This window comes from Myotis yumanensis, unplaced genomic scaffold (genome assembly GCF_028538775.1).
Source record: "Myotis yumanensis isolate MYYU_CA2020_CCGP unplaced genomic scaffold, mMyoYum1.0.hap1 SCAF_6, whole genome shotgun sequence".
Taxonomy (NCBI): Eukaryota; Metazoa; Chordata; class Mammalia; order Chiroptera; family Vespertilionidae; genus Myotis; species Myotis yumanensis.
In genome coordinates, this window is record NW_027223757.1 from 94,159,502 (window position 1) to 94,228,294 (window position 68,793).

The following is a 68,793-nucleotide window of genomic DNA, read 5'->3' on the forward strand; positions in this document are numbered from 1 at the left end:
TGACATTGGTTAATAAAATTATATGGGTTTCAGGGGTACAATTCTATAATACATCATCTATACGTTGTATTGTGTGTTCACCATCAAAAGTCTAGTCTCCTGTGACGATTCATCCTGTTTACCCTCTTCTATCTGCCCCATCCCCTTTCCCTATGCCTATGGATTGTTGTTTTTTTGCTTAATCCCTTCACTTACTTCACCCAGCCTCCTAACCCACCTCTCCTCTGACAGCTGTCAGTTTGTACTCTGTATCTATTAGTCTGTTTCTACTTTGTTTGTTCATTTTGTTCATTATTTCACGTATAAGTGAAATCCTTTGGTATTTGTCTTTGACTGGCATTTCACTTAGCATAATACTCTCTAGAGTCTAGATCCAGCCATGCTGTTGCAAAAGGTAAGATTTCTTTCTTTTTTTAAGGCTGAGTAGTATTTTATGGTATAAATGTACCACAGATTTTTTATCCACTCATCTGCTGCTGAGCACTAGGCCTGCTTCCAAATCTTGGCTATTTTACGTAGCGCTGCTATGAACATAGGGGTGCATATATTCTTTCAGGTCTCTTTGGGTATATTCTCAGAAGTGGAATTTTTGGGTCATAAGGCAGTTCCATTTTTAACTTTTTAAGGAAACTCCATCTGCATTCCCACCAACAGTGCATTAGGATTCCCTTTTCTCTCTAACTCTTGTCATTTGTGGATTTATTGATGATAGCCATTCTGACTGGCATGAGGTGATATCTCATTGTGGTTTTATTTGCATCTCTTTGATGATTAGTGACGTTGAGCATCTCTTCATATGTCTATTGGCCGTTTGTACTAGTATGTCCTCTTTAGAGGAGTATCTATTTAAGTTCTTTGCCAATTAATTGGATTGTTTTTTGGTGTTGAGTTTTTTAAGTTCTTTATAAATTTTGGATATTAAACCTTTATCAGATGTATCAGCAAATATGTCCTCCCATTCAGTGGGTTGTCTTTATTTTGTTGATAGTTTCCTTTGCTGTATAAAAACTTTAGTTTGATGTAGTCCCACCTGTTTATTTTTTCTTTTGTTTCCTTTGATGAAGGCAATATGTCTGAAAAAATATTGCTGTGAAAAATGCCTGAGATTTCACTGCCTATGTTTTCTTCTAGGATTTTTATGGTTTTGATCTTACATTTAAGTCTTTAATTCATTTTGCATTTATTCTTGTGTATGGTGTAGGAAGGTGGTCTAGTTTCATGTTTTTTGCAGGTATCTATCCAATTTTCCCAGCACTGTCTTTACCCTCTTATATGTTCTTGCCTTCTTTGTCAAAGGTTAATTGACCAAACAGATGTGGTTTTATTTCTGGGTTCTCTATACTGTTCCATTGATCTATGTGTCATTTTTTATGCCAATACCATTGCTGTTTTGTTTACTATGGCCTTATAGTATAGTTTGATTTGAGGTAGAGTGATACAACCAATTTTATTCTCCTTTTTTAAGATTGCTGTGGCTACTTGGTATCTTTTGTGGTTCCATATAAATTTATAAATTTTTGGAATATTTGTTCTAGTTCTATGAACTAGACCACTGGTATTTCTATAGGAATTGTGTTGAATCTATAGATTGCTTTGGGTAGTAGGGATATTTTAATGACGTTAATTCTTCCTATCCATGAGCATGGTATATGCTTCCACTTATTTGAATCTTCCTCAATTTCTTTCTTTAGTGTCTTATAATTTTCCAAGTACAGGTCTTTTACCTTCTTGGTTAAATTTATTTGTAGGTACCTTATTATTTTTTTTGACATGCAAGATTTTAATGAGGAAAATTAAAAATGTTGAAAGGCATTGCTAAAGTACTATATAAGTGGAGAGATATCTGAGAATCACGGTTAGGAAACATCAATATTATAAAAATGTCAGGCTGTAACCGGTTTGGCTCAGTGGATAGAGCGTTGTCCTGTGGACTGAAGGGTCCCAGGTTCGATTCTGGTCCGGGGCATGTGCCTTGGTTGCAGGCACATCCCCAGTGGGGGGTGTGCAGGAGGCAGCTGATTGATGTTTCTCGCTCATTGCTGTTTCTGACTCTCTATCCCTCTCCCTTCCTCTCTGTAAAAAAATCAATAAAATGTATTTTAAAAAAATGTCAGTGTTCCCCAATGTGATAGATAGGTTCAATACAATACCTAGAACAATATCTACAGGGTATTTATAGAATTTAGACAAATTCATTCTAAAATGAAATTAAGTAATACAAGGTTAAAAAGAGGCAAGATACAACTGAAGACAAAGAGGATGTTGGGGGTTTCCCAAAAATATAACAAGAGAGTAAATGCCACTGTAGGTTAGACCGTGCATGTGATGGTTGTTGGATGTGTGGAAGCTGGACCCATAGAATCGGATGGTAAAGCAGCAGCAGGCGCCCTTGTATATGAAGAGTGGACATCACAGACCGCTGGGTAAAAGATGTACTACCCAGTAAATGACATTGGAATAATAGTATATACATTCATCATACATAAGAGTAAGTTCCAAGTGAACTAAGGACTAAAATGTTGAAGACAAACCATTAAAACTTTCAAATGAAAGTTTAAAAAATAACTATGACTTCCAGAAAGGAAATATTGATTAAACAAGACACAAACTTAAAAAGAAACCTTAAACATAAAAGAATTCTCACCACATTAATATTGGAAACTGAGAACTGGGAATTCACAAACCAGGCTTATTTGCATCACACATACTTTACACATGAGTATATCCACAGTATTTAAGAATAATCTAGGAGAGAAATGATCAAAAGATGTGAGTAGGTATTTCACAAAAAAGGAAATGTAAATGACCAGTGAATATATATGCATGTCCACAATAGTTACCCGAGAATTGTGAGTTAGAACTGCCTTTGAAATCTCACACATTTTAAAATCACTGGACAGACCAAAATAAAAATATCTGGCATTCTCAAGGTTACTTGGCAAGGGCTCCTGGTGCTAAAGTGGGAGAAAGAGCACAGGAACAGCGTTATCAAATTTGAAAGTAAACAGTAAGAGAGAGAAATGCTGTGGGGATTGAAAGGAAATGACCAAACAATGGAAAGTAAGTGACCCAGAGGGAGACTTTTGGCCTTAGAAAGAGGCCTGGTGTCCCCTTGAGCCACAGGGGAGCAGCGACTGAATTGTTAAAACGCCGGGATTTCCAGCACAGCTTGCTGGGAACTCTGACCAGGGAGGCAGGAGCCTGCTTGTGCCTCTCCCGGAATTGGCACTCGTTAGAGTCAAAGAAAATGAAAGAAGGCCCAGCTTGGGGGCGGGACGAGCAGCAAGGTCATGACCCAGGGTCTGACAGAACACACTGACGGCTGAACTGCTGTGCGGTCCTGGCAGTCCCTTACCCCGCAAGGAGAATGCATCTGAGGCGTCATGGAAGCCCCAGGCACAGGGAGGCGAATCTGGCACCCGCGATGTCACAGGCGAGAATATCCCCATCTCACACCCACTGGCCAGGTCAGAGCTGGGCCCAGCTGGGGCTGGGATAGAGTGAAAGGAAGGGGCAAGGCCACTGGACGGCCAGTGGGCACGGAGCAGTCTGGCCAGACGGGCGGTCAGGTGAGGATGCCGCAGCCCCCTCGAGGTTGCTCCTCCGTCAGCATACGATGCCGCCTTTAATCCCAGAGATTTAGGGAGAGGACTGGGTGCTGATCCGAGTACATTACTCCATTTCATGTCACCGTAGGGAAAAAGAGTACAGCGTATACTCATTCATTATCAGCTTGTGTGTCTGTTCTCAGGCTTCTAGCATTTGACCGTAGCGGACACTGATCGTTCAGCTCCAGGTCGTGGCACATGCCTCTCAGGCCAGTTTACAGGAACACAGGTTGTGGGAGAACATAACCGGAAAGGCATTGCTGAGGGGAGCTTACTGCATGACACCTGGTGCTTATGAAAAACTGAACCTTGGACTGCGCTAGTTAATAAATATTTGTAACTACAAGTGGGCTATCGAGTTTGCTCCTCAGCTCAATGACAATTTTCTCTGCCCTTCAGTTCAGACTGGTACTGATTATGATTCTCTATCACCCAGTGGAAACTCATTCATTGTTTTTAAAAGTCCTATCTATTATCATTAAACAAACTCCACATCAACACCTAAATTCATTCTTGTTATAGAAGGTTGGAGCGATGTAGAAGAGTGTAGGCCAGTGGTCGGCAAACTCAGTCAACAGAGCCAAATATCAACAGTACAACGATTGAAATTTCTTTTGAGAGCCAAATTTTTTTAACTTAAACTATATAGGTAGGTACATTGTTATTAACTTAATTAGGGTACTCCTAAGCTGGCCTTTGCTAAAAACGTCCTCAATCTGATTGAGGTACGTTCGCTGAGGTCGACCCCTTCCAACTCTCCCATCCACACTCGTCTTGTATACTTGTTCCGTCTATCTCCTTTCGTTCATCCTCTCTATATGTCCAAACCATCTCAACATACCTTTCTCAATCCTCGACACTACATCTTCTTTCACTCCACAACGTTCCCTAAAATTAACTTAATAAACTTTACTTAAAGTTTTAAGTCTTAGTTAAACTATAGGTACATTGAATAAAACTTGATATCATACTTAATAACGATATTATTTATTGATAAAATTAAATCCCTGTAGGATTTGCAGCCGGTTGGAAAAATACAGGTAACTTTATTCTTCAAGTAGGTACTTTTGTCACCAGCGCGCGATTTGCGGACGTGACTAGCACTAACCACTGCACATGAGACTGCGGACTGACTGGCTCACTCAACTCGTGTATGAATCGCACGAATCGGGCGCGTGCCTCCCCCGCGTTGTGTATCCCGGGCCGCCTGAGCCCGACCAACCGACAGCCCCCACTTCCGAACCACTTCTTCAAAATAGACTCGCCCAGGCCCAAAACCGACTTCTGTGCATGGGCCACAAAGTTTCAATTGCACTGTACGTGGAAGAGCCACACTCAAGGGGTCAAAGAGCCGCATGTGGCTTGCGAGCTGCGGTTTGCCGACCACTGGTGTAGGGTAAAAGTCTCCCTGGTCATCCCCCCCACCTCCCTTCTACAGAGCCCGCCACACAGGGAGTCTAGGGCTCCACTGACACTGTGAGCGTCATGGGGAGAAGGCCCACTTCCTCTGGGAAGGGATGAACATTCTGGCTCCCTACTCACTTTCTCTGACAGCACCCTGGTGTGTGTGTGTGTGTGTGTGTGTGTGTGTATGCGTGTGCGTGTACACACGTGCACTGGGGGGCTCGGTGGCCTTTACCGCCTGGTGAGGGTGGAAGTCTAGGCTCCTCAGTGGGCCTTTGCTGGTGAGGGTGGAGTCTGAGTTTTGTGGCTTTGGCTGAAGTAGAGCAGTTATCTAAAGGCTGTCTGTCTGTCTGTCTGTCCAGGCTGCCCGCCTTCCTCCCCTTTATTCCAGGCGGCTGCTGGCGTTGCTGGTTGCTGGCTTCTTGAGCTCCCAGTCTGAGGTGTGTAAGGAAGGGAAACCCTGGTTCCTTGGGTCCTGAAGTCCTGGCCAGGCTGCCTTCTCGCCGCCTTTGGACTCTGCACCTGCCTTGCTGTGCGTCCGGGAGCGGGAGGTGCGCAGCAGGGACAGGAACGGTACACAGACTCTGTGCATGGGAAGGGGAAGTCTGCGCTCCATACATTTTGAGGTTGACAGGATTCTTACTGCAAGTTTAAACATAAGTAAGTTTCTGGTCAATATGGGCATTTGAAAAATAAAACTGCTACATCATTTAAAAAATGTATCCAAGCTTTTATACCTGCCACCATCTGTCTCATAAGTATAAACATGTAGACATTTTCCAATGTTTCTCTTTTTCCCAGTTTCATTCTCAACTTGCCCACCAGAACTTTATCCTAAGTTTAAACTCCCAGGTTTTCTTGGTTGATCACCATATCATACTTCTGTGCAACAACGAAGTCCATCAATATAACGTTTCGATGGCCATAAGTTCTAAGAATTAAACTGTTTCGTTTGTTTGACTTATTGCAATTAGGTTCTGTACACAATAGTTAAAAACAGTATAAACTTATTACACATTTTATAAGTAATTGTCAACCATAAAAGTAAGCTTATCTTGGCAATGAATCTTTTAATGGAATATAGATGGGGCTTTCCCAATTTAATGTATCTGTGGATGAATAATACTTATTTCTAGAATGAGACAAAATTTAGCATCAGTTGTATTTTGAATTCTCCTTTTATATACATATACTTGGAAACTGTGTACATAAGTAGATAGATGGCAACAGATGGGATTTTGCCATAACAATTTTGCTTAACTGTTTGAATTGCTGCAGAATTATATTTCCTAAATCATCAAAAATTACCTTAGATGATGGAATAGCTGACAACTTGATTGTGTACTCTTTCTAGTCTGTTGGAAGCAGAGTATTGGAAACCCAACTTACAAAAAGAATTTGAGTGGGCAAGAGAACTGTATTTGCATTTTTAGTTTAAATAAATTGAATAAAAGAGACTGACCTACCAAATTAGGGGACAAAAGGGAAAAAGGTGTTTGGTTGTGCTGTCCTTCACGTAATGATGTATTTGGTTCTTTTGTTAATAAAGCCCACAAACTCCACAAAAGAAACTTTTGATCTCATTGTATGGTTTTCAATCAATGCTACTGAGATGCAATTTATGTAAACCAAGTGGAAGCATTTAAAGTCTTCTGGTCGAGAGGTTTTGATAAGTGTTATAGCTGTACCCCCCCCCCCCCCACATTCACATACAAAACATTGCTGTTGCCTACAGTTCTCTCTTGCCTTTTGCAGTCATTCCTCCTACTCCTTTGCCCTCCCCATTTTATACAGCTAATAATCTGTTTTTTTATCAACGTAAATGGTTTTGCCAAAAAAAGCAAAAAAAAAAAAAAAAAAAATGGTCTCCATTCTTAGACTCACTTGCTGCCTCAATTTCTGGGAAGTAAACCTAAATGCAAACATAAACATTTACTCTAATTATTATCAAGAGATGCTTTTGTTTGTTAAACCATTGCCTCTTGTGAACGTTGGACAACGCTGCAAACCATTTGACTTAGTTACTCCACTTACTCGCTGTAAAATTTAAAAATTTCACCTCTTAAAAAGACTTCTAAGATTAATAGTGATTATGTTGCTCTGTAGTCTCTACATAAATGATTTTTATGATTTTAAAAATTAACTCAACTTAAATTGAGTTAATTAATAAGTGGCTTTTTATTACCTGCAAAATTCTTAAATAATAATTTGTCTTAGAGATAAAGAGAAAAATTATTGCTTACCAAGTGGCTTTTATATATATAGTCTTGTCTATATTTACTTTTTTTTTCTTTTTTTTAAAATATTTTTTATTGATTTTTTACAGAGAGGTAGGGAGAGGGACAGAGAGTTAGAAACATGCCCTTGACCGGAATCAAACCTGGGACCTTTCAGTCCGCAGGCCGACGCTCTATCCACTGAGCCAAACCGGTTTGGCTATATTTACTTCTTTAATAAATATGTTTCTATTGATTTTTTTAGAGAGAGGAAGGGAGGGGGAGAGAAAGAGAGAAACATTGATGTGAGAGAGAAACATCAGTAGGCTGCCTCCCACATGCACCTGACTGGGGGTTGAACCGGTGACTTTTTGGTGCACGGGATGATACTCAACCAACTGAGCCACACCAGCCAGGGCTGTGTTTACTTTTTGCAAAGCTCAAATTGAGGTGGTACATTCACTGTGGCATATACATTAGTGTATTGTGTTAATAAGGTTTCTTACATTTTAAAGCTGAAGTCGAAAGCTTTAAATTATATTGTCTTCTAACTATATGCTCATTTCCATGTGTTTAAAACACACATGTAATGATGAATTAAAATTCAGGAGCAAAAAAAGAGAGGACGTGTAGTTCATGACTGGACTTGGAATAGTCGTTGTACTCTTAAAACGAGGTAGAAAAAGGTTCCCCCTTTTAGTGTGATCGGCCCAGCTGAGATCTCTGTTCTCATCAGAATTCCTTCACTCACCATCCTGATGACTTTATGCTTAGAGCAGTTTTGAAACAGATCACGAAAGCCATTGCTTCTGAGACCTAAAACTTCTTATAATTATTACATTGCTTTCTTTATATTTATTTTAAAAGGCTTTGTCACTCTGGTTATTGGGGTATCAAAAGCTGTAGCAATTGCTCACTCTCAGGTACCTGTGCGCTGACGTTAATTAAGTGACCTGCTTCCTCTGAAAGTTATTTATTTATTTTTTTTAATTAAATCTTTATTGTTCAGATTATTACAATTGTTCCTCTTTTTTCTCCCCATAACTCCCCTCTTTCCAGCTCCCACCCCACCCTCCACCCTCACTCCCCACCCACTGTGTTCATTCATAGGTGCATGATTTTTGTCCAGTCACTTCCCGCATCTCCCACACCCCTTTTCCCCCCAAGAATAGTCAGTCTATTCCCTTTCTATGTCCCTGATTCTATTATAATCACCAGTTCATTCTGTACATCAGGTTATTTATTCACTTGATTCTTAGATTCATTTGTTGATAGATGCATGTTTGTTGTTCATAATTTGTATCTTTACCTTTTTCTTCTTCTTCCTCTTCTTAAAGGATACCTTTCAGCATTTCATATAATACTGGTTTGGCGGTGATGAACTCCTTTAGCTTTTCCTTATCTGTGAAGCTCTTTATCTGACCTTCAATTCTGAATGATAGCTTTGCTGGATAAAGTAATCTTGGTTGTAGGTTCTTGGTATTCAGCACTTTGAAAATTTCTTGCCATTCCCTTCTGGCCTGCAAAGTTTCTGTTGAGAAATCAGCTGACAGTCGTATGGGTATTCCCTTGTAGGTAATTGAGCCTCTTTCTCTTGCTGCTTTTAAGATTTTCTCTTTGTCTTTTGCTCTTGGCATTTTAATGATGATGTGTCTTGGTGTGGTCCTCTTTGGATTCCTTTTGTTTGGGGTTCTCTGCGCTTCTTGGACCTGTAAGTCCATTTCTTTCTCCAGATGGGGGAAGTTTTCTGCCATTATTTCTTGAAATAGGTTTTCAATATCTTGCTGTCTCTCATCTTCTGGCACTCCAATGACTCTGATATTAGACCGCTTAAAGCTGTCCCAGAGGCTCCTTACACTATCTTCACACTTTCGGATTCTTTTTTCATTTTGCTTTTCCAATTGGGTGTTTTTTGTCGAATCTTTGGTTTGATTATTGTACTCCTCTGGTCTGCTATTGGGTATAATATTCTTTATTTCAGTCCGTGTATGCTTACTTTCTAATTTCTTTATCGTAGCATCGAGGGTCTCATTAGTTTTCGTGAGGTTCTGCACAAATTTATGGCAAGCCCTCAAAATTGCGATTCTTAGCTCCATATCCTCCATTTCTGTCATGTTTTTTTGTCTCCGCATCTTTTATGCTTTCTTGGTGCACCCCCTTGTGGTCTCTGTGCACAGTCTTGTTCTAGCCAAGCCTTAATTGTTGTAGTTAACACTAGAGGGGTTTGACCACCAGGCCGACTGGCTATAGGAATCAGCTGTGCGGAAAACGTCTGCCTTCTAGGGAGGCGCTAATCCAGCCTTTGCCTGAGGCGATCGGCAAATGGCTGTGCGCAGGGCCTGGGCGGGGCGGGATCAACAGGGCGGGCGGAGGGAGCAGTTATGGCCACGCTCAGTCCCGTTCCCAGAGGCTCTGCTTCTCAGAACCCCGGCAGCCGCTGCAAACTTTGGAGAGAAAGCTGCCCTCAGGTTCCAACTGATGCCGGATAATCCCGCTTCTCCCGTTTGAGTCTGGGTCCCTAGAGACTCGCCCGGATCTGGAGCCCAGAGTCTGAGACTCACTCCCGACAGAAAACGACAACCGCGCCCTCAGCCACCAGCCCGCTTTGCGCGCGCACCTCGGTACCTTTGTATTTTCCACACTGCGCCGCCTCTGAGCCTCGATTTGCTGTTCTCTTTCCTTCTAGTTGTAGAGTCTCTCTTCAGCCAGCCTTCCTGTGGTTCTGGGTGATGTCCGTTCAGTCTTTTAGTTGTATTTTTGAAATGGTTGTTTGCGGCAGCGGTCTCCGGTGTTTACCTACGCCGCCATCTTGGTCTCTCCTGAAAGTTATTTTTTATTCCTTCCTGAAACCCAGACCCTCAGTTCAGAATATTAAACTGTCACGCTATTGTTTACTCTAAAAAAGAAACCAGTTTTTCCCACTAGGTAGTCGCTACCCACTTGACCACTAGATAGCACCAAAGGCTTAATCTTTCACCCTGTGAGACAACCGGGGCCACGGTAAAGTGGAGCCCAGCTGCCCTCCCAGAGGAGCTGCCTGGCATGTCTTATGCCTCTGATCTTTGGATGTTAAAACCGGGCAGAATAACCTTTGCACTGCGCCTAAGCAGCCTTGTTTCCCAAAGGAATGTTTGCAAAGATAACCAGGAAGCAAGTATTATGACCAGACCGAGGGCTGTGGGACTGAACATTTAAAATATCGTTCAGCACCGTTAGAAATGCCTTCCTTCTGTGGATGTAATTGTTCCCCTTCCCTTTTTAGCAAATACCATCGCCTTTGTCCCCTAATCAGAACACTGTTTGGGCGTCTGCCTGAGTCACTGCTTCCCGAATAGCTTCTGACTGACCTCAACTACATGCTGCTGCCTCTCACTTTGAAGGCCTTTATTTTCAGGTTAGCCTTATAAAATGAAGGCGGCCAGAAGTAATTAGGTGCATTCGGCATGCTTTACATATTTTAAATCAATTCAGCTCTGTTGAAAGAGCTGCTCTGTGTGTCAGACCTACAATGTGGAAAAGCTGACAAATACACACACACACACACACGCACACACACACACTTTCCTTTATTAATTCTGTGCAGGTAAAAATATGTTTCAGGAAATGTAAAAGTGGCTCCTGTTCCTATTCCAAGCCGGGCAGTAATACACTCAGTAAGAAGATTTGGTCTCTGGGTTAAGATACCCAGAATTGGTGGAACTGGTAGGAGTCCCAGTCACGCTTCACAGGCTGGCTGGCCTGGACAGCTGTCAGTGCCCTCACCGTCTGTAACGCGTGTCTACCTTCCGAGTAACGACTGGTAAGTCTGTGAAAGTGTGGTACACGGAAGACTCTACTCCTCCTTCCGATGTCGCTGGCCACTGCGACTGATGCCACAGTGCTGTCCAGTCTCGCTCCAGGCAGACGCTGCCTGCCTTGCTCGCATGCCCGCCTGAAGGCCCTGCTGTGAGGGGCTCCTGAGGGAAGCAGCGGAAAAGGGCGATCTCGGAAGCCCGCGGGACGACTGCCAGGTTATTGCAGCGCGTGGACCCATGAGAACGGACTTCCTTCCCCAGCGAAGCTCTGGGACTTACAGGACTTCAGGGCAGAAGCAGATGAATTTACTGGCATCTGTTAGCAGAACAAGAAATAAAACCGGACGAAACTGCTATCCAATATGTAATCATGATAATTTGTTTTAGAATATTGTTTTAAATGTTTTGTTTTCTGATGAGCATACGAGAAAACTAATTTTCTTCTTGACTTGTCTACCTATACCCCTCAGCTTTAGCCTATGCTTGTGGAAATGGAAACCAAACGTTCTTTTCTAATGGAAATTCAGAATTCAAGAAAAATATGTCCTACGGTAAACCTTCATACCGATTACAGAGTATAAATATGAGAAATTACAGACGATGATGACCCTGCTAATTGGAATTCTGAGAAATGCTTCTGCAATTGTTTAAGCCTAGAAAATCTCAGTTACCCTTTATTAAAAGAAATTAAGTGAAATTTTGCTTTTTAGAACTACCACACATCTACCAACAATCAAACATTTTTGTAGATAGTGTCACTGGTGGAACGTATGATGATTCTATAGAAAATCAGGTATATATATATATAGCTCTTTAGTGCAAATACTCTACAAGGTGCTTTGATGGGTTGCTGTGTTTTATGGCGATGTGCTGGTGTGCCAGGGTTCAGCAGTCCCATCTCCAAATTGGGACCATGGTCATGCCAGAAAGGTCACATTTAAAGCAAACTCTCATTCGATCGGGTATGAAAAGTCAGTGTTTAAGAGAAAGGACTGAGTTCCTACGTGGAAACAAGGCCTACAAAGTTCCAGCCTGCTGGCTCCCGGGTAAGTCCCCGCCGGACAGGTGGGGAAGGATGCCCCTGAGCAGCCTGGGTCACTGGTGAGCTGGGGCACCTCAGAGAAAGTGGACTTCACCAGAGGCAGAGGCACTGCGAGCAAACTGCAGAGATGAGCTGAGGGAGGTTCTCAGAGTATGTGAGCTGATGGGTGGCAAAGTATTTCTGGTGATGACAGAAGTGATTAAAATTACGACCCATGGAAAGGATGGAATATCGCCATTTGCAACAACATGGATGGACCTCGAGAACATTATGCTGGTGAAATGTCAGTCAGAGAAAGTAAGAGCCATGTGATTTCACTCATGTGGGCTGTAAAACTGAAGTTCTTGAACACAAACAGCAGTGTGGTGGCTGCCAGAGGGAGGGGGTGGGGCTGAAGGGGGTCCTGATATATGGTAAGGGGGGATCTGATACAGACCCTGTGACATAGAAACCCACACCTGAAACCTATGTGACCATATTAACCAATGTCATCCCAATAAATTTAATTTAAAAAGGGGAAAAAAAGAAAACTTTATAATAAAAATTGGAAAAAAATAAAATTATGACCTTAAGGGCTAAATCCTTCCAGACAAATGCAAACTCTCTAGCCTTAATGTCATAAGACCTTCGTTTTGATAACTACACAACAAGGAGGTCTTTATGTCTTAATCCTAAAATAGCCAAATAAAAGAGACTCTGCAATTAATGACGCTGAATTAGAGCATTTCTGAAAAAAGCTTACTTGGTCAGTTCTGTACCTTGGGGGCGGGAATGTGTAGGGACAATGTTCCTAGAATTATAAATACGGCAGAACTGTGCTTGCCGGGATACTTCACACCGCACTTGAACACTTTCTCATTATCCTGCCTGATGGAGGTCTGGGCGTCCAGGACGGTGCCGGCGGCTGCGGCTGCGGCTCCGGCTGCGGCTCCGGCTCCGTGGGAGGTTGGCCCGCGAGAGCGATAAGGAGCTGCCGCGCCCTCCCGCTGGCAAAGGCGGTAAGGCCCGGCCAAGGCCGTGCTTTTATGACCCTGGAGCGCAGTAAACAGTTTCAATCTCTTGGCATAAATCTCCTGTGTTCTTCCTGGTTAATCGGTTTTGATAACACTTGGAAAAGTCTAACCAGTACATTTCTCTGGAATTAGGCTTTCAGGGTGGAAACGCTGCAGCCACGGCGGGCGGCTCCTTAGGAACCGATCAAGGATCCAGGCCTGATGGAGCCGGTGGAGCCGCACCGCCCGGCGCCCCGCGCTGTTCCCCGCAGTCAGGACCAGGCTGCTGGGTAACCGGCCCCGACGCTCCCAAGCCACTTCTGTTCCAGGAACTTCACCTCTTCGACCGCTGCTTCCCCAAAAGCCAGTTGCTTCTTGGTCACGTTGCCAGCGAGTGAATGCAGAACCAGGCCCGTTTCCTCCTGGCCTCGGTTTTGGGTTGACTCTCAGGTGGATGGATTGGATGTGGGATGCAGGCCCCGTGTTTGTGCGCTGGCTTCCAACAGGGCGAGGGGAAGGGAGACACCCGTCCCCGCCTCTCCCGCTCCCCCCCCCCCCCCACACACACACCTGCACTGTGGGAGGCAAGGCCCGGGAGGTAGCGCGTTTGCAGTGTCCTGAAGATGCACGGTCTGATGGGCAGCAGGGGCCGCCGGTGGCCGTCCACGTGGCTCGTGGGCCACGTCAGTGTTCGTAGAGCCCAGTTAACCCAGACTCACCGGAAGTAATAAAATGATTGTTTTTGTGTTACGCCACAACGTTTAGGATGATTTGCTACACAGCAATAGAGAACTGAAACATATATTGCGTATTTTTGTGTGTATCTGGCATCTTCCCTCAATATTATTTCTATCAGTTTTGTCCATGTTGTTGTATTATCAGCGTTGGTTAAAATGCATTGCTAAAATAGCATTCAATCATATGAACATTCTACACGTTATTTATCCACTTACTGTTGAGGAATTATTTTGTTAAACCATTCGACAGTCATTTTGGACACTATGACACCAGTTTGCCAGGTGTGTTTTAAGAGCAGGGAGATTTCTATATAACGTCCTATATAACCACGATACCACAATCACCCCCACAGTACGTAAAATTGATTCAATATGATAAAATATATACATCATATTCCTATTTTCCTGATTGTCCCAATAATGCCTAATTATACATGTTTGTTCTTTGAAGCTGCTAAATTTTGGTGTCATTTGTTGCACAGCAACCGCGAACTAAAGCTCTGGGTCTGCTTCTTCCACGAAGGTGTTTGGGGGACGTGGTGGTTCACAGTTCTCTGTCTCTTCATATGTCTCCATTTCATATCTCAGGCTCCAAATCCATTTCATATCTGCAGGCCTCACCTTAGCCTAAGAGGTTAATATTTCTACAACTTCACAACCTTTATCATCAGCCCTGAGGCGTGGCCCTTATCTGTATCTGCTGGGTTACGGGAGGAAAGGTGTCCTTTAAGATCGCTATCAGGGCTTTTGAAAAGTTTTCATTCTTATCTCGAGTTTGGATAGGAAGCTTTGGCTTTAGCCTTTCTCTTTGGATGCTCTCTAGCGCCATCTATGCAGCCAGCCTGTGGAGGCAGAGGCAGAAACCTCAGCAGACTCCCCCAGCCTGGTCTGGCCCCAATCCTAAGCTTAAACCTCGTAGCATGTGGCCTTGGACGTGAGGCCAGTCCCGGGGCAGTGATGGTTCAGCTGTCCTCGCTGGTTAGTGCGGAGTCCGTGTCCTTCCTCAGCACCCTGTCACGGTTGTCTTGTTTCACGCTGCCTGGTTTTGGGTCAGCTTGGCACTGGATACTTCACTGTTGCTGTGAAGGTCTTTTTCAGATGAGATTAACTTTTAAATCACTAGATTTGAGTAAAGCGGCTTACCCTCTGCAATGTGGGCGGGCCTAGAGAGAAATAGAACGAGGTGCCGGAGGAGGAGGAGGAGGAGGTTCGGCCTCTAGACTGCCTTCCCACTCCACTGCAGCATCAGCTCCTCCCCGAGCCTCCAGCCTGCCCTGCAGATCTGGACTTGCCAGCCCTGCACTGCATAAGCCAAGTCCTTAAAGGAAGCTCTTTATATGTACACTAGAGGCCCGGTGCACGAAATTTGTGTATGGAGGGGGCGTTCCCTCAGCCCATCCTGCACCCACTCCAATCAGGGAACCCTTGGGGAATGTCCGGCGGTCAGACACCCCCTCACAATCTGGGACCACTGGCTCCTAACCACTCACCTGCCTGCCTGCCTGATCACCCCTAACTGCCTCTGCCTGCCTTATTGCCCCTAACTGCCCTCCCCTGCCCGTCTGATCTGCTCCCAACTGACCTCCTCTGCCGGCCAATTTGGTTCTGATTGGTCAGTTTCTATGCCAGTCAGTGTCAAAAGCTCTGCCTCCTAGGCAGCCATTGGCTCCTTACATTCACCCAGATTTGGTCAGTTTCTATGCCAGTCAGCGTCTCTGGGCCTATCAACGAGGCCTGATCAGAAAGGCAGGGCTGATCAGCAGCCCTGATGGAGGCCTGGAGAGAAAGAGAGGCAAGTTCTGATCAACGGCAGCCACAGAGGCTACAGATCAGACCCTGCCTCTCTCTCCGCAGGCCTCTCTCCGGGCTTGATATGCAGCCCCCTAGGCAGTCTGTGCTTGGTCGGGGTGCTCCCAGCGGCCCCAGTCAGTGCTGGGTCACCAGGCAACCCAGCACTGACTTGCGGTCTGATCAGCCTTTATGATTTTGGCTCTTTATTATATAGATTCTATTGCTCCTGTTTCTCTGAGAACCTTGACTAATGCACTTCCTACAAAAGGTTATTTCCGGAGAAACCCAGTCTCTTCCACGCCAACACAGGTTAGAAATAAATGGAATCTCCACACTTCATCTCTGGGTCTCTGAGAGCATGTGCTCTGTGTTACATGCCATTATATTACAGGTAGAACTCTGTCATAAACATTGTTGGGTAACAATGAATATTGTTGAACCAATTTCCAGTGCTTCCAAATAGGCCCACTGGAGTTAAAACATTTTTATTCTTACAATGTATGCCCATAAGGAGGACCAAAGATAATTCACATATTCTAGTTTGTTTTATTAAATGGAACATGTTAACTAGATTCTAAAAGATTTAGAATAAAAATTATACATATGCATTGGAGAGAGGACTGCAAATGTAGGGAAAATCCAAGTATTCTTAAATCCTGCCCTCTAAACTCTGATCTTCAGTTGAATATTTTATATCCTATTTACTTATTGGATGGGAAAAATATGGAATTACCTATTATTTGCCTCATTGACTTTCTAAACATTTTAGGTGCAAGTGATAGAATTAATTATATTCTTCAGTTCATGGCACATGGTCATCATTGGCCCATACAGAATCTCCTGTGCGTGTTATTATTTATTCATTTTTATCCCAATTTCCCACACCCAGTTCCCTCACTAAATGCAACCGTCTAATGTATTTTGTATTTATCCTTTTGTTATATGGATTCTTACAAGATATGTGTTGTTCTGTGTGTATTTATTTTTTGTTTAAAGTGAGTGGCTTTGTGCCAAATTGTTCATTCTGTTACTTGTACTTTCCCTCTACCCTGTGTTTTAAAGACCCACACATGTTACTGGGTGTGTATTTAATGTACTTCTTTTATTAACCTTTTTGCAGTCCTGGGGTGAGCTCTCAGTTTCCCACCCTCCCTCCAGTAGACACAAAGTTTGCCTCTCTCCCTGCCACCCCAATACTTACAGAGGCCGTGCTTGTGCAAGTCTCCTCGGGGCCTGAGGGAGGTAGGAGGGGTGTCCCACGGTGGGACTGGAGGGCCATGGTGCTGCATGGATTAGTATCACAGAACTCTCCCCAGAAGGCGGCCCCATTGGGTTTCACTAGCAGAGCGGGGGCTCCTTACCCTTGTTTCTCACCATTTGACATCATCTAACTCCCTGATGCTTCCAGCTTAATAGGAACAAAGTAATGTGTGAATTTGTCTTCCTGTGATTATTGTTGAACTTGATGATCCCTTCAAGCACTCATTGCCTTTTTTGTTTCCTCTTTTGCAAAGTCCATGCTTGTCCTTTGTGCATTTTTCTTTAGGGGTTGCTGCCTTTGTTACTGATTTGCAGTTCACTGTATTTTCTGGATATTATCCTGATGGGTTTTAGACAATGCAAACATCCTCTCCCATTCTGTTATTTGTATATAAGAGTTGTCCATGGTCTTCATTTTTAAAAAAAGTCTTTAATTTTGATGCACTGAAATAAGGTTTCCTATTATGGTTTTGGGGGATTTATATAAAGAAGTCCTTCCCTATCCCTGGTCCCAAAGGTAATTTTTATGTTTTATTCTATTACAGGTCAAGTTTCCCATTTCCCTTTTGGGGCTTCAACCTGCATTGTACATGGCATTAGGTTAGAATCCAGCTTTGCATTTCTTTATACAGTGAGCCATTTATAACTAGGGGCCCGATGCATGGAAATTCGTGCAAGAGTAGGCCTTCCTTCCCCCGGCTGCCGGCACTGGTTTCTCTGGGGCACATGGGACCCAGGCTGGCTTCCCCGGTTTGGCTCAGCGGATAGAGCGTCGACCTGCGGACTCAAGGGTCCCAGGTTCGATTCCGGTCAAGGGCATGTACCTTGGTTGCGGGCACATCCCCAGTGGGGGGTGTGCAGGAGGCAGCTGATCAATGTTTCTAACTCTCTATCTCTCTCCCTTCCTCTCTGTAAAAAATCAATAAAATATATTTAAAAAAAATAAAAGAAGGACATCCGGAAGATGTCTGGTCTAATTAGCATATTACCTTTTTATTATTACAGATCACATCTATTAAACAATACAGAACTTCCCCATCAACTTACGGTACCAATTGTATTGAAATATATATGTGGATTTGACTGTCAGCTATTTCCAGCCTCATTTTGGATTTCCTTTCCATTGCCAATGAATTATTCTTTTAAAAGAACTATTGGATTTATAGTAATGCTTTTTAAATAATCTCAGTTCCATAGAATGTCTTAATGTTTCTTAAGACAAGTTTCCCTTTATATTGCTTTTACTTAAAGGTTTGTTTAGCTGTTTGATGACTTTAGTACTATCATATATCCTTTGAGGTATAGTTATAAATTTCCTTTAAAAGGTCAAATGGGGTTTCAATTGGGATTACACTCAATTTAAAGATTAATTTGGGGGGCAATTGATATCTTTATGATTATTATGTCATTCAAGAATGCAAAATGGCTTTCTATAATTTCAAATTATATTCAGTAACTTTTTTAGAGTTTACATTTTTTTCTATTAATTCTTTTGTTGTTGCTGTTGTTAATCCTCACCCTAGGATATTTTTTCCCATTGATTTTTAGACAGAGTGGAAGGGAGGGGGAGAGACAGAGAGAAATATCGATGTGAGAGAGACACATCGATTGGTTGCCTCCTGCATGCACCCTGGGCCAGGACTGGGGATCAAGCCTACAACCAAGGTACATGCCCTTGTCTGGAATCAAACCTAGGACTCTTCAGTCCCCATTGCTCCAACCATAGGGCATTTTCTATGAATTCTTAACTGAATCAGTAAATACTTTAGTAGTTTTCCAGCTATTGTAAATTATTTCTAATTTTTATTGTATTTCTTATTGGTTATTCTGGTGTAGAGAAACGCTATTGATTTTTGTAAGTTGTTCTTATGGCTAAAAACCTTGGTTAATTTTTTTGTTATTTTGATGGTTTACTGCTTCTGTTGTTTTTTATTTTTAACTAGATGATCATACAATCTTCAAGTAACAATAGTTTTATTCAGTCTTCTTATTTCTCTTTCTTTCCTGATGCATTAGGCAGAACTCCGTGCTATGTTTAACTAGTGATTACAGTGAGCATTCTTGTCTTGGGCACCTAAGATGTTTCCATTATGTATACTGCTTGTCATAGATCTTTTGAATAACAACCTTTGCCAAGAGAAGAAACTTTTATTTGATTCCTGGTTCCTTAACTTTTTTCACAAATCATAAATGAATATTTAACTTTATAAAATGTCTTCATTAATTAATTGAGAAAAGCAGATGATTTTCTTCTTTAATATGGTGAATTATAGTAATATATTTTATTACATTGAAGTATCCTTGCATTCTAAGGACTTTTCACTTGATCTTGATATATTATTATTTTTAATACTGTTGAATTCGGTTCATAAATAATTATTTATTCTTCCCACCTATGTTCAAAGTGAAATGGCCTGTTTTCTTTCCTTGAGTTTTCCATACCTTAACTTGGAATCAAGATTGTACTAGCCTGACAACATTAGCTGAGCAGCTTTTAGTCTTTTTTCTATCTTCTGATAAAAAACAACAACATAAGGTAGAAGTTGCGTATTACTTGAATGTTTGATGTATCTCACCTATGAAACCATCTGGGCATTTTTTAAAAGCCTTACCTTAGGACATTTTCATTGATTTTTATTTTTAGAGAGAGGGGGAAGGAGGGGAAGAGGGAGGGGAAGAGAAAGAGAAAAAAAAAATGGACGTGAGAGAGAAACATTGATCAGTTGGCTCCCGCATATGCCCCCTATCGGCCTGGAGATTGAGCCGAAAACTAGGTATGTGTCATGTCCGGGAATGGAACCTTTCAGTGTACGGGATGATGCTCCAACCAACTGAGTCACACTGGCCAGGGCTGAGCATTTTTAAAAATATATTTTTATTAGAGGCTTTTGGCAACATTTTCTATTTTTTCAATATTTATTGGCATAGTCAAATTTTGTATTTCTTCTTGCTAATTTTTGTAGCTTAAATTTTTCTAGGAATTTATCTCATAGAGGTTTTCAACTTTATTAGCATATACTTGTTCATAAAACCTTTATGTTTCATATCTGTTACAGCTATAGCTATTCCATCTTTTTCATTCTGTATTTTGTTTATTCATTCCTTTCGCCCCTTTATTCATGATCAGTCTGGTTCTAAGTCTGAATATCTCAAATATTTTTTTAAGAAGCAGCTTTGGGTTTTGTGAACCTTTACTACATAGTTTTGTTTTCTAGTAAATTGCTTTCTATTCTTATGTTTATACAGTGGGGCCTTGACTTACGAGTTTAATTCGTTCTGAGACTGAGCTCATTAAGGAGTTCCTTAACTCAAATTACTCTATCAACTCAATGCAAAAAATCTGCCGAGAGACAGCTGGTATCTCAAAAAACTCGTTAGTCGGGACACTCGTAAGTCAAGGCCCCTCTGTAATTTCCTCCTTATTTCTTTAGGTTTGCTCAATTGCTCTTTATCCAGATTTATTAGGAGAATTTTTAGGTTATATATTTTTAACTTTTTTTGTTCTAATAAATGTATTTAAAGCTATATAATTCTTTCTGAGTAATGTTTTAACTGTTTAATACTTTGGAATTTCTTGGTGTTTTCTCCATGGCATAGTGCATGTTCTATTTCAGTAAATGTTCTGTGACTTGAAATTTTTTTTATTTCTTATGGCTTTTCATTTCTTAACGAATCTTGTACCTAATTTCATTTCCTTCTTTGCTTTCACTACCCTGTAGCTCAGCCAGTTGGTTCCTCCTGATAAATGCGCCCCGGTGGACTGGCTCTCTGCGGAAAGCTCTGCCTGGGAGCAGTGCTGGCTTCTGGGGCATAAACGCTTCCGCCATGGCCGGTGTCCGGCTGCCACCGGTTAACAGCTGCCTTTCAATTCCCCAGTCCTTACAATCTGCTCCTGTAACCAGAGTAAGGCAGTCTGCTTTTTCTTAACACATTGCGGACGGATCAGGAGAATTCTCGCTTCATATTATACAGTGTTTTACAAAGTATCATACTTTAAAAAGATATTAGCTTGTAAGAACATGTAATAAATAACTTCAAATGCAATGGGTATTTAATTTTAAAGCATGCCTTTTAACATTTATGTAAAATGTTTTTTGTACTCGTTCAATAGAAACTTTCTGGCCACTGGGTAAAGCTAGCAATAAAACTACTGGTCCAGCCCTAGCTGGTTTGGTTCACTGGGTAGAGCGTCAGCCTGCGGACTGCAGGGTCCCAGGTTTGATTCTGGTCAAGGGCGTGGACCTTGGTTGTGGGCACATTCCCAGTGGGGGGTGTGCAGGAGGCAGCAGATCGATGTTTCTAACTATCCCTCTCGCTTCCTTGCCGTAAAAAATCAATAAAATATATTAAAACAAAACAAAACAAAAAACTACTGGTCCGCAATGTGTTAAGATATTCATGTTGTATATTAGTCTTACCCCTGGGCTTCCCTTAAATTTTTAGGTAATTCTACTTTTATTAATAACATTAACTTCTTAATAGCATGTTTAGTCCATCGACCCTCCCCTCTTGGTGTCTGCCTTTTGTGCAGTACCACGCTGACTCCACTATTCATGGTCCCTTTCGCTTCACTTATTTCTAAACTTTATTTTCTCTTTGCTCCAATTTCTTCTTCTTCTTCGTTTTAAATTGTGTCTGTCCCTAGGAGCTGCTCTAAGCCCTTTTAGGAATAAGGGACACAAGGACATAATTGCTGGCCAATAAAGAACAGGAGAGCTTTCTCATTTTTTTTAATTTTTTTATTTTTCGCTTAAAGCATTACAAAGGGTATTACATAAGTGTCCTTTTTTTCCCCCCGCCCTTGACAAACCCCTACCCTCCCTTACCCCCCAGTGTCTTATGTCCATTAGTTATGCTTATATGCATGCATACAAGTCCTTCGGTTGATCTCTTACTCCCCTCCCTCCTGCCCCGCAACTGTCTCTGGCCTTCCCACTGCAGTTTGACAATCAGTTTGAGGCAGCTCTGCCTCTGTATCTATTATTGTTCAAAAGTTTGTAATGGTCTTTATTATCCATGAATGAGTGAGATCATGTGGTATTTTTCCTTCATTGACTGGCTTGTTTCACTTGAGCTTTCTCATTTTAAGATGTTAAATCTCTGCTGTGCTGTTTCAGGTTTCTGGGGTGCCGCAGGCCGTGAGGCTCAGCCCGCACCAGTGCCCGGGGGCTCATATCTAGAATGAGGGAGTCCCCCTCTCGGGTTCTCAGTTCCCTACTCTCCCCCGCCCACAGGGTCTCTTTCCTCGGTTCCTCTGGCCAGAGCATGGGTGTCTCCTGGTCTGCTCTGCAGCTCTCACCGAGGCCTAACTTCAGGGCAAAGCCAATTGACAGCACCCGGGAGGCTGCCTCCAGGCGATGAGTCCTCTCTCTCAGTCCTGTAGTGCTAGCTTTCTGTCTCCTCCCCAGTTCCTAGTGGTGATCAGCAGGCGATGTAGACCTTCAGCTATTATTTTAAACTTCGAAATAAGTTAAATGACTTGGCTGGGAAGGACTCCAGCTCTAGTGGATGTAGATCCTCCCCCAAGGGTGTAGGGCTGCTTGGAGGGTACTTTGAATTTGTATGCTTAGCCTGAGGTCCAGAAAGCAAAGCAGACAGAAGCTTCCAGAGGGGCCTACTAGAGCTTCTGTGAATAGAGCGCTTCACTGCTCACTTGGCATTGAATGTCAAGCTGTGAACCACCGTGGAAGTCACTCAGCACCTTTATTTGGCAGAAGAGGAAAGAGGGCTCCCAGCGGGGACTAACGGGTCCTGTCACTCAGGAAGCGCATGGCAAAGGCCACTCGGGGGCCAGAACGCGGCTTGTTGAACACACTCGGGCTTCTGGTAGCAGGTTCTGAGTGGCAACTAACGAACTTGGCTAATTATTGCGGAGTTCAAGGAGGAGATGGTACATAAAGCCCGAGGGAATGGAAAGCTTGATGTAGCGGTAGAGGAAGGGCATATGGTAAAATTTCATCCCAGATTTCAGCGTTTGAACTTGCTATGATTTTGGTCAAGTGACTACTCTTTCCAAACCTCCATCTGTCCTTGAACAAAAGTGGTACCAGTACCTGTTGTGAAACTGAAGAAGAAGACACCTGCTAAGTAGGGCTCCTGGTGGCTAACTAGACTCCTGAGGATGATGAGAACAAAGAACAGCGAACAGACGATATCCCTGTTTGGGACCAAGAATTCCTCAAAGCTGACCAAGGAACACCATTTGAACTTATTCTGGCTGCAAACTATTTAGGCATCAAAGGTTTGCTTGATGTTACATGCAAGACTGTTGCCAATGTGATCAAGGGGAAAACCCCTGAAGAGATTTGCAAGCCCTTCAATATCGAAAAAATGCCTTTACTGAAGAAGAGGAAGCCCAGGTACGCAGAGCACCAGTGGTGTGAAGGGAAGTGAAACGTTGTGCCTGGGACTAACACTGTAAGGACTGTTCCAAGTACTAGTTGCCCTGCTCTGTTTATAGTTGTTAATATCAGGCAAACAGTAGACAAATGCAGCAGCAAATCAAGTGCATTAGCAGAATATTGTCCTCATTGCATGTGTGGTTTGGGTACAGATTCCAAACCGATGGCTGAGTTTCTCTCAGTGTGAATAAAAGTATCCTTTTTCTTTGCTCTGAATAAAACTAAATTGTGGGTTCTAACACACACACACACACACACACACACACACACACCAAAAAGTAATGCCTAGCAGCCATGTCTACACAGGGCCTCTCACACAAACTGCACTTCAGGGAGAAGCCGGCACTGAACTGCCTGCCTGCGCTGTTTCTGCCATCTGAGCTTCTCTTATAAAGGAGTTTCTGGGATCCTATTCAACAAATAGGACTGAGGCTTTCCCCATCCAATTGGAGCTATGCAGCTATGACCAATCAGAGTGGCTCTACTATGACCAATCAGGACAGTGTCTTTTGGACCAATCATATTTTGACGATTTGGAGTCCTCATTTGCATGGGAACAGACCAATCAGGGACCAGGGGCCAAGACTTCTGTCCATGTAAGCCAGCTCCCCTTTCCACTGAAGACTGAAGACTGAGTTTCCCCAGAGAATTCTGGTGCGGAGTGGAGCAGAGTGGAGCAGAGCTGGGTCGGGAGGGGCTGGGTTGAGCTTGGGTGAGCTGCGCTGCCTCACTGAAGAGGGGCCTGGCCCCAGGGCAGCCTCACAGCGGTGCTGTGTCACAATTGAGTTGTTCTATAGCCGCTGTACCATTGAGCTGCTTGCACTGAAAAAGTTTCCTTCTTCACCTTACTCCAAATTGGGACTTCCTGTTGGCCTTGAATTGGCACCAATGGCCATTGGTTGACACTATACAGGTTTTTTTGTTTGGGTTCTAAGAGATAAAGTTTATAAGCATTTAGCGAATGCCTCATCTAATACATATAGCACCTTTTTTTGTGTGTTATTCTTTGAAATTCACAAATGCCCCCTTTGAAATGCTGTTGTTGTTGTTTTAACTTAAGCATTCATCATGTATTGACCTTTAGAGTAAATGAATGCATTATGAAAGAAGACTTTTATAGGTGAGTTTGCTGGTGCTCTTAGCAAACCCTCATGTGTGTCACTGTCTTAGCTGCCTATCAGTCTTAGCCAGCGATTTTCAACTCTTTTTACCTCATGGCACAAACTAACTACTAACATCCCGAGGCACACCGAGAGATATATTACATTTTTTCCATTCTGACCAAAAAAAAAAAAAAAAAAGTAGGTAAACTTTGATTCATTCACACTGGACGGCTATTATTGTGTTGGCTGCTGTCATTTTTTTATTTGACAATCTAAGGAAATGAGGTCAGTGCCTCCGATTAAATAGTCAGGTATTGCGTGTTTGAAAGGTACTTGGGGCACATGGTTGTGCCACCTCACACCTGTTGAAAATTGCTGGTCTTTCCCCTAAAGATATTGAAGTATTAGTGGCATTTCTGTCTTCCTCACTTTCTGAAGTTATGCCCTCACTTTGGAGGAGTTGTTTCCTTCTTTATTTTATTTAATTAATAAAATGAAGAAGAAAAAGGTAAGTCTTGTCCCTGTATTTTCCTGTGTACCTCAACTTCCACCCTTGTCCCTGGGGCGTCAGAATGGATTTTGTATCTAACATTGAAAAATCACCCAGGCATGAAGACCTGTCATGTGTAGGGCTCTTTCTAGTACACCCCTCCCTCCTCCTCCTGGGAAACATGTGTTAGACTTTGGGGCTAAAGAATGAAAAGGGGACGCTGACTCCCGGGAGGGAAGAGGGGAGGAGCCCCTCCCCTAAGCTTCACCTCTCTCAGCACCCCCTTCCCATGGACCATGCCGGACCTGATTTCAGAAAGTTTATTACAAAACAAGGAGGGATGTGTGAGGAAGATTCACTCGTCATAGAATTTCGGCAGCTCATTGCCCAAGATCACACGATGGTCCACGCCGGCAGCTGTAATGGTGACCAGGTAGATGACACCCCCACTAGAGCCATCCCTGTTCATGGCCAGAGTGATAGCTGCAGAGGGTTCAAGTGGGAGAGAGGGAGAGAGAAAGGCTTACCTTCAAAAATCATTTCCTTCCCTTCCACCGATAAGCCTACTCCCACCTTCCAACTCCAGGCCCATCTCCTAGAGAGGCAGACTTAGTGGTGTGCTAACAACCAACTTAAAAGTAAAAAAACAAACATGCCCTTTACATGGAACACCTCCTAAGGTCCATGGTCTTAATACTCCTACCACGATTCATGTCAAGTAGTAAATAGCTTAACAGCAGCTCCCAAATCCTTGACTGTTTACCAGTTGGCTCTCGTGAGCTAGCCCGAGCCAGCTCCAGCTCGCCACTGGTTCTTACGCGCCCCATTTCTTAGTTTGCTCTTCTCAGAACAGTCCTGGTTCACGCCTTTTGTCCTGAAGTCCCATCTAGCTCAGCATTTGTCCTGCCCCCTTTCACTCTCAAAGTGTCCCAGTTTGGCCATTAAATTAAATGGTCACCCACGTCCTCCGCTTCCTGTTCCCCTACTCTACACCCTTCCCAGGTAAGAAGCCCTCCCGGCGCCTTGCCCTTGGCCAATTACCCTCCGTGGTGAAGCGCCTGCACTCCTCAGGGGACATGCCGCGCTTATACGCTGCGTCCACATAACCGTAGATGTAGGAGCTGCCAGAGCCACCAATGGCAAAGGGCTGTCGAGTCAGCATTCCTCCCAGGGTTCCGTACACCTGGCGGGGTGGGGTTGGGGTGGGGGGCGCCCTCATGTCAGACCAAAGAAGCATCAATTCTCTTCTTGCCACCGGACAAGCAGGTGGCCTCCAGGCTCTGCAGTGAAGGCCCGGCATCTCTGACCCCCCGTTGGAGGAGACTGCCCAGTGCTTTCAGAGGCGTTGTCTTGGGAACTCATTGCTAGAAGGACACGACCACCAGCTTCCTCTCCAGGGGACTGGGGGACCCCAAGGGAGGGAGTGCATTGGGAGCGACTCACCTGGCCCCCTTCACGTTGGTCCCAGCCGGCTACCATGAGGTGAGCAGACAGTTCCTCCCGGTATTTGTAGCTAATATTTCTCACCACGTTTGCAGCAGCCAGAACGAGGGGAGGTTCTTCCAGTTCCATCCTGAAGGAAACGTTAGGAAGGGTGTCAATACAATCTCCTGAAGTTCCACCCTCGTGCGCCATCACCACCATCCCTGCCAAGTGCCTCCTGAAACCCAGAGCTGCCAGAGGGCAAACTCCAGCTCCCCTCCCGGCAGCAGGAACCCGAGTCTCACACCTCCATCGCCCCTCCTTTGCTCTCACCCGCCACTCCCCAGTGATACAACCAGCCCTTGTGGGTGAAAGCAGATAAGCCTCACTTCTGCCAATGACCTTGGTTCCCCGTAGGGTGACGGATCCATGGGCCACCTCATCATTTTCTTCCTCAGTATTTACATTAGGATAGGGACTTACAGTCCTCAAACTGCCTTCACAGGTATAATTTGATTCTCAAAATAACCCTACAGGCGTGGAAACCAGCGTGGAGAGACCCAGGCCGGGTGAAAGCTAATAAAAGCCACGGTTCAAACCAGAAGCTTTTGTTTCCCAGGCAGTGCTCCTGGAGCAGGGCACTCACGGGGGCTCGGGGGCTGAAGTGTGAGGACCCAAAGCGTCATACCCATGGAGCTCCAGCTGGTAGGCAGCCATGTCGGCCACGGCCTGGGCATCGGCAGCCGAGCCGGAGAGAGCGCAGTAGATGCGCTGGTGTAAGGGGGACAGCTTGTCAAACACCCGGTTCACCACAGCCTCCCTGCGGGGAAGGAGGCAGCAGTCAGCAGCGGCAGAGTGGCAGGAACTTTTGAGGTTAATCATCCAGTATTTCTCAGATTCATTTGATGAGAGAACAGCTCATGAAATTTAATGCTTGGATTAAAGCAGGAAGCAAGAATAATCTCAACTAAATGAAACACTGCAAGTAATCAAAATCACACATATTTCAGGCTTAGGTTTTATAATAAAATAAAAAGTAAGCTAAGAATGATGTTACTTTTATCAATTTTTTTGTTTGCTATTAACCATCTTGAGGAAGTTATGTGTTCCATGAACATAACATAATGTGGATCTAACCCCATAGGTTCATTTTGCATCTGAGGGAACTGGCCAGGAGGGAGAAAGACAAAATTAGTCCAACACGCGATAGGTGAGAACCAAGATACCTGTTTTTCAGACCCATCTTTTCTCTCAAATCTCTATCCCTGTCCCCTTCTCAGACCCTGCTCCTTCCAGGGACAGGCTGGAGCATTCAGGCCCCATGAATTCAGAGACCCAAGGACCACCCAATATCTTATCATAGCACCTTTCTGAGAGGCTAACTCCATTTCTCCAAAGCTCAGTTCACCAAGCTCTTCACGAATGGGTAAGAAACGTGTATTTGGGGCCATTAGCTTCCTTCCAAAGCATAACCTTCACGGGTACTTACCCTGCGGACACCCGGGAGTCAGAACCCACCACCACGCCCCCATCAAACTCTACCGCCATGATGGTTGTCTGCAGAGAGAGGAGGGGATGTCAGAGCAGGAGGAGCCTTGATCCCCTCTTGTCAGAGGTGAGGAAACATCCCCAGAGAGGGAGGGGACTGGCTCAGGGTCACCCAGGAACTCAGGCCGGAGCCCACTCCATCCTTCCATTGTCTCTCTTGGCTGCAAGGGAACGCCACAGCCTGGCCGCGGGACAGCACAGGCGGTGCAGGTACCACAGCGTAAGCCCCAACCTTCCGTGTGGGGTTCTTTTCACTGTGAAGAGAGAGGTGGGGGCGAAGCTCCTACTAAGGCAGAAGTTTGGCTCAAGTGAATTGCAGTCTCCATCACACGTGCTTGTGCGCAGGTGTGAGAGACCTGACCGAGCAAGCTGCCATGGTCTGGGGGAACAAGCTCATGTCTTTTGGGCCCAGAATCCTCCACCCGACACTTCCTTCATCAGAAGCGAGCTCTCACACGGGGAAACATGGGGTGTGTGTGTGTGGGGGGGGGGGGGGGGGGGGCGGGGCGGGGATGGTCAGCAGGGCCACGTTTCAAGGAAGGAGGAAAGCAGCAAGGAACACGAGGTGGGTGAGAAAAGACCTCATTCAGGGATTTCTGAGCAGGAGGTACAGACAGCGGCATCTCAGGAGTCAGGGGGGGAGAGGATTTGATTGGAGCGCGAGCTGACTTCCAGCTCAAGAAAAGAAACGAAGGAAGCGTGAAGGAGGGTAAAGCTACCCGTTTTCTACTGCTGTCGAGTTTGAAAAGGCCTTAAAGATCCCTGGTTCAAGTGAGAGACCGAGTCATGGAACAGGCGAGTGACTTGCCCAAGGTCACACAATGAGCGGCAGACCCGGGACTAACACCCAGGCCTAAGGGCCACCCCTGTTTGGCTTCTGCTTCCTACTTTCGGTGGCTGGTCCGGCAGCGAGGGGGGGGGGGAGGGGGTTTCTAACCTAGAAGTGGTTTCCCTGCTCTTTCTCACCGCGCTGGCCCCGGAGACCTGCCTTGGCCTATTCCCCCATGAAGAGGGCCAGGGCCCAGGGGCCTCCACACCTTCAGGGTTACCGCTCCGAAGCAGCGTGCCCGCAAGCCGCGAGTGGTGGAGCAGTCTGGGATCAGAAGCCAGCCAGTCTTGGGCTGCCAACCCCCCCACCCCCACCCCCGGACAAAGTCCCCCAGCACGTGCGTGGGAGTGGGCGCCACAGTGGGCGCCGAGGGGAGCTGCGCAGCCCCGGGCCAAGCGGGAGCCCTCCCGGGGAAGGCTGGGGAAGGGCCCCCCCCGGGCCCCGGGGACCTCGCTATCAGCGCTGGGGCCGTGATTAGCCAGGTGCCAGTCCATCAAAGTCTGAGTGATGCGCTGGCCCTTCTCAATCAGTGCTTATTCCCCGCTCCCAAACGCTGCCATGTTTCACCCAGGGCGCATTCCCTTAACCCTCTGCACCTTCTCCAGCCCCTTCCCTTGATTTAACCAGCCCCCTCTCTAGTCCAGAGTGAAAGCGAAAGCGCTTTAGAGCAGCTTCCCCTTGACGCTTCCAGCTAAGAGCCAAAGCACCCCCTTCTCCACCAGCCTCGCGGGCGCAGTCCCTTCACGGGCCCCTGTGATCCCCCTCGGAATAGAAATGCTGCGTGTTCACTGCGGGGACTGGGGCATTGGCGCTGCCTTCTCACCCAGGTTGGTCTCCGCTTCACTCCTTGGTGCTTCCAGCTCCCCAGGCGCCCCTCCCGCACCCCCTTCTGCTAACCCCCAAGCCCAGACTCATTACCCCAGTGAGGACTTCTCCGGCCCGGGGTAGGTCCCCGGCAGGTGGTCTGGCCCGCAGCATCGCTGCTCCGCGCTGCTCGCCGCCTGGGGCACGGAATTCCGACTCAGGACCGCGCGCAGCGCGCAGCCTGCAGCCCCGCCCCTTCGCCACCCCCCGCCAGGGGGCGCCCGTGTCCACTCGGCGAGGCTGCGCACCCTGGCGCTAACCTGCTTGGGGCAGATCTGCCCGGAGACAGGTGACCAAAGAGCCCGCCCTGAGCCAGGGGCGGGGAAGTCTCCACAAATGGGTCCCGCAGGAGGGGGCAAGGGAAGGCGAAGGGGCCGGTGTGGTGATGGAGAAGGTGGAGCACGACGGCTGCCCCCCACAACCTCAGATCTGATTCCCATGTCCTCTCCCAAACAGTGTGGGCGCGCTCGTGGGAAGTGGGCGGATCCAGGGAGCCGCCGCGCTTTCGTTTTCTCTTTCCCCTAAATGGCTCGCTTCTAGTCAAGAGCGGTCAGGCTCGGCGGGTTCCGGGACTTTCCAGGAGCCTCGCCCCGCCCCGCCCGCCCAGTCCGCCCTTGCACCCTCCGCAGCCCTGGGTCCCCGCGCTCGGGCGCAGACCGGGACCGCACCGGAGCCTCTGCCCAGCCGGGATGGCGGAGAGTCCCAGGCCCGGGCGCTGCGCCCGCGCGCCGACGGCCGGCTCAGGGGGCCCCGCTCCCTGCGGAAGCCTCCGCCTGGCCTGGCTGGGGACCGCGCTGCTGCTGCTCGCCGACTGGGCGCTGCTGCGGCCGGCGCTGCCCGCGGTGTCGTCCCTGCTGGTGCCCGCGGCGCTGCCGCTGCTCCGGGTCTGGGTGGGGGGCCTGATCCGCTGGGCTGGGCTGTGGCTCGGGGCCCGGGGGGTCCTCTGGGCAACAGTTGGAACCAAGCGTGACAGCGGCGCCCTGGGAGGCCTGGCTGCTTTGGAGCCGCTGGCGGCGGCGCTGGGCTTGGCTCTGCCGGGACTTGCCTTGTTCCGAGAGCTGGTCTCGTGGGGAGCCCCGCGCGACGCGGACAGCTCGAGGCTGCTGTACTGGGGGAGTCGCCTCGACGCTTTCGTCCTCAGCTACGTAGCGGCTCTGCTCGCAGCCGCCCTGTGGCTGAAGCTCTGGAGCCTTGTGGTGAGCGGAGGTCCCGGGGGTTCTGCAGACGCGGTCCGTCGGCTCCTGGGCTGCCTGGGCGCAGAGGTCCGCCGCCTCCCGCTCGTTCTGGGCCTGTTGATCCTCTCCTGTCTCGGTAAGGGGTTCGGGGCGAGAGGGACTGACACTAGGGGACTGGGCGGGAATCCAGAGGCATGGTGGTCGGTTAGTGAGTTCCGGGGAATGGGGACCAGGGGAAGGCGACCCAGCTCGGGTCTTGAAGAGACCACCCCGGACTGGGTGGGAGTCCAGAGTCAGGACAGGAGTGCCCCCCAGGCATGTTCCGCTCCCCGCGCCCGCGGCATCTTACTCCACCACCTCTAGGCTGCCTCCCAATTCAACTTCCAAGAGCCGGTGGGGTCGCAGGGCTGAGTTCCAGGGCAGTTCTGCGCGGCCCTGCAGGGTGTTGGCGGGGCGGAGCGGGCTGCCAGGCTTAGACTAGATACTTGTGACCGACGCCTCTCGCTTTTCCCCAGGTGAGATGGCCATCCCATTCTTCACCGGCCGCCTCACCGACTGGATCCTACAAGACGGAACGGCCACTGCCTTCCCTCGGAACATCGCTCTCATGTCCATCCTCACCATAGCCAGGTCTGGGGGTGGGGGCACCCTGAAAAGGAGGGATTGGCAGTTGGGGCTGCCTCTGAAGTGCACTTCTTCAGGGTCCTCCTCCCTGCCCCCTGAGCACACCCTCCTCTCTCTAGTGCAGTGCTGGAGTTCATGGGCGACGGCATCTACAACAGCACCATGAGCCGCGTGCACAGCCGCCTGCAGGGCCAGGTGCTCCGGGCTGTCCTGCGCCAGGAAACAGAGTTTTTCCAACAGAACCAAACAGGTTTCTCATGAAACTCCTTCATTATACATCCACCTGCTAGAGTATCCCCCACGCCCCCTTTACTTATAACCTTGGTCCTCTCTCACACAGACATTTCATATTCTTGGTGTACCCCCAGAGCTAAATATTGCACTCGTTACCTTCAGAAAAACCTAGTTTTCCACCCCAGGTTTTAATATAAATTTATCCCTACCTGTGTATTTAGAGAGAATTGCAAACCTGGAAATTGTGAGATCACAGAGTCCAAGTGTCTCATTCTATAGAGAAGGAAAGTGAGGCCTAGGTCCTACATGCTGACACACGCGTGATCACATAGATAGTGATGAACGTGGGGACAGACCCATCTCCTGATTTCCAATCCAGTGCTTGGTAGAAACCTAATGGGGTGCAGGAACCAGAATCCTTAGCATGAAGGAGAAATGAAGTCTCTTTCCTGCTAGTAACAACAGGAGGCTCAACACAGAGCAAGGAAGAGTGAACCAGGGGCCCATGTGATCTTACTCAGTTCACATGCTAGAAGCCATCGACATCATAGTCTCCTGGACCGCTTTCAGCCGGACCCTGCCTTTTTCTCCAGCTCTGTTACCCGCCCAGCATAGGCTGTTCCTGCCCATGTGTACGGCATGGGGTATACAAGAACTTTAAGGAACAGAAATCTGCCAGAGAAGTGCCAGTTTACATGGGCGTCAATTTCTTTGTAATTAAAATGAAGGCTTTTGGCCAGACTTTGCTGCTCTAACACCTTCTCCCTGCATTGAGATCCCAGAACTTCCCTATATCCCTCCCCTCATTTCCCCAGCGTCCTTAGAACACCACGTTGACACCCCTCCCTCTGGCACCCAGGCCACTGCTAGTCCCTCCCATCCCTCTGAGACCCTCACTCCACTTTCTCTTCCCCAACCTCCGGCAGGTGCCATCACATCCCGGGTAACAGAGGACACGGCCACCCTGAGTGAGTCTGTGAGTGAGCAGCTGAGCCTGTTGCTGTGGTACCTGGTGCGGGGGCTGTGTCTCTTGGGGCTCATGCTCTGGGGGTCACCGTCCCTCACCCTGGTCACCCTGGTCGCCCTGCCTCTGCTTTTCCTTCTGCCTAAGAAGCTGGGAAAATGGCGCCAGGTATGTCCAGGGAGTTGCCTCAACCTACACAGCTGCTCATCTCCTACCTTGGTGGACTGTTTCTCTCGGCTTTCTTCCTGGTACCTCCATGGTTCTCCATCTTCATGGACTCCCTGTCCCTGTAGTCCGTGTACCCAGACTCAGTGGGAGTGCTGATCTTCACATTCCCTGTATCTTCTCTTCTAACTCCTGCCCACAATCTGTCTTTAAGGTTATGATCACCAATCTCAAGACTATGATCCCCTACCACCCTCCCAAGTCATTTTCTTCTCTGGATCTCTTTCCAGAGGGTAGAGCTGTGTCCCTTTCTCGTCTCCCCTGTCCCTCTGCCTCTTCTCACCTTTAATCTCCAACCAGGTTACTTAGGTACAAGTATCCCCATGGTTTGCCAACCCTGTGTGACACTTCTTGTCTATGTCTCCACAGGTGCTGGCAGCAAAGGTGCAGGAATCTCTGGCAAAGTCCAGCCAGGTGGCCATTGAGGTTTTGTCAGCCATGCCTACAGTCCGGAGCTTTGCCAATGAGGAGGGTGAAGCCCAGAAGTTCAGGCAGAAACAGCAGGAAATGAATGTACTCAACCAGAAGGAGGCCGTGGCCTATGCAGTCGACCTCTGGACTTCCAGTGTGAGCACCTGGAGATGAATGCCCATTCCCTTGTCCCTGAGATGCCTTGGCTCCATCCCCTTCCCCTTGACCCTGCTCCACACTCCTCCTCCCCTGGACAATGCTTGGTTCAGTGTTCTCATCCTCTCAATCTGAGGCTCAGTCACCCTACTCAGAGCTCCCTCTTTTTAGGCTAGATGGCTTCCTTTCACTGCGGTACACAAAACCTACCTAATCCTCCTTTTAGGAAGATGCCATGTCTTCCAGTCCCAGGACCTTCCTTCACTTCTCAGGGCATGTGTAGTGAGCCTGCCTCATGCTGGGACTGTGTGGGTGTGCTAGTGAGAACCATGAGAGTGCAGAAACCAAGTATAGGGGGCAGGACATCTATGATGTACTTGAAAGAGAACTTGACCAGCAATCACAAGTTCCTGGCTTGGTGATGCCATTTACTAGCTCTGTGACCATGGCCTAGTAACACACCTTCTCTGACATGGTTTCCTCATTTTGAAAAATGGGAGTGATATAACCTTGTTTGTAGGGCTGTTGATATGAATGTTAGATTACTTTACATTCATGAAAGCCTTTTGTGAAGAGCAAAATGCTCCCCAACAAGGTGATAATGGTGATGTGATGTGATGACCTCCGCATGTGTCATTGAGTAAGACTCAATGGGTCTCGTGGTTCATTCTTTCTACTTATTGAGCCTCCTGCTGTTACAGGGGGAAAGGGACTTTATATCTCCTCAATGCTAAGGATTCTGGCTCTCTGCACCCTGTTAGATTTCTACCACTATTCCTTTTCTCTGTGGTCTCTCCACAGATCTCGGGGATGCTGCTGAAGGTGGGAATCCTATACGCCGGCGGGAAGCTGGTGACAAGTGGGGCTGTGAGCAGTGGGAACCTTGTCATGTTTGTTCTCTACCAGATCCAGTTCACCACAGCTGTTCAGGTGAGTTCCTGCCAGTTTCACTCCGCCTTCCTCCATCCAGTCACCATCCCTGTCATTTTCCTTCCATTCTTTACCTTTCTCACATCACATGACCTGGAAAGCAGATTAGGCGCCCCTCCCCGGCTCACTATCTATACCTCCCTTCCAGGTACTGCTCTCCACCTACCCCAGGGTTCAGAAGGCTGTGGGCTCCTCAGAGAAAATATTTGAGTACCTGGATCGGATCCCTTGCTGCCCAGCCAGTGGTGTGTTGACTCCTTCGGACTTGGAGGGCCTTGTTCAGTTCCAAGATGTCTCCTTCGCCTACCCCAACCGTCCAGATGCCCCAGTACTGCAGGTGCACCTCCCCGCCCACCACGTGCTCCCCACTCTTCCACCCTAACTTTCTCCCTCATTCAGCCTGCTTAACCCCAGGCACAGGCAGATCCTTCCTGACTCTGCAAAGGCAAGATGCGCATCATCTGCCCTGAACTGAAGAACCAGTGTGGGTTTCCAAGGAGAGTGGGCCAGGGGGCTCTCAGGGAGGAAGTGCTCATGTCCGAAGGAACTGCTAAAGGGAGATCTGTGCCCCCAGCCTCCCATCTTTCCTCTTTTCCCCTTTGTGATTTTGAATGTGATTTTCTTTTTTGTTTTCTCCTGGCGTGTGATATCAAGTGTGTGGCATAGTGGTGCTGAGTCTTTGTCCTGTCTTTGCCTCATCTTCCAGCTCTCCTCCTCTGGGAGTTATATCCCTAGGGACAGAAGTCTGTGCAGTGGGAGGGTAGGGTGACTATATTTCCCCGTTTTCCTAATTTCTTCCCTGAAATAAGACTTGACAGTAACAAGACAGCGACAGTCTCAAGGTTAGGGCCTCTTATTGTGTGATTGATTCTCTGGCCTCCAGGGGCTGACGTTCACCCTGCGTCCGGGTGAGGTGACGGCACTGGTGGGGCCCAACGGCTCTGGGAAGAGCACCGTGGCGGCCCTGCTGCAGAACCTGTACCAGCCCACTGCGGGGACACTGCTGCTGGACGGGGAGCCCCTCCCCCAGTATGAACACTGCTACCTGCACAGACAGGTGAGCAAGAAGGTGGTCTGGGGAGGTGGGGAGCACCAGGTAAGAATATTCTCACTGAGTGTCTCTGAGCTTTCAGAAAGAAGGGTCAGGGGATGATGGGAGACCCTGTGTGGAGATGGGGGCGTGGTCAGGAGAGAGGGCATGTAATTTTGCAGTATGATATCAGTGCAGAATTTGAGTCTTTAATATCTATAGGACGATTCCACTATTCCTTGTTCCATGACTCTTCCCGGTATTTTGTCCCAGGTGGCCGCAGTGGGACAAGAGCCACAGTTATTTGGAAGAAGTTTCCGAGAAAATATTGCCTATGGCCTGACCCAGAAGCCAACCCTAGAGGAGGTCACAGCTGCGGCAGTGGCGTCCGGAGCCCACAGCTTCATCTCTGAACTCCCTCAGGGCTACGACACAGGTGTTGTATCCACGAGTCACCCCAGAAACCCCAATAGTCTTGCCTTTATTCATGAGTTCTTCCTGCCCCATCGATAGCAGTTTGAGGTTTCAAGATCTGGTTCCTATGGCTCCTTCATCCTCACATCCTCAGAGCTCCTTCACCTTCCCAGAACCGTCCCTGTCCAGCTGTGCCCATTATTCCTTGCTCCATGACTCTGTCATGTGTGTGTGCATGTGTGTGCACATGGGTCCACATGTGGTTATCCAGCTGTCACCTTGGCTCTTGTCTCTGCAGAGGTAGGCGAGGCTGGGGGCCAGCTATCAGGGGGTCAGCGGCAGGCAGTGGCCTTGGCTCGAGCACTGATCCGGAAACCACGTGTACTCATCCTGGACGATGCTACCAGCGCCCTGGATGCAAACAGCCAATTACGGGTGAGACTGCCATCTTAATGCCTGTATCCCACCGATCCTTCATTCTCCTATGTTACTTATACTAACATCATAATTATCCAAGCCAGTCCTTGCAATTCTCAGCTCCTACTAGCTTCTCCTTAAGATGCCCAGAACCAGTTACAAGAGTATCTACATTCTCTGAAGCCAGACATAAGGAAAAGACTACCCTAATATCAATATCAATGTTAATTGAGCTTATACTATTGCCGGACCTGCTGCTAGACCCTTTGCATGCACTGTCTTACTCTTTTATTCACGGTGAATGCTAGTGAGCTGGCCGTTGTTAGCCTCTCTGCAGGTGATGAAATGGAGGATCAGAGGTCGAATAGCCTGCTCAATGGCATTCATCTATTGAGCAGCAGAGACTGGACCCAAATTCAAGTCAATCTGACTTGAATTCTCATGTATTTACCATGAAGTTGTACTTCTTTAAAACAGAATATAAAAATTCCCAGTCCAGAGGGAGAGAGACTATAGAATACCCTTAGCTCTTTTCTTACTGGCTTCACCACAGGACTCTGGCTTTTATTCCACTGTGGCTCCTGCACAGAAATGGTCCTGAACAGATCAAAGGTTTTAGAGAGAAGCACGCAGGTGGCCGCGGTGCTGGCGAGGTCTGTGGGCTCTGGGAACACCAGGCCCCCCTGAGCCCTGACAGAGTCCCTGTGGTTCCCCAGGTGGAGCAGCTCCTGTATGAGAGCCCCGAGCGATGCTCCCGCTCTGTGCTTCTCATCACCCAGCGTCTCAGCTCCGTGGAGCAGGCCGACCACATCCTCTTTCTGGAAGGAGGCACCATCTGCGAGGCGGGAACCCACCAGCAGCTCATGGAGAAGAGGGGACGCTACTGGGCCATGGTGCAGGCTCCCGGCGGGTCGGGTGATCCGGAATGAAAGACTTCTCATGGCCTCCCCCTTTCCTGCTGGCCGTGGGGGAGAATTTGGGAGCAAAGATCTTACAGAGCTGCAGAGTAGACAGGAGTGACTCCCTAAAATATAACCCCTAGGTGATACTTGAAATTCTGCTATGCGTGATAGCCTCTCTGCAAGCTCCTCTGGAGAACTGCAGATTTCCTGGAAGAAAACCTGGTTTATAACTGTGCTGTAACTGGGTTTATAGCCGGGGTCTGTGTGGCTCACACTGAAAATGAGGAGAAAGATTTAGAATCTACAGAAAGGAAAGATAGCTACTTTCCAACACGAGCAAAGGCATATATACGTGACCCATAAATACCCTGTGGATTGCTTGATATTTATAATAAAATTGCTGTTTTGTACTGCGTTTCCTCGCGTTTTCTCGAATCAAATGGCTCTCCGACTGTTGCAGCGCGCTTTTCAGGAGCCGGGTGACTTCTCTCCTACAGCATCCCCGTGTTTCACAGCCACAGCAAGCATTCTCTCTCTTAAGTGTTCTCCCTCTGGTTGCCCCGCGACCTCCCCACCCGCTCCATACCCGCCCCCAAGGATGGACCAGAGTGGGAAGCGCACTCCGAGACACTAGCCGCCTCTCTGGGAGCCAGGGCCTCTCTGAGGTGGAAGACGGAGGGCGAGCGGCTGCAGGAAGCGCCAAGGCTTCACACTTCACCACCTCGCCGCCCAGCCCCGGTCCTGTAGGGCTCCACCGGCGCCCAAATGGCACTTGCCTGGGAAATCTCAGCGTAGTGGCCGGGGTTGGCTGGTGAATCTCTGCCAATCAGAGAGGGAGATGCACGTGACGTCAACAGTGGCTGGGCAGATTAGGCCAACACAGGTTGCAAAGAGAGGCGGGGTTTAGGGGAGTTTAACTCAGCATTGCCCCGTCAAGCAGCAATCACGCGAGGAGGTGCGGGCTGAAGGGCAGCGCTGTGGGTGCCTGCAGGCTGGGGGACCGTTGAACCGGGAGAGGCCCCAAGAAGGACCACGTGGGCAGGTTCAGAGGCTGCGCCCTCTCCTGGGTGCCCCTCCCCCACGCGCTGCGAGTATATTCTATTGCCCCCAGACCCGTCCTCAAGACTCAGAGCCCCCCGCTCCTCCTGTACCTCCCCACTTTTATAAAACGATGCGCATGTGAACATCCCTCCCCGCCGACGTGACCCCGCTCCGGCCTCTTGCGGACTCCGGGTTTCTCCTGGAGGCTGCGCCTTACAGGAGGCGACTCCCACCCGCTCCGGAAATGTCCCGGGAGGGTGCCCGCGCCCGCGGTGTCTCCCCCTCGTCCCATCGCCAAGGGGCTTTTGAAGTCGCTCCATCTCGTCCTTCCTTTCTTCCGGCCGCCTACCCCCCTGCTCCCACCGTCCCTGCAGGGGAGCGGAGGAGCCTGGCCCCCCCGCACACACCTGGCCCCCGCACCCTCCTTCGCGGAAAGGGCAGGGGGATGTGGAAGACATGCTGGTTCCCTCCCCTTCGGGCTGCGGGCTTTCGCTTTCACTTCCTCGTGCGCGAGCGGCAGATCTCCGGGTGCTGGCCGTCATGGCGCTGCTGGAGGTGTGCGGAGCCCCCCGAGCGCGGCCCGACGACTGGGCTTTCCCCCTCTCCGGAGGCCGGTCCGGGTCGGACCCGGGACACTACAGTTTCTCCACGCGATCGCCGGAGCTCGCCCTCCCGCGGGGAATGCAGGTTCGGGCAGGGGGAGAGCCGGGAGGCGGAGCGGGGCTCGGAGGAAGCGGGGGTCCTTCCGGAGCCGGCGCAAGGCTGGGAAACGCGGGGGCGGGGGGCCACCCTGGAGCCGCGGGGAGCCGGGTTTGGCCTGAGGCAGGGGAGAGGCCACGTGGCACCGCGGCGACGGCCTGAGGGTTAGGAGCGCGGATGGGAGGGGGAGCTGGAGGTGGGGAGGGGCCCCTCGGAAGGCCGGGGCGTGCTCCTGCCGGCTCCCATCACACAGCGCACGAAGCCTGTCTCACGCCGCCCGACGGCACCGGCCCTGCGGGGGTCTCTGCGCACCGGGCAGTTAGCCGCCCACTGGGTGTGTCTTGGACCAAAGTCACGTAGACTAGATTTGGGGCCTCCCTGTCAAATGGGACACCAGCAATAAACGTGTTTTGTGAGGGTTAAGTGACCCAATAATGAAAAATCATTAAGGTCATAAGAGCTTTAGCTGTGGCCACGTTTATTTTCTTGCTTTTCTGTTGTGCAGAAAGATGGAAAAGGCTGGTGCGGGCGCCTCCTCCCCCCCTTCCCCCGCCATTTCCTTGTAGAGACGGCTGTTGGCTGTTGACGATTCAGTTTACTGTGGTTGGGGAATCTCTTTAGCTCCTCGCTAGGATGCCCTCCAGCCCTCCCCGGAGGGAGCCTCCTGCAGGAGTTTTCACTGCCCCTTTCCTGCCCTTTCTCCATGGCCAGCCCACCGAGTTCCTCCAGGCCCTGCGCGGGGACGGAGAGAGCAGCGTTCAGATCGAGATGGCCCACGGCACCACCACCCTGGCCTTCAAGTTCCAGCACGGAGTGATCGTGGCCGTGGATTCTCGGGCCTCGGCTGGGAGTTACATCGGTGAGTGGCCCGTCCCGGAGGCCAGCTCCCGGGCCCTGCGCCCTCTTCCCAGCAGGGCCCAGCCTCTGCACCCAGTGGAGGCTGGTATTGACTTAGGACACACAGGGAGAGCTGTGGGGTCATCCCTCTTCTCTCAAACCCCCGTCTTCTTCCAGCCACCTTAAGGGTGAACAAGGTGATTGAGATCAACCCGTACCTGCTTGGCACTATGTCCGGCTGTGCGGCGGACTGTCAGTACTGGGAGCGGCTGCTGGCCAAGGAGTGCAGGTAGGCGGCCTCTCCTCGGCCTCCATTCTGGACCCTGGGCCTGCAGATCACTGCTCCTCACCCTTCCCCCTGCTGGCATGACATCCTAGTGCCGATGCATTTCACAAATCTCACTTTGTGTTCCTGTCAATCACCCAGATAATTTGTCAATTTTTTTAGCACTGACACCATCAATCCTGGTGGGATAGTATCATCACTAATATTTGTAAAATGTGGCTTAGATACTTTAAATTTCACATCTCTCCCTGATCCGTAGGTCCCACAAAACCTTTCCCTTCAAATGCGTACCTCTTCAATCACTGCCTGCCCAGCAGGTGGGCTGCTGGAGAGCTGGCCTCCTGCCCTCTAAGCTCTCTCCCCCTACGCCCTGTCCTCACCAGACTGTACTACCTGCGGAATGGGGAGCGCATCTCAGTGTCAGCAGCCTCCAAACTGCTCTCCAACATGATGTGCCAGTACCGGGGCATGGGCCTCTCCATGGGCAGCATGATCTGCGGCTGGGACAAGAAGGTGGGTGCGCTCATCTTCCCTGTGCCCCCACTGGTGACGAGAGATCGGTCCTCCGTTGTACCTCTCACTGCCTCCCCTACAAGATACGTGGCACCTAGAGTCCTTGGTTACAGGCCTGTCGCTGCGTATCCATGACCATCTCTGGGTCCAGGTGGGACCATTGTTTCATAAGCTTTTTGATAGAAGAGCTGATGTCAAGTTTGTCCCGCCCCCCCCCAAAGTTCTATGATTGTTACTTAAATATTGTCCTGGCTCAAACACACCTGTGGTAAATTCTTATTCTTTTGTTCACTTTTTATGGGTCACATTTGAAACTTCGTGTGACCAACAACTCCCTCTCCGTTTCCAACCCGGACGTTTCTCGCATCCATTAGGGTCCTGGGCTCTACTATGTGGATGAGAATGGGACTCGGCTCTCAGGAAGCATGTTCTCCACTGGCAGTGGGAACTCCTATGCCTACGGGGTCATGGACAGTGGCTACCGGCCTGATCTCAGCCTGGAAGAGGCCTATGACCTGGGCCGCAGGGCTATTGTTCACGCCACCCACCGAGACAGCTATTCTGGAGGCGTTGTCAACAGTAAGCGACCAGTGCTCCCAGCCCTGGGCCGGGAAGGGGGATGGACATTGGGTGAGGGGTGAGGGAGAGGCGGATTTCAGAGCCAGGGCACTGAACCAGGGGTTTTCAGAAGAGGGGCACTGGAGTCCAGTGGCAAGGGCGGTGGCGTGTGCTGTTGTCACGGCCTTCAACATAACAACATAACATCCTTAACGGGACTTGCCGGAGCGGAGGGGGGTCCATGTTCTTTCTCGTTCGCCCACAGTGTACCACATGAAGGAGGACGGCTGGGTGAAAGTGGAAAGTACAGACGTCAGCGACCTGATGCACCAGTACAGGGAGGCCAAGCAGTGACCGAGGCGGCTGGCAGGCCTCCTCTGGGAAAGCCTGGGGCCTGAGGCAGCTTACCCTCCAGGAGAAGGAGGGCCTAACCCGAGCCCAGGGAGGGGGAGCCGGCGGCGGGGTGGGGCAGACTGTCCTTTGTGTGTTCTCTGTTTCAAGGACCAACCCCCCCTCTCCCCCCCCAGCCATCTGGGTGCCTCACTAAGTACAATAAAGGAAACGGTTGTAACGCCTCTGTGTTGTGGCTGAGTGCGCTTGGGGCCGTGAGGGTGGGGGCGAGGACAGGAGAGAAAGAAAAGCTTTTCCTTAGAAGACAGACTCAAACCCCCACTAAGGAAATGGGGCCTCACCAAATATTTGCCCTGGGTTTGCTGCCACATGCACCCCTCCAGGACCCAGGACCTGATCATCGTTATCTGTGGACACGCATTTGCAGTTTAATTCAGGGTAGGGCGCTAGAACAACCGTTTCTGAACTGACAGCGTTGGATGACAAAGCTCCCACCTTGAAGGTGTGTGGTGATTGGGAACGCGGCACCACCGACCCGAAGCAGCACTTGGGAGATGTTGGGCTTGACTGTAGAGATGGAGGTTAGGGGCTCAGTGTCATGACGTGTCACGCTCCATCGCAGGATGACAGGACCAGGATTGAAGGGGAGGAGATAAGGACGACGCCCTCAAGTGGGGGCTATGAGGAAAAGTCAGGAGGTTAGACAAACGAGACAGACATACTGCCATTTCCAGGGTCACGCTGGAGCCGCAGGGAGGAACGCGGCCGGCCACCTCCCAAAGGAGAGTTGTAAAAGGAACAGCTTGAAAGTAGGGCGAAGTTGAGCACGAAGCTTTTTCATTAGGGAAAGATCCTTAAAATCCCGAGTGGATAGGGTGGGGAAATTGTAGCAACCCCCCACTTTACGTTTCTCCCCTCCCCCAGTGTTTCCAACTTGAAGTGACTCACTGGTAGCCAGACCAACAAGGTTTCAAAAGGGTCATTAGGAGTCCCAGCCGTCACCTCTAGGACAGCTTGTGTTTGGGAGGTAGTTTCCACCCGAGGAGTCATTTCTGGAATCAGCCGATGCCCATGCCCCATACATAGGCTCTGAGTCAGGCGGGACCTGCAGGGCCCCCGCCACTGGGTTCTCAGTGCCAAACGAAACCAAGAAACCAAGTCCATCCCTCATGTGCAGGAGCTGAGTGGCTGCTGCCTTCTGTTTGGGAGCCCCTGGGCTTGGCTGTTTTTACCCCAAGACCCTAAAACTGGAGCTTGGGTGAGGGAAGTGGGCACTTCTCAAAACCGGTTCAGAGCTTGAGGTAGCAAGACCCGGAGGCAAGACAATCCGGTGGTTCTCCAAGTACAAAACATCCCAGCCCTTGAAACAGTTTTTTTGTTTTTACTTAGTGACAATTTTTTTAAAATTGCAACGGTTTTCTGTTAGAGTAACAGTCATTAAGGGCGAGAGACTCCCGGGCCAGCAGGTGCGGCCAGGAGGGGGCCCTGGCGCGACGTCTGCGGTGTCGAGCGCCCCCCGGTGGCCGCGCGGCGCAGGGTCAGGGCCGGGCCAGGAAGCGAAAGCGAAAGCGGCGGCGGGGACATCCTGGGGGCTGGGGCTGGGGCTGGGGCTGGGGAGGGCGGACCGAAGGGAAGCCAGGCAGAGGTGCGGAGCGGGTTTCCAGCTCAGCCTTCAGCATCTCACCGGGAGACCTCCGGAGCTGCAGGCCGGTGAGTCCGTGCGGGGGGCACCCGAAGCGCTACCAGGGACGCCGCCCAGCCTGCCGGCCCCCTGCGCCCCTGCTTCCTGCCCGCCTGGACCCGAGGGTGCGGGGGGCAGGGCAGGGGTCGCGGGACTTTTAAGGATGAAGGCCGCGGCCAGACTCCCAGCGCCCTGGCAGGCTGCTGCCTTCTGTCGGGGGAGGGATGCCCCGACACGGGCGCGCGCACCCAGGAGCTTTTGGGGTCGGTCGGCGGGGTGGGGAGGGGAGGGACAGGGTGGGGACTCCAGCTCCCTAATTCTCGCCCTCCCTCGCGCAGGCACACCATGGGGCTCCCCGACCTGAGGCCCTGGGCCTCCCTGCTGCTGGCGGACTGGGCTCTGCTCCGGCTGCTCCAGGGCACCCTGGACGCTCTGCTCCCCGGGGGGCTTCTGGGCCTGTGGCTGGAGGGGACCCTGCGGCTTGGAGGGCTGTGGTGTCTGCTGAAGCTGGGGGGGCTGCTGGCACGGGCGGGGACACTGCTGCCCGCGCTCTGCCTGGCGCCCCCTCTGTTCCTCTCCCTGAGGGCGCTGAGCCCAGGAGCCTTGAGCGCGCCCCCAGCCAGCGTGGCTGCAGCCCCGTGGAGCTGGCTGCTGGCGGGGTACGGGGCTGCGGCGCTCAGCTGGGCGGTGTGGGCCGTGCTCAGCCCCCCCGGAGCCCCCGAGAAGGAGCAGGGCCAGGGGAAGAGCCAAGCCCTGATGTGGCGGCTGCTGAAGCTCTCCAGGCCGGACCTGCCCTTCCTCGCCGCTGCCTTCTTCTTCCTCGTGGTGGCTGTGCTGGGTGAGTCAGGCAGGCTCTGGGGGTTGGCGGTGGGAAAGGCCTGGCCCCTGCGCCGTCCTGACTCACCCTGCCTGGTTCCAGGGGAGATGTTAATCCCGTATTACTCTGGCCGTGTGATCGACATCCTGGGAGGCGATTTTGACCCCGAAGCCTTCGCCAGCGCCATCTTTTTCATGTGTCTTTTCTCCTTTGGGAGGTAGGTGATGGCCGACGGTCCATGTGCTAGGCCCCAACAGGGCCCCTCGCAGTCCTAACTGGCACTTACTCAAACTGAAGCATGCGTTCTACTTCATGCGTCCGTTCATTCCTGCATCCCGCCATTCTTACACCATCTTCAAAGTTTATATTACATTATCACAGCATAAAGACAGCGCATGTGGTACACAATGCAGTGTCTCAGTGGCCCCTCAACACTTTCATCTCATTAAATTCTTCTTCTCCTTTGTCTTCTCCCTCCCACCTCAAGTTTGTTTCCCAAGTTACCCCTTGTCAGGGCGGGCGTTTCTCCCTGACCCTTCCCCACTCGCCTCTGAAGATCTTACCCTGCCCCTTGTCACTCTTCTTTCTGTTTCCCACTTCATTGCTTTCCCCTCTCTTGTTAGACATACCCAGGAGTCTGCTGTCAGCCACCTACCTACCTACCTACCTACCTACCTAGGGCGGGGCTAGGATGGGTAGGATGAGGTGGGTGAGGCACCGAGGGCACACAAGTGAAGGAGTTGCTCACTCTCCTCACCCTCGTACCTGGTAGCCCAGAAACCACTTCTTCATATGTCTTCACTCCATTCTTGCTTCTTTTTGCTGAAACCGATTTCTTAAAAGTGGTGTTTTTTTTTTTTTTAAATCAAACTTAAAAAAAATCGGTTATCAATTCTCTTTGCTTCTGTAGCACTTGGCATTAGCAATCTCTCATTACTGATCTCTTTCTCGAGTTAGCTTTTATGAACTCTCTTTCCCCTTCCAGACCACTCTGGAGACGTCCCTCCTCTGGACCCTTAAGTATGAACTTTCCTCCTCACTCAGGCCTTTGATCTTTAAGAACATTTTCCCCACTGAGCTGACTCAGTTCATCTCTGTAGGTGTCCCCAAGATCCGTGTTTCCGTGTCCAGTTCCAGCCGTGTAATCCAGTTGCCCCCTCGACCTTTGGCGTAGATAGCCCACTCTCATCTCACACTCCACATACCCGGGACTCCAGATACCTCACCCTCCCTCTGGGTCTTGTTCCCCTTCCTGAAAGCATCAGTCCCCTGGGCTCCAGCATCAGCGTCAGGGATGCCTTCCTTGTGTTCAGAACTAGCCATGTCGTTTTCTGCTTTCACAGTGTTTCTCCTGTGGCTCTTTTCTCTCTGTTCTCACTGCGATCATAGTCCAAACCCTCATCATTTTGTGATTGACAGCCTCCCAAACCTGGTACTAGATTTGTATGAGAAACCCATATTTTGCAAAATACCTGCTTCCATGCTTTCACATTTCCCCTTCACATTTTATTGTAAACTAGAGGCCTGGTGCACAAAATTCATGCACGGTAGGGTCCCTAGGCCTGGCTGGTGATCAGTGCTGATCAGAGCCTTCTGGATGCTGGCCAGGGCCTGCCTTCATTCTGTGCTGCCCCCTGGTGGTCAGCGCACGTCATAGTGAGCAGTCGAACTCCTGGTGGGTGGAACTCCTGAGGGGACAATTTGCATATTAGCCTTTTATCATATAGGATATATGGTTGGTCTAAGAGGAGTTGTCCAACTCCAGGGCCCCTAGAGTGGGGAACAACAAGATAGGGCTCAGGGACGAGAGGGCGGTTCCCACCGAGAAGTACCCGGGGCGAGGAGGAAGGACTCTGGGGTGGGGAGAAAGGAGACTGAGACAGGGGGGAAGCCTGGAGGGATAGCTGGGGGAGGCCAGGCAGCCACAGCCCATCTCTATTTACAACATCTTCTCACTTCTATTGTATTCTTCCCTTGCGTCTGGCATAAATACTGGTGAATTTGTACGAGTTAGGATTTTGTTCTCGAGTATTGCTCACCATGCCTTTTTTTCCCCTTGTCTTTTGCTTATTTCTGCCCCCCTTGCCACTGTCCTTGTCTGGTTCATTTCTCTCCTGCCTGTCCTGGTATACTTCCCCCAACTTTGCATTTCTTTTCATTCTGTGCTTTCTCCTTTGTTTCCCTCACTCATTCCCTCCCTTCTTCTCGGTCTCCTCCCTCCTCCCTCTCCACCCCGCAGCTCGCTGTCCGCAGGCTGCCGAGGAGGCTGCTTCCTCTTCACCATGTCCAGGATCAACTTGCGGATCCGGGAGCAGCTCTTCTCCTCCCTTCTGCACCAGGACCTGAGTTTCTTCCAGGAGACTAAGACAGGTGGGGCCTGGAGTCCAGGAGACTAAGACAGGTGGGGCCTGGAGTTCAGGAGACTAAGACAGGTGAGGGCTGGAGTCCAGGAGACTAAGACAGGTGGGGCCTGGAGTTCAGGAGACTAAGACAGGTGGGGCTTGGAGTCCAGGTGTGGGCTTCCCCTCCACCGCACACAGTCTATCCCCTGGCCTGCATGTGGAGGAGGTGCTCAGGGGAGCGGCTGTGTCAGCGGGGAGGGTCAGGGGCAGTTGCTGGGTCTACATTGTGCAGGGCTTCCTCACCTGCTCTGTCCTCCCAGGGGAGCTGAACTCGCGGCTGAACTCGGACACCAAACTAATGAGTTCCTGGCTTCCTCTTAATGCCAACGTGCTCCTGCGGAGCCTGGTGAAAGTGGTGGGACTGTACAGCTTCATGCTCAACCTGTCGCCTCGACTCACCCTCCTGTCTCTGTTCGAGGTGCCTCTCACCATAGCTGCTGAAAAGGTGTACAATGGCCGCCATCAGGTATGCGTGGTGGTTAGGGAAGAACCAGTCCTAGGGGTCTCTTCTCAGCCCTCAGGGCAGCAGTTCTGGCAGCTCCATAAGTTCCATGACCCCTGGGACTGTATGCGTGTGCGGGGAGGGGTGCGGGGGCCGGGGGCCGGGGGAGGTGGAGGAGAGAGAGAAGGATGGAGGGAAGGCACATTTTTCTGAGGAGAGGGTAATTTTCATCAGAGTCTTAGAGGAGTGTGCACATACCTTCCCCACAAAAGATTAAAACTGCCACCTGAGAGGGTTTAGGCAGCGCTTCCCCCTTATAATCAGCAGGAGTGTAGAGCAGGTAGGATGTGCAGTCATGTTAGCCCCATCTCCTCTCTTTTACAAAAATTGTGGTAAATATGCATAACATAAAAATTACCATTTTACACTATTTTAAATGCCATTTCAGTGGCATTAAGCACATTCACACTGTTGTACCACCGTTTCCAGAAAGGGAACCTGGCCCCAAGCGGGTCTGCCTACGACTGGCCAGCAGTGTGTGGGTTCTTGACTTTGTGCAGGAAAATTTTACAACATGAGTCCAGGTGACTATGAGGGAATGTTTATTATAGCTGTGGGCGTAAAACAAGGAAGGGCCTAGAAGCTACACGAGAGCCCAGGCTGGGCTGCCCTAGCTCTCTGGGGAGTCAGAGAAAAGGGGCCTTGGGGGCAGGTTCAGGGAATTAGCCTGGGATGAGCTGCACTGCCCATTGCTCCCCTGGTTGCAAGCCTTGTGGGGTTCTTTAGGGTTCAGGAGGTGCACGCTGTGGGGGGAAGAAGAGGGGAAAGGGTATGGTGGGGCTGCTCCCAGAGGGAGAGCCCACGCTGGGTCCTTTGTCTTGAGGATTTATCTTCTCACAGGCAGGAATCTTAGGGGAGGTCTTGGGGTTTGGGGGGGGGCGGTTCAGTTTTCTAGGTGGGCTCCTTCAGGGCCATGGTCTCCACCGATGGGTCAGTGTCAGGGCAGGGGGCCATCAGTCATCACAGCTGGTCCTGGCTTTGCCCACCTGGCTTTGCTGCCTTTGTGAGCCTGGAGCTGAAATACAGCTGAGGTCTAGATGCTATCTCTAGGGAGGGGACCTTCTGCATCTGCTGTAAATTGCTCTGCAGCGTGTCCAGCTCCCTGCCTCAGTTTCCCCATTCCATTGACCTGGCCCATGGCCTGTCTCACAACCATCAGCACTGCACTCTGCAGAGCTCTTTTCAAATGGGAACTCCAGCCCATTAAACAATAAATCCCATCCCTCCCTCCCCCTGGCCCCTTCAACCACCATTGTACTTCCTGTCTACGGATTTGATTACTTAGGTATCCTATAAATGGGTTCATACAGTGTTTGTCTTTCCGTGACTGGCTTACTCAATGTAGCATAACGTCCTCAGGGTTCATCCATGTGGTAGCATGTGTCAGAATTTTTCTCCTTAAAAAACAAACAAACATTTTTATTGATTCCAGAAAGGAAGGAAGAGGGAGAGAGAGAGAGAGAAACATCGATGTGAGAGATTCATGGATCGGCTTGCCTGCTGCACACCCCACACTGGGGATTGAGCATGCAACCTGGGCATGTGCCCTGACCAGGAATCGAACAGTGACCTCCTGGTTCATAGGTTGATGCTCAACCACTGAGCCACACCCCCGGTCGGCCTCTGGTCCATGTTAAGTTACATCTCCACCTTCTGTTAAGTAGCTGTGGCTCCTTGGGAAACGACCCCTACTCTCTTGTTTAGACACAGGGGGTGCGAATGAGCTCAAATGAAGGGAAAAATAGTATGTGTCCCCCTCACTCACCAGCAGGACAGTGCCTGCTCCCTTGTTCCCTCCCTCCTCGTGCGTTTCCTCCGGGAAATGTAGGGAGAGGGAAAGAAGTCAGCTTGTGTTCCTGGCAGCCTCGGGGCCTGGGATGCTGCCACTGCGCGCGAACCCCCGCATCTCCTCCCGCGTTTCCAGGCGGTGCTTCTGGAGATCCAGGACGCGGTGGCGCAGGCCGGGCAGGTGGTGCGGGAGGCAGTTGGAGGGCTGAAGACCGTGCGCAGTTTTGGGGCCGAGGAGCACGAGGCCTGTCGCTACGAGGAGGCCCTGGAACGGTGCCGGAAGCTGTGGTGGCAACGAGACCTGGAAAGGGCCCTCTATCTGCTCTTCCGGAGGGTGAGCCGGGGGCGTGGCCTGGGGGCGTGGCCTGGGGGCGTGGCTGGAAACCGCCAGGGGTCCCTGCAGCTCCATGGGGTAGGGGCAGGGTCGGGGACACGGGCGGGGACAGGGACGGGGCAGGGGCTGGGGTTGGGACCGGAGGGAACGGGAGGAGTCTGTCTCAGCCCCGCCTTCCTTCTCCCTCCCAGGTGCTGCACTTGGCGATGCAGGTGCTGATGCTGAGATGCGGGCTGAGGCAGATCCTGGCCGGGGATCTCACGCGGGGCGGGCTGCTCTCCTTTCTGCTCTTCCAGGAGGACTTGGGCCACCACGTGCAGGTGCGTCAGCAGCCGCGCATGCTCTCTCCGTCCCCCTGTTTTTCTCTCTGGCCTCTGGGCCTTGGGATTTATTGGTTCTCCTTAAAAACACAGGACAAAACTAAATCCCAGCTCATTGCGTTATGAGGAATTTAAAACATACCCCCCGCCTCCCCCAGGACACACTATAATGAACCACATGTACCCATGACCCGCTTTAACAAGGATCAGGTCATGCCCACCCTGTTTCACTTGCACTCTCCCCTCCTCCCCACCCATAGTATTTTGAAGACAATCCCAGATATAATTTCATATGTAAATATTTCAGTTGTATTTCTAAAATATAAACATTAAAAATATAGCCCGACTGACATAGCTTGGTTATATATATAACCACAAAGCCATTATCACACCTGAAAAATTAACGATGATTCCTAAAATTCACCAAATGCAGTCAGTGCTGCCTGGGCTTGCCTCATACATGTAATGTGTGCATGCATTGCATTCCCGCTCTCGGATGGAGCTGCGGTGGCATCAGCCACGGGCTCTGACTGCCATCCCGTCCCGTGCCCGCTGGAGGACTCCCCTCCACTGCTTGGTGCCCAGCCGTGCACTTCGACTAGAAAAGGCAGACGGAGCATTTAGCTCTTTCCCTGGATTTACCAGGTTTCAAAAATAGTTCGTCACTTCATCTTGGGCTTTATTTTGTAAATTCCCTAGACATTTGTTGAACATTTTGTGTGTGGAGAACTGTGGGAGGCGCCCGGTGGGCACAGTGCCCCCTAAGGACGTCCCTGTCTCCTGGGCAGGTCCCTGTGCACCAGCACAGCCCGCAGCGGGACTAGGAGCGGCGGGAGGAGTCGGGGAGGGGAGGGCGGGGGGGGGGGGGGGGATGCGGCCCGCGGTGCAGAGCAGCTAGAACAAGGGGCAGTGGTGCTGCTTATAGACCAGCCGGAGGGCACCTTTAAAGGCGGACGCTTTTCTGGACCAGGGGAGTGTGTGTGGGGGAGGGGTGGGGGGCGGGGTGGACATGGCAGAGCGGCGTGCGCAGCCCGAGGCCAGTTTCTGGGGGGCTGACCCTCCCTCCTGTCTCCCAGACCCTGGTGTACATGTGCGGGGATATGCTGAGCAACGTGGGCGCCGCCGAGAAGGTTTTCCGCTACCTGGACCGACGGCCGAACCTGCCTCCGCCGGGGACCCTGGAGCCGCCCACGCTGCGCGGCCTGGTGGAGTTCCGGGACGTCTGCTTCGCGTACCCCCACCGCCCGGACCAGCCGGTGCTCAAGGTGCCCGGGCGGGCGGGTGCGCGGGGGGGACGGCGCCCTGCCGCTGCGGGGTGTGACCGGGCCTCAGAGCTGGATCCGCTGCTGCGGAGGGGCCGGCCTCGCTCTGGGGGAAAGAAGGGCCCGCGGGGAGGGAGGAGAGGCGCCTTAGTCTCCTGCTCTTCCAGGGGCTGACGTTCACGCTGCGCCCGGGCCAGATGACGGCGCTGGTGGGGCCCAACGGCTCTGGGAAGAGCACCGTGGCCGCCCTGCTGCAGAACCTGTACCAGCCCACGGCCGGGACGCTGCTGCTGGACGGGAAGCCCCTCGCCCAGTACGAGCACCGCTACCTGCACCGGCAGGTGTGTGGGAGGAAGGGCAGGAGCCGGAGGGGGGCAGGTGCAGAGGGCACGGGGTCATGGGGGCACTGGGGGGGGGGCGAGGACCCCGGAGGCGCCACCTCCCCCGCTCCCTCCGCGCAGGTGGCTGTGGTGGGGCAGGAGCCGGTGCTGTTCTCGGGCTCCGTGAGGGACAACATCGCGTACGGGCTGCAGCGCTGCAGCGACGAGGAGGTGATGGCGGCTGCCCGGGCGGCCCAGGCGGACGAATTCATAAAGGAAATGGCGCACGGACTACATACAGGTACCTCCGCCCGGACAAACGGGAGCTTACTTTTGGGTGAGGGCGGTGCCCCTGTAACTCCACGGTCTCTGCTCCCTCGCCCTCCCCCGGGCCCCCACTGCCCCTCCCAGCACCAGGCGCTCCAGGGCAGCCCAGCGGGTGCCACCCCACCCCGCCCTTACCCAGGGCTCCTCGCCTGCCAGGGAAACACCAGCTGTGCCCGGTCCCTGCTTGTGGGAGGGGGTCGTGGCCACTTGTAGGTGAAGACGGGTGTTTCGTGGCCTCTCAGACGTAGGGGAGAAGGGGAACCTGCTGGCCGTGGGGCAGAAACAGCGTCTGGCCATTGCCCGGGCCCTCGTGCGGGACCCTCGCGTGCTCATCCTGGACGAGGCCACCAGCGCCCTGGACGTGCAGTGCGAACAGGCGGTGAGTGCGGGGAGGCGGGCCTGGCGGGGCAGGGGCCCCAGTGGACGGAGCACCTGTGTCTTCTTGTGTGTGTGTGTGGGGGGGGGGTGGGGAGGGCAGGAGAGGCTGGAGCATGTGGTGCTGGGGGCAGTCCCGTCCTGCGGCCTGTGGCTGAGAAGGGCAATGCAGACCTTTGTGGGCCCTTTCCTGCTTCCTGGGTTTCTCGCCGTCTGTACCCTAAACCGGAGGGGCGGGCCGGGGGTGTGGCGCCCGTCCTGAGGCTGTGTGACCCCTGCAGCTGCAGGACTGGCGCTGCCGCAGGGACCGCACGGTGCTGGTGATCGCTCACAGGCTGCAGACGGTGCAGCGCGCCGACCAGGTGCTGGTGCTGCGGCAGGGGCAGCTGCTGGAGCGCGAGCAGCTCCGGGCCGGCCAGGACCTCTATTCCCGCCTGGCGCAGCAGCTGGAGGGCTTGGAGGGCTTGGAGGGCTTGGAGGATTTGGAGGACTGAGGCCCGGCACTGGCCCCCCATGGCCGCCTTCGGACGAGCAGCGCGCTCTGAGCCTCCTGGGCTGCGCCTCCCGGCGGCCTCGGTGGCTCCGTGATGCAGGTTTGGACCACGCGTGCCTTTGTTTGCTGAGCGGGCTGCTGTCTGTGCCCAGCGACCTTATTTCCGCGAAGAGCAGCGCAGTGCCTGGTGCTGAGCCGTGTACTGTGCAGAATAAATGTATTTTAAAATACTTTTCTTGTGCTGTAAGCAGCACACACTCACATGGAGAAGTAGGTCTGACCTCTGTTTCCCTTCCCAGAGGTGACCACAGCTACTTTTTTGCCGGCTATCCTGCTGGTCTTTTATCTGCTCTTTGAGAGCTACAGTAGCCAAACGGACATAGATTTTCACGAGGTTGCCCCTCTGTATCCTTCCCCATTCCCACCAGCGTCTGATGTTTTGGGAGCCAGGGTAGGGAGGGGCAGAGCTCAGTTCCATAATTAACAATGTTAATAAAAAATTGATGATAACTGCTGTTTATAGTGTTTAATGTGAATAGGAACTGTGCTAAGTGCTTTTCATGTGTTATCATTTTGAGTCCTTATTCTCAGTCCTATGATGTTGGCTATTATTATCCCCATTTTATGGATGAGGAAACCGAGTCTCAAAGAGATTAAATAACTTCCCGAAGCTTACACAGTGGAGCGGGACTTTGAATCCAGGCCCGACTCTAGAGCCCACACTAGGCCATGTGTCCTAATAAGCTCTTATCTACTACCTGGCACAGGGCTCGAGTCATTGTAGACAAAACTAAATGTCTGTTGGGTAAGTGAACAAATCTGTTCCCACCATCCTCATTCTCGGTCCTCCCTACAGGGACCAACCAATGAAATGCAAAGTTGCACCCATTTCTGGTTACTGGGAGGGGCTACCTGTGAAGGCTCCTATTCTAGGAAGCAGAAGCTTTCACATTCCCAGAAACAGCAGGTACTTTCCAGCGCTGGCGGGGAGCTGGCCAGGCTCCTGCTGGGGATTCTGTTCTGCCTGGAAACTAGGCAGCAGGTGGGAAGAACCCTGGCTGCCTGCCCGCAGCGCCACAGCTCGGGCTCTTGAACGTCGTGAGGGTGAAACATGGCTTTGGAGAGACGCAGCCCAGCCGGATTCCCTGACCCGCCCGCCAAAGGTCCTTCCTGCCTTTATTCAATGGAAATTATAATTCCTGGACCTCCCAACCTGTGGAAACCAGCCCTCATGAAGAAGACGATCTGTTAAAATTCTGTGGTATCCTCAGTACAACTGCACCCACAGACCCATAATACCGTAAACCCAGGAAGGAAAGTGGCCTGACGCCACAGCTCAGCAGCGATAGAGCCGGGAGGCAAAGTCGGGCGCCGATGGCAGTGCAGGAAGCTGCAGTGGACCATAGGGTCTTAAACTGCTCCCAAAATTTATCTCAGGACACACTCCCAGGTACACCTATGTCCGGGACACAGAAGAATGTTCCCTGACAGTCAAGGCAGTCGGTCTTGACAGACAAACCCTGCCGGTGTGGTCTGTTTAGCAACCACAGGGCGTGTTGCTTGCCCCAGAGTTCTAGTTCTCTTCACTCACTCCGCCTGCCCTCAACACCATGTGATTTCCCTTCTTGTCTCTGACCTTCAGTATCTTTCCCACTCAGTCATGTTTCACTCGTTACAAAGGAAGATATGAAAGGAAAGGCGGAACCTTAGGAGCCCAGAACAGCCTCTACCTCCGCCCTGTTCAGCATTGAACTTCAAGTCCCTTGTGCCCCAGCCCAGCCGGGCGGTGAATGCAGAGGAGAAGCGTGGAGTTGTGAGATGTGAGGGAAAGGACTAGGGAATAAGGAAAACAAACATCTCCCCTGTTTTGGGTGTTCAGCAAGTGAAACGAGCACCCCTTTATTTGAGTCTGATGCCATCTAGTGGTTCTAGGAGTTTTCAACAGTTTTATGGACTCATGAATTATAATAATTCAATAACAATAACAATCATTTATCAAGTCCTTCCTGTATGCTACTGCTGTGCTGTGCCTGATATATATTCTTAGTTTATCTTCAAGGTAATTCTAGATGGCAGGTATTGCTACCCCCAAATCCAGGAGACTTAGACACATGTACTGACTTCCCGGGGCCACAGAGCTAGGAAGAGGTGGACTCTGCCAGCTTTACAACAAACTCGACAAGAGCTGTTGCCTATACTTCCTGCATCCACTTACCCTCCCACTATTCTTTCTTTTAAAAGATACAATGTATTTGAATAGGCAATTTGTTGATGCGGTTTAAATTCAAAAGGCACAAAACGGTTCACAGAGGAAAGCCCCACTCCCATTCCTCCCCACGGTTTGCCAATATGCCAGTCGCCATCCCTGCTTGGAGCTCTATGCTTATCCTTACAGAGAAATTTAATGTTCACTTAAGCATATATGTGTCTTGCTCCCTAGTTTTACCAATAACAACTCCCTAAATTCCATGTTCTTTTAAACATTAGAAGCACAAGGTGGGCCAAAAGTAGGTTTACAGTTGTGAGTACACAAAACGCAAAGTATTTTTGTATGATTATTTATTAACTAGAGGCCAGTGCATGGATTTGTGCACTGGTGGGGTCCCTTGGCCTGACCTGTGCCCTCTCACAATCTGGGACCCCTCGGGGCATGTCAGACTGCCGGTTTTGGCCTGATCCCCACAGGCCAGGCTGAGGGACCCCACCAGTGCACAGATTTGTGCACAGGGCCTCTAGTATGCATATAAGATCTTTGGTTAATCTCTTCCCGCCCTCCCTTCTTCCCACTGTCCTCTGAGATTTATCAGTCTGTTCCATGTTTCCATGCCTGTGCACTGAGCATCTGCCCCCCTGGTGGTCAGTGTGCATCATAGCTACCGGTCAAATGGTCACTTAGGCATATATATATGCCTAGAGGCCCGATGCACAAAGTTCATGCAAGAGTAGGCTTTCCTTCCCCAGGCTGCTGACATGGGCTTCCCTCTGGCACCCAGGACCCGGGCTTCCCTTCCTCCAGCCTCCAGCAGGCACCCGGGACCCAGGCTTTTCTCTGGCCACTGGCAGGCACCTGGGACCCAGGCTTCCCTCGCAGCCCTGGCTTCATCCGGAAGGGCGTCTGGTCTAATTATCATATTACGCTTTTATTATTGTAGAATACTAGTGACCTGGTGCATGGATTCGTGCACATTGAAAGGAAATTAGAAGGTGGCTGATGGGGCAGGACTGGGTGAGATGGGCCGGACATGCCCTGAAGCCAACCTCCTGCGGTCCTCCCCGGTGTCTGTGGAGTGAGTGGGATCCCTCTGGCAGGTGAGGTCCCTCAGCCTGGCCTATGGGGATCGGGCTGAAACCAGCTCTCCAACAGCCCCCAAGGGGTCCCAGAATGCTAGAGGGCACTCTACAAAGTTGCTGTTGTACAGGGTGTGGAACGCAAATACAAACGTGCAATAAACCAGATTCGGGGCCTACAGTGTTGCAGCAACAACATAACCCATGGCTGACGGTGGAATCATGTGGCCCCATGAGGAATCGGGCTCCCTCCTCTCTGGTTTTGGGGTGCATCACCCAAGAACCGCTGCTGCCAAGTCACTGCAGCTCAGCAGCTCCTGAGTTGAGCATCTGCCCCCTGGTGGTCAGTGCACTTAGCATATTAGCCTTTTATATATATAACTAGAGGCCCAGTGCACAAAAATTTGTGCACTCGGGGGACGGGGAGAGGGGGGACCCCCAGCCGGCCTGTGCCCTCTCGCAGTCTGGGACCCCTCGGGAGATAACAACCTGCTGGCTTAGGCCTGCTCCCGGGTGGCAGAGGGCAGGCCCAATCCCTAAGTGCAGCCCCTGGTCAGGCTCAGAGCAGGGCCGATTGGGGAGTTGGGGCGCCGCCCCGTCATGCACAGAGCAGGGCAGATCGGGAGGTTGCGATGCCACCCTCAGTCACGCTCAGGGTAGGGCCGATTGGGGGGTTGGGGCACCGCCCCCTGTCACACTCAAGGCAGGGTCAATGGGGAGGTTGCGGCGCCACCCCCTGTCATGCACAGAGCAGGGCCGATCAGGGGGTTGGGGCGCTGCCCCCTGTCACTCACAGAGCAGTGCCCATCAAGGGGGTTGGGGCTCCGTACCCTGTCACACACAGAGCAGGGTCGATCAGGGGGTTGGGGAGCTCCCCCCTGTCACGCACAGAGCAGGGCCCATCATGGGGTTGAGGAGCTCCCCCCTGTCACTCACAGAGTAGGGCCAATAGGGGAGTTGGGGCACCACCCCCTGTCACACACAGAGCAGGGTGGATCAGAGGGTTGGGGGGCTGTACCCTGTCACACTCAGGGCAGGGCCAATGGGGAGGTTATGGCTCTACCCTGTCACACACAGAGCAAGGTCCGTGGAGGGGGGTTGGGGCACCACCCTCTATCACCCACAGAGCGGGGCTGATCAGGGGGTTGGTGTGCTGCACCCTGTCAAGCACAGACCTGCAGGGCAATCAGGTGATTGGGGAGCTCCCCCCTATCAGGCACAGAGCAGGGCCCGTGGGGCGGGGGGGTTGGGGCACCACACCCTGTCACACACAGAGCAGGGCTATCAGGGGATTGGGGAGCTCCCCCCTATCAGGCACAGAACAGGGCTGATCAGGGGGTTGGGGTGCCTTCCCCTGTCATGAACAGGGTGGATAGGGAGGTTGTGGCCCCGCCCCCTGTCACACACAGAGCCACAGGGCGATCAGGGGGTTTGGGCACTGCTCCCTGTCACGCTGATCCCGGTGCCGGGAGCCTTGCTGCTCTGCTGATCCCGGTGCTGGGAGGCATATTACCCTTTTACTATATAGGATATTGGCCTGGTGCATGGGTGGGGGCTGGCTGGTTTGCCCTGAAGGGTGTCCTGGATCAGGGTGGGGGTCCCCACTGGGGTGCCAGGCCAGTCTGGGTGAGGGGCTGAGGGCTGTTTTCCGGGTGGCGAGTGACTGAAGCTTCCAACCCTCCTTGTTTTCTTTCTTTCTTTCTTTTTTTTTTTTTATTCTGGGCCAGCTTTAGCTCTGAGGGCTCGCTGCTGAAAACATCGATACAATGTTTTGGTCCGGCTGGGTTTCAGTCGGGCTGGTTTCTGGGCTTTTGTTTAGCTTCTTATTTGCAACATAGTACATAGTTGCTTAGACTTGCAGCTGAGAGGCCGGCAAGTGAGGTGGGGAACGTTGGAGTCCGCAGCAAGCAAGCCTCATGCTAGCTTCAGTGCCTGGCTGCCGGCCACCATCTTGGCTGACAGTTAATTTGCATATACTCACTGATTAGCCAATGAAAAGGGTAGCGGTCGTACGCTAATTACCATGTTTCTCTTTTATTAGTGTAGATGTTATTTTACATATAAACAACTGTCAACCTACTTTTGCCCCACCATGTATATGGCCTTTTTATAGAAGTACCATGTTTCATTTAGCCTGTCTCTTCCTGTTGATTGGCAGGCTTTCACTACTATAAACAATGTCTTGAATAGATACTGTAATACACATGTGCAAGAATTTCACTAGGCCCTAACCGGTTTGGCTCAGCGGATAGAGCATCGGCCTGCAGACTCAAGGGTCCCAGGTTCGATTCTGGTCAAGGGCATGTACCTTGGTTGTGGGCACATCCCCAGTAGGGGGCATGCAGAGGCAGCTGATCGATGTTTCTCTCTCATCGATGTTTCTAACTCTCTATCCCTCTCCCCTCCTCTCTGTAAAAAATCAATAAAATATATTTTTTAAAAAAAGAATTTCACTAGGATAATCCTGAAGGGGATGGTGCTGAGTCCAAGTGAATTATTAATATTGATAGATGTTGTAAAATTGCCTTCATAAATTGTACTACTGCACAGTTCCCATCAGTTTTTCTGTTTCCCCACATTCTCACCAACATCAAGTTGTTTTAATTGTTTAGATTTTGCCAGTTTTATGGGTAAAAAGTTGCATCATATTGTAGTTGTCATTTGCTTTTCTTTTATTATCCCTTAAGTAAGAACTCAGAAAGAAAAATTGGGATGCAAGCAGCAAAGATGAGAAACACACACATGCGCAGCACACACACACACGCGCACACACACACACACACGCACACCAACAAGTAACAACAACAGCAAACCTGTCTAAAATATCAGTACATTAAAATGAGAAATTAAAAAAATGACTATAACTATAAAAATCACTAGCAATAATGACTATTAAATTTAAGAACAAATGGAAAAATCACAAATACCAGGAGAACGAGGCAGATAAAGTAAAAGCCTTCTCAAGTCTTTGTTTTGTTTGGAAGGTTAGAGATATTGATGAACTTCAATTGTTAGCCAATTACTGTCAAGTTGTCATGTTAAAAATGTAGGGATAACTCTTAACTAATAGAATTTAAAACTCCTAAGCCAGTAGGGAGATATTAGAGAATACTTAAAAATTTTAATTTAATATAAACTTGAAAGGAGACAAAAAGAAGCAAAGAAATAACATGAAATAAAAAGCACAATATATGTTGTGAAAAGAAATTCAGAAAACTTGGTAATCACAATAAATGTAAATAGCATAAATTTAGGAGTTAAAGAAATTATCAGATTGGATTAATATTATCACCAACTCCAGTTCTATGCTCTTCACATGAATCACACAAAAAAAACAACCCTAAAGACATGAAAAGGCTAAAATCAAAACATGCAACATGACATATAAAACTAACAACAGAAGTCAGCTTGTCTGGTTACACTGATATTTAAACATATAGTCTAGCCCTGGCCAGGTGGCTCAGTTGGTTGGAGTGTCATACTGTACATGGGTTTGATTCCTGGTCAGGGCACAAACCTAGGTTGTAGGTTTGATCCTGGTTGGAGCACATATGGTTGACTACCAATCGATGTCTCTCTCTCTCTTTCTCTCTCTTTCTTTCTCTTCCTCCCCCCCCTTCCCTCTCTAAAATCAATGAGCTTATCCTTGGGTAAGGAAATCCTAGCTAATAATAGACAAACATGGTAATTGACCATACCTTCGCTATGCCTCCCATAGGCTAATCAGTGTGATATGCAAATTAACCACCAACAAAGTTGGCAGCTAATTTGCATACTGCAGGCAGATCCCACTGCGCTGCCCTGCCTGGGGCTGGCGGCAGTGCGATCCCCAGCCGCTGGCTGCCCCAGCGCAAGATCCTGGCCTGCCATGTGAGGGGCGGGGTGGGCGGGGCAGGTGGCAGCACCATCTGAGAGGCCGCCCAACCCAGCGCTGGATCCAGGCCTGCCATCTGCGACTGGGGGAGATGGGGCAGACACCGCGGGATCGGGCGTGCCATCTGCCACCAGGGGAGTGAGCCTAAGCCAGCAGGTGGTTATCTCCTGAGGGGTGCCAGACTGTGAGAGGGCACAGGTTGGGCTGAGGCACCCTCCCCCCCCTCCCCCCGCTGCCAGTGCACAAATTTTTGTGCACCTGGCTTCTAGTTTATACATATAATCTAAGACCAAAGGCAATTGTAGAGACAGAAATGATCATTGTATGATGATAAGATGTCATCAGAACATTATATTAAAACAATCAGTCTGCACCTACCAACAAAGTCACAAAATATCTCAGAAAATATAGAAAGAATAACAAAAAGAAATTGACAAATAAAAACACATTTCTCAATAATTATAGATTAACTGGAAATATGAGTAAGCTTGCTGATGGCCTTGTCTGTAATATCTGAGAGTCAAAATCTATTTCTTAAAACTGATTAGTCAAGTAGTTGTGTTAGAACATGTTTAGGAATACAAAAGTAAACAAATAAAATGGAAGAGGAAGGCAGAGTTTATAAATTAATATTATGATGTTCATAGAAAACTAATAAGAAACTCCTCCTCCCAGAAGAAAATAATTCTATTATATAAAAATAAAATTATCAAGATAGTCCCAAAACATACACCTTCTTAAATATCTAAAAAACTTCAGTTTAAAAAAAAACCCAAAAGACACAGTGAAAGGTGTATTTATGTGAAAAGCATATTTAACAGAAAATAACAATCTCTAATTTACACAACCTGTTTGCTATATAATAATTGTAAATTGGCTTAACTCATCTGTAAAATAAAAATATTTTTAGATTAGATCAAAAGAAAAACTGCAGTTTGCAATATACAAAAGACACACCTAAAATAAAAGTGTGTCAGGAAGGTTTGCTCACTCATTGAGTAAACAGAATGATGGGCAAAGTCATCATAAGAGAATGCAAACAAAAAGGAAGCAGAGGTTGCAAAGTTATTAAACAAAGTGAAACTCAACCCCCGCCCCCCCCCCCCCCAAAATTCAGAGAGACAAAGAAGGTACTTTATAATGTAAAATGCAAAATTTATAATGAATAAGAGATGTATAAGTTCTAAATAACACATGAGCAATTCTCATAAAGCAGAAGTGAAGGTAGCTATAGAAAATATTCACAAAGGTGCTAATAGGTGACTTTAATTAACTTTTCTCAGGACCAGACAGAACAAGTAAATACAGAATAAATATGTAGGTAGAAGGTATTACTAACATAATAAAAATTAGATCTGATAAGTATATATTAAAGTTTCTTTATTGAAAATTGCGAATATAACTTTTCAAGTTCCAACAATATATAATAAAAATAGACCATATATTGTAGCACATAAAACCTCAGTAAATTCCCCAAAGTAGGAAAAATATAGGTACTATTCTCTGACCATAATGGAACAATCAAGTTAATAACAATAAAATCAGAAACAATAAATGCTTTTCACAAAGAAAATCATAAAAGTTAAGTGCTCTTTCACATAGAAACTTAAAGAAATGGTCTCTCTTGGGCCAGAGATAAAATTAAAAAAACAAACTGAAAATTTTCTAGAAAAATCACAATTAAGAATCCTGTTTCAAAACTTTTGGGATATAGTTAAAGCAGTACTCAGAGGAGAATTCATGGCCTTATTTATATCAGCAAAAGGAAAGAATTGAAATCAGGTGGATTGAGTGAAAAGAACAACAGTCAGTCAAATGAAAGCAGATAATAAAGATAACAGCAGAAATTAGAGCGTTAGAAAACTAAAGAACAGTGGAATACCTTAATTAAAACTTTAAATTTTTTTCCTTAAGATGAACCTAATCATGAAAAACAGTAAAGATGTTGCAAGTAGAGAAAATGAGAAATGGTAATGACAAAATTAATGCAGGAACAGAGGAAAAATCAAAAGAGATCACTTTGTTCAATTTTATGGATTAAATGAATAATTATCTTGAAACATATAACGTACCCAAAGCAATCTATATAAAATAATTCCCATAGAAGAAATAGAGAAAATTGCAAAAGAGTTATCCCCGGGAAAGCTCAAAGCCCAGATATTTAGGGGAATGTCATAAAGTCTCTAAAGAGGAAAAAAAGATAATTATAATTAAATGGCTCAACAGCATAAAAAACATTCTTTTCATGAAGTAAATATAATACTGATGTTAAACTGTGATAATGCACAAAAAGGTAACAGATGAATTTACTTATTAATATTGATGGAAAAGTGCTAAAAATATTGCAAACAGAATCTAACACAGATTTTAAAAAACCCATCAGGACCAAGTTGTGTCTGTTCTAGAAAACCTTTCTGAAGTTCAAAATATGATTCCAGTGGCTCTTTTCTAGGAACAATGAGTTCAAATGAACAAATTAGTACAAACATTCACTTTCCCAGGATGAGGTGATAGACAAAGCCATCCTAGGAGAATGGTGTCACTCAATCAGACCTGGGTGGATCCACCCATCCAGGCAGCACATCAAAGGAGTGATTGCTGATTGGAGCCCAGAACCTTTAGTTCCTCGGCTACCAACTGGATTCTCTGGGTGAGATCATGAGTTTACTTCGGACACCCCAAATTCCACCAATTTCTGTTGCTTCTTAAATTCTTTTCTTCTTACCTTCCCCTTCTTACAGCTCCCTCTAGCTTGGGACTTCAATCACCAACGAGGGAGAGTTCAGCTGGGAACGTTCTTAGCCTTGTACCAACCCTTCACATAGTGTTCCCTAAAGATATGTTTTAACTTGCTGTCTAGTATCTCAGAATACTTTTCTAACTTTCCAAGTCAGCTTATGTTTCTGGTAATAGGAGGGTGTGGAAAGAGGAACATGAATTTAAATGAACAGTTTATTTCAAATGTAAAGTCACCTAAATAGCAATTGAAGGGGTGATTGGTTTAGGTAATAGGGAGAATTATTTGTTATCACCAACTTCTCTCACCCCTTAGAGCAGTGGTTCTCAACCTTCCTAATGCTGCGACCCTTTAATACAGTTCCTCATGTTGTTGTGACCCCCCACCATAAAATTATTTTCGTTGCTACTTCATAACTGTAATTTTGCTACTGTTATGAATCATAATGTAAATATCTGATCTGCAGGATGTATTTTCATTGTTACAAATTGAACATAATTAAAGCATAGTGATTAATCACAAAAACAATATGTAATTATATATTCAATATGTGTTTTCCGATGGTCTTAGGCTACCCCTGTGAAAGGGTCGTTTGGCCCCCAAAGGGGTCGTGACCCACAGGTTGAGAACCGCTGCCCTAGAGAATAGGGTGAAAAAAAGGGAGAGAGATGCAGATTATGAGCTGGAGAGAAACAGCACAGGAAAGCATGTCTGTGTTAGGGAGGGCTCTTGGCTGAAGTCAGACAGGATGAGAGGATCGAAATGCTCCACCTTGTTTCCAAGCTCAGACAAGGAGAACAGGAACACAGAAATGTGGGAGGAAGGAACCAGGCCGAAACCTTTCCCTTTGCTGGCTGCCTCCCAGAGTCTACAGTTTCTCCGATAAGCCTGGGAGCCCAGATCCTCCCACTGTAGACATTGACACCAAGCGTGGAAAATGACTCAACCAAGTTTCGAACTAGACCAATCAGACACATTAATTTACTCAACATGTATCAGAGGCCATTGGCAAGGGGCCTCCCAGGCTGGCATTGCTTTCTCTTCTTAGTTCCTGCAGACAGTTCTGTCCCTTCCTGCTCCCCACCGGCTTCCTTTTGTGAGACAGGATGTGATGGAGCTCTGTCCTAACACCAAAGGGTTATAATAACATCTTGTTTTCCCCCCTTGTGCATTTTATCATTGTAGAGACGCTCAGGTTTACAAAAAGAGCTTCCCAAGTAAGAAATACAGTGCAACGGAATGAGCACGGCCCCTGGACTTGCTGGGTATGTGACCTTTGGTTCATCCTTTCATTACTTCATCTGTAAAATGGGGATCATAGTAGAGTCCACTTGTGAATGGTTGTTAGGATGATTCTCTATCTTCCTGTTTGTCTTTCATATAGTGTTTAGAAAACTGACAAATAATGAGCAAACAGCAAATATTAGTTATTATGATGTAGGCAGGTCTGAGCTTAGTGGAACCATTCACCTTGGAAGGAAGAAAGACCAGGCCTCCTAACTTTCTGGGTCGGCATCTGTGTCCTCCAATCCCTGCCCCCCCCCCCCCCCCCCACCTGACATCTGACAACTCCTTCTCCTCCCTCTAAAACCAAATACAAGCTCCATTTAATCTCAGTTCTCTGGTCCCATCCTTTCTCCTCTCCTCCTGTCTCTCTTTTATCTCTGAGAGCAGCTGCCGAAGCCCAGCCAGGGTACTACCTGCAGGGAGAGAAAAGGTGTAGACTTTATGCCTTGTCTGCCCTCTCAGGCTTTTGCTGCTTCTGATAACCTCATTCATGCAGCCCCAAGTTAAATGTTTCTGTCCACAGCCAAATGAGCTAAGATAACAGGAAAGACTAAAGTAGGTGTGGGGAGGACGAAGGGAGGAAGTTACAACTCAGTGGCTTGAGCTCCTTTGTCTGTGGCCTTTTCTCCAGCTTCACACATGGCCTCCCAAATGAGAGCAGCACACAGCCAGCCCTAGAAGCACCCACAGTCACCATCCTGTGCCCTGCAGTGTCAACCGTTTTCTGGCCTGTGGTCAGACTTCACTCATGAATAATCAAATCTAACTGAGGGATGTGGTAGGGGTGGTCAACAGTCTTGTTCCTGTCCTTTATTAGGTCAAGTTAGGCCAGGCTGTGGTCACAAACAACCCCCAGTGCCTTAATTAAGCAAAAGTCATCTCTCATTCATACAGCATCTGTTGTAGCTTTGGGTGATTCAGCCCATTAGACCACTTTTATACTCTGATTCCACATTTCAACACAAGGCTGTCTTCTTGGTTGACTTGGGATGGGAAGAGAAGAATTGTGCAATGGTAGTTAAATTTTTTGACCAAGAACCTTTTCTTCACTAACCATTGGCTAGAACTAGTCACACAGTCCCAGGAGGCTAAGAGGTATAGTTTCCCGTGTGCCTAGGAAGTAGGGGAAGCTGGAGAATACTGGTGATGTTTTCCACACCTCCCCATCTTTTTCTTATCTGTCATGATCTCCAAGAGAAGAAATTATTCTGATTGGTGAGATTCCAGGGCAGGGCATGCTTAGTAGGAGTGGGGGTCACAGTACATTAAAAGGTTACATAGCTGCATTTTGCCTCTCTTTTCTGAATCCTATTTCTGCCATCTTGGACAGAGTCCTTTTGTGACACAGTCATCTGCTTGGAGGTTCTTTCTTTTTGTTTTTTGTTAATACTCATGCCGGAAGCCAATTCCATGTCATACTTGTAAGAGTTTCATTGAAAGGTTGATGGAACTTGGGGGCTCAACAAGGGCTGAGTCACATATGTTGTCACCTGTTGGGAATGGCTAAAGGCATTTCCCAAACCTGAAAAGGGATGATTGTTTGCTGCCAGACAGCCCACGCATCTTAATCTACATGTTATTGCCTCCTACTGGCCAAACACCTGAACAGTCTTAGGTTAATTCTTCCAATCTGACAATGGACTATGCATATGAAACCTGGCCCTTTGAAGTATATATCTCTGCCTCGCCTCAGGACAAATTGTGTTAATAAAAAGCATGGAGTCCTGAGACGAGGAGAACTTAGTTCCTTTTAGCTAAGCTCCTCTGACCCCCATATACCTTTCAAAATTATGCTTGGTCTCTGGACTCATTAAGTTAGACACAGCCTTCTCCAGATTGCTGAACCCTTCTAGATGCTGGTACAAGAAACCCGGCACCTCACCTGAGAATATATTTTTCATTGCTTTTCAGGGAGAGTGGAAAGGAAGGAGAGAGAAACATGGATGAGAGAGAGAGACACACATCGACTGGTTGTCTCCCACATGTGCTAAGATTGAGAGTAGGGAGGGAACCTGCAACCCGGTACATGCCCTTCATCAGGAAGCAAACCCTTTGGTGCATGGGACAATGCTCTAACGACTGAGCAATACTGGTAAGGGCTGTTTGGATGTTCTTAATCCTTCAGGACTTACAGTTGGCTAGTGTTACAATGGGATTTAAGAGGGAATATGAGACCTTGCTTGGGGTCTCATGCTTCAGAGAAGCTTACCATAAACTGTCTATTGGGTGTTGGGGATTTGACCAGCTAATAATGGGGTGTACCTTTGCTTTACAACTTGCTATTACTAGGTAGGAGTAGGCCTTTCCCAACGGCATCCCAGCATATGTAGTAAGGCATGACTCAGTTATTCCTGGGTCTCCTGGCTACCATCATAACCCCACCTTACATAACCATCAAAGCCCAAGTCCTTTAGGGAAGTGAAGATAAATTCTATTGTATTTTCTCCCATTCAAGAAAGTAGTGTGCATATATTTACTTATTGTGGATAATAAGTAATTTTCACTTGGATGGAGAACACACAATACAATATACAGATGATGTATTCTGGAATTGTATATCTGAAATCTATATAATTTTATTAGCCAATGTCACCTCAATAAACTCAATAAAAAAGTTAAAAAAAGTAATTTTTAAGGGATTCCAGGTAAACATTTTTGTTGCACTGTTTATTTCATCTCTGTTGTCCACATGTACAGGGTATTTTGAACTATAAAATTCTGTTTGTTATGCCAATTGTATCAAATAGCAACATCATGAACTTTTTCTAGACTAAGTTTGAATTGCTGTCTGTGGACTCAAACATTACACAGTTTCTTTCTTCCTGACTTCACAGTGGGTTGTTTTCCTGTCACTGCCCCTCGGTTATCCGTTTCTGGAGGACAAGAAACTGTCTGTTCCATCACTATACAGCCCATAATACTGAGCACAGGTAGCTCAATGCTAAAAATGTGATAATGCACTGACACCACTTTGTGAAAAAGGAGTCTTGCTCTCATTAGTTATCAAATATATCTTCTTGCAGCTCCTTTTAGAAGAAAATCTGCCTTATTGTAAATTGAGTTCATTGAAGTCATATGACTGGAACCTCCCCACTTCCCTCCTTCTCATCCCAAATCTTCCTGTCTTCCATCTTGTATCTGAAGACGTACCCTTTTTTGTTTCCAAGACTGACAATCTCTCCCATTCAGCATTTTTGGGAAATTTCTCCCTTCTTCTCCTTTTTACCTTCAACCTCTCCTGTCTACAGATGCCTCCCACTTGCCTCAGAAACGTGTAGAGGTCTTTCCGATCTTAAAAGTAATTTTGTTTGCTGTCGCTTTTCTCTCAAGCAAGAGTCTCATCTTCTCCTTTATCTTCATTTCCAAAGTGTGAAGGACTGTTTACATCTGCTGCCTTCATCTCTTCATTTCCAATTTACTTTCTACTTTTTTGAGATATAGCTTTGACCTTTAACGCTCTGATAACCCCTTCACTAACTCTCTTAAAGCATATGCATTCTGAATGTTGCCTACTTTCTTCTTAATTAACAATGTCAATCACCCCATAGGAAGGGAGACCTACTGGCCAGGCCAGGCCAGGCCAGGACAGTGGTAAATGAAGACACCAGGATACATAAAAACAACCTCCCAGTCCTTCTAGGACCACCGACTATATAGAATACTTTTTCTCCCAGCCCATTTCCCACACACGTAAACTACTGCCAGTGATTCTGCAGGGATACAATTCTTGATTAATACAACACAACTTTATGAAAGTATACCACTCAGCACCTAATGATGCAAAACTTCTCTGTCTTGATTGGTTATCAGTGTGGGGAGTATCCAATCCTAGGGAGGCCGGGAAGTTACACACTTAATGTATGCGTTTGGGGCAAGCCCCATCTGAAGAGGTTGATGCTTTTCCTGTCTCATTTTTTCCTTCCCGAATGGGTTCTGGGTGGGCTCCCCAGGTGGTGGCTCTGCGGGTGAGTCTAATCAGGCTGGGCTCCTCCTCTGTGAGTCCCTGGGGTGTGGGTGGGTTCCTCATGAGACTCTCACCGCTGTCCCTGCGGGCTCGGGGCTGTCCTCCTACCGCCACACCAGGTCCCAGGGAAGCCTCGCCCCGGCACCCGAGGCAGCCGCGTGGCGTGGGCCGCGCACTGAGCAAGCCCGTCCGTGGGTGGGTGGGCGCTCGCGGGGCCTTGCAGGCGGCCTGCCAGACTCGGGGCTCACGCACCTCTCACCGCCCCCCGCCCCGCCCTTCTTTTTCCCACTAGTACCCGCCAAGTCCTTGTCCCCTGCGCCAGGACCCCCGCCTCCCCCTCTCCGGCTGCCTCCTCCAGAAGACACACGCGCAGATCCTCACTCTTTAAAAAAACTTTTAAAAATGTAAAATTAGCCCAACCAGTTTGGCTCAGTGGATAGAGCGTCGGCCTGCGGACTGAAGGGTCCCAGGTTCCATTCCGGTCAAGGGCATGTACCTGGGTTGCGGGCACATCCCCAGTAGGGGGCGTGCGGGAGGCAGCTGATCGATCTTTCTCATCGATGTTTCTAACTCTCTGTCCCTCTCCCTTCTTCTCTATAAAAAATAAATAAAATATTTTTTTAAAAATGTAAAATAAAATTGAGATACAGAGAACACACATGTATACTTTAATAAATCATTTAAGGCAAAACTCCCGAACTGACCACTCGGGCAAGACCAGACTCTGCCCAGCGCAGGCTCCGTGCGCCGCCTGCCAAGCCACAGCCCGGTTCGCTCGGAGGGCGCCCTCCCACGGCCAGGTCACACCGTTAGGGCGCGTCTTCACAGTCTGTCCACCCCGCATGAGTGCCTGGACATAAGCCTCGCTGTCTTTGCTTCTCTTAGACTCGGCAGGTTTCTGCTCCATCCCTTTCTTTCCTAAGGACGAATGTGCTGGGAGGGGCCTTAGCGCCAGGCTGTCACCCCGAAATCTTGAATGATTTTAAATGGCTCTGTATTTTTAAATTTTGGCATTTGTGAGTTCCTTGCTAGTATGTAGAAATACAACTGATTTCTGTATGATTATCCTATATCCCGAACCCTAACTAAACCCACATTTAGGTCTAGTGGTTTAAACATATTTATATTCTGTATTGATTTCAGAGAGGAAGGGAGCGGGAGACACAGACACATCAATGATGAGAGAGAATCCAGCAAGCCACCTGCCCCCACTAGAGACGGAGCCCGCAACCCAGGCCTGTGCTCTGACCAGGAATTGGGCCTCCACCTCCTGGTTCACAGGTCGATGCTCAACTACTGAGCCACACCAGCTGGGCAGGTCTCAGTAGCTTATATATAGATTCCTTGGAATTTCTATGTAGACAATATGAAGGTAGGAACAGTTTTATGTCTCCCTTTGCAATCTGTACGCTTTTTCACTTCCTTTCCTTGGCTGTTGCACTGGTGAGAATGAGAGGGGAGAGAAGAAAGCCTTTCACCGCTAAGTATAAGTGGGCAGCGTCCAGCCCGGCCATCTGGTCGACCCCCAGTCTCTCACGGACCGGCCACTGCCTCCGAGGTTTCTGTAGAAGCTCTTATCAGCCTAAGGAAGTTTGGTCTATTCTTACTTTTTCAGGGTTTGTCATGAGTGGGTGTGGAATGTGTAACCAGGACACCGTACGTGCACGACATAAACTCGGCTCAGACCTTTCTGGCGGCTGCCTCTTCTGCAGGCTGTCAGAGGGGCTGCATCCTTCCACTTGCTGTCTGCCTAG

The 68,793-nt window shown here is 49.2% G+C and overlaps 4 protein-coding genes across 5 annotated transcripts; 3 read left to right on the forward strand and 1 right to left on the reverse strand.

Moving 5' to 3' along the window:
- Positions 1-25,144: 25,144 nt before the first annotated feature.
- PSMB9 (proteasome 20S subunit beta 9) lies at positions 25,145-29,670 on the reverse strand. The gene is made up of 6 exons (XM_070418801.1): positions 29,556-29,670; positions 27,750-27,817; positions 26,949-27,080; positions 26,282-26,411; positions 25,880-26,021; positions 25,145-25,321 (listed from the first exon to the last, which is right to left on the reverse strand). Exons 1-6 carry the CDS (start codon positions 29,613-29,615, stop codon positions 25,194-25,196), a joined length of 660 nt encoding a protein of 219 aa, XP_070274902.1. The 5' UTR covers positions 29,616-29,670; the 3' UTR covers positions 25,145-25,193.
- A 456-nt stretch (positions 29,671-30,126) lies between these two features.
- On the forward strand, positions 30,127-37,398 carry TAP1 (transporter 1, ATP binding cassette subfamily B member). Of its 2 annotated transcripts, none has more exons than XM_070418799.1 (11): positions 30,127-30,812; positions 31,192-31,306; positions 31,420-31,550; positions 32,461-32,666; positions 33,093-33,290; positions 34,092-34,220; positions 34,369-34,557; positions 35,104-35,277; positions 35,524-35,686; positions 35,963-36,099; positions 36,798-37,398. In XM_070418799.1, exons 1-11 carry the CDS (start codon positions 30,191-30,193, stop codon positions 37,008-37,010), a joined length of 2,277 nt encoding a protein of 758 aa, XP_070274900.1. In that variant the 5' UTR covers positions 30,127-30,190; the 3' UTR covers positions 37,011-37,398. The 2 variants fall into 2 exon arrangements, with proteins under 2 accessions (XP_070274900.1, XP_070274901.1); XM_070418800.1 differs by having other exon boundaries at positions 30,141-30,812; positions 32,461-32,510.
- A 1,031-nt stretch (positions 37,399-38,429) lies between these two features.
- PSMB8 (proteasome 20S subunit beta 8) lies at positions 38,430-41,492 on the forward strand. Its single transcript, XM_070418803.1, has 6 exons — positions 38,430-38,711; positions 39,435-39,582; positions 39,738-39,849; positions 40,230-40,359; positions 40,734-40,938; positions 41,183-41,492. Exons 1-6 carry the CDS (start codon positions 38,481-38,483, stop codon positions 41,269-41,271), a joined length of 915 nt encoding a protein of 304 aa, XP_070274904.1. The 5' UTR covers positions 38,430-38,480; the 3' UTR covers positions 41,272-41,492.
- A 1,395-nt stretch (positions 41,493-42,887) lies between these two features.
- TAP2 (transporter 2, ATP binding cassette subfamily B member) lies at positions 42,888-52,399 on the forward strand. The gene is made up of 12 exons (XM_070418804.1): positions 42,888-42,978; positions 43,288-43,787; positions 43,869-43,983; positions 46,006-46,136; positions 46,429-46,634; positions 48,595-48,792; positions 48,984-49,112; positions 50,189-50,377; positions 50,542-50,715; positions 50,836-50,995; positions 51,264-51,400; positions 51,678-52,399. Exons 2-12 carry the CDS (start codon positions 43,295-43,297, stop codon positions 51,888-51,890), a joined length of 2,145 nt encoding a protein of 714 aa, XP_070274905.1. The 5' UTR covers positions 42,888-42,978; positions 43,288-43,294; the 3' UTR covers positions 51,891-52,399.
- Positions 52,400-68,793: the final 16,394 nt, after the last annotated feature.

What these genes read in the sequence shown, in the direction of transcription:
- PSMB8 (XM_070418803.1), top strand. Translation starts at nt 38,481, where the DNA reads ATGCTGGTTCCCTCCCCTTCGGGCTGCGGGCTTTCGCTTTCACTTCCT. An exon ending in CCCTCCCGCGGGGAATGCAG is followed by an intron (nt 38,712 to 39,434) that starts GTTCGGGCAGGG and finishes CTCCATGGCCAG; the next exon opens with CCCACCGAGTTCCTCCAGGC. An exon ending in TTCTGGAGGCGTTGTCAACA is followed by an intron (nt 40,939 to 41,182) that starts GTAAGCGACCAG and finishes GTTCGCCCACAG; the next exon opens with TGTACCACATGAAGGAGGAC.
- TAP2 (XM_070418804.1), top strand. Translation starts at nt 43,295, where the DNA reads ATGGGGCTCCCCGACCTGAGGCCCTGGGCCTCCCTGCTGCTGGCGGAC. An exon ending in CCTCGTGGTGGCTGTGCTGG is followed by an intron (nt 43,788 to 43,868) that starts GTGAGTCAGGCA and finishes GCCTGGTTCCAG; the next exon opens with GGGAGATGTTAATCCCGTAT. An exon ending in ACTTGGGCCACCACGTGCAG is followed by an intron (nt 49,113 to 50,188) that starts GTGCGTCAGCAG and finishes CCTGTCTCCCAG; the next exon opens with ACCCTGGTGTACATGTGCGG.
- PSMB9 (XM_070418801.1), bottom strand. Translation starts at nt 29,615, where the DNA reads ATGCTGCGGGCCAGACCACCTGCCGGGGACCTACCCCGGGCCGGAGAA. An exon ending in ACCAACGTGAAGGGGGCCAG is followed by an intron (nt 26,022 to 26,281) that starts GTGAGTCGCTCC and finishes CCACCCCGCCAG; the next exon opens with GTGTACGGAACCCTGGGAGG. An exon ending in CAGGCGCTTCACCACGGAGG is followed by an intron (nt 25,322 to 25,879) that starts GTAATTGGCCAA and finishes AACCCTCTGCAG; the next exon opens with CTATCACTCTGGCCATGAAC.
- TAP1 (XM_070418799.1), top strand. Translation starts at nt 30,191, where the DNA reads ATGGCGGAGAGTCCCAGGCCCGGGCGCTGCGCCCGCGCGCCGACGGCC. An exon ending in AGCTGGGAAAATGGCGCCAG is followed by an intron (nt 32,667 to 33,092) that starts GTATGTCCAGGG and finishes ATGTCTCCACAG; the next exon opens with GTGCTGGCAGCAAAGGTGCA. An exon ending in AGTTCACCACAGCTGTTCAG is followed by an intron (nt 34,221 to 34,368) that starts GTGAGTTCCTGC and finishes CCTCCCTTCCAG; the next exon opens with GTACTGCTCTCCACCTACCC.